The sequence below is a fragment of the Gossypium raimondii genome, chromosome 3, assembly GCF_025698545.1.
Source record: "Gossypium raimondii isolate GPD5lz chromosome 3, ASM2569854v1, whole genome shotgun sequence".
Taxonomy (NCBI): Eukaryota; Viridiplantae; Streptophyta; class Magnoliopsida; order Malvales; family Malvaceae; genus Gossypium; species Gossypium raimondii.
The window spans coordinates 9,004,260-9,065,207 of record NC_068567.1 but is presented as its reverse complement, the minus strand read 5'-3'; the positions used below and the strand labels follow the sequence as shown (position 1 = coordinate 9,065,207).

At 32.7% G+C, this 60,948-nt stretch overlaps 2 protein-coding genes and 3 long non-coding RNA genes across 6 annotated transcripts; 2 read left to right on the top strand and 3 right to left on the bottom strand.

Moving 5' to 3' along the window:
• Window positions 1-5,507: 5,507 nt before the first annotated feature.
• LOC128039677 (protein MAIN-LIKE 1-like) lies at window positions 5,508-5,997 on the bottom strand. Its single transcript, XM_052627813.1, has 2 exons — window positions 5,670-5,997; window positions 5,508-5,592 (listed from the first exon to the last, which is right to left on the bottom strand). The coding sequence occupies exons 1-2, from the start codon at window positions 5,918-5,920 to the stop codon at window positions 5,520-5,522; spliced, it is 324 nt and encodes a 107-aa protein (XP_052483773.1). The 5' UTR covers window positions 5,921-5,997; the 3' UTR covers window positions 5,508-5,519.
• A 1,300-nt stretch (window positions 5,998-7,297) lies between these two features.
• On the top strand, window positions 7,298-9,975 carry LOC105797036 (uncharacterized). The gene has a single exon (XM_012626963.2). It carries the CDS (start codon window positions 7,891-7,893, stop codon window positions 9,232-9,234), a length of 1,344 nt encoding a protein of 447 aa, XP_012482417.1. The 5' UTR covers window positions 7,298-7,890; the 3' UTR covers window positions 9,235-9,975.
• Window positions 9,976-13,893: 3,918 nt separating this feature from the next.
• LOC105797039 (uncharacterized) lies at window positions 13,894-21,745 on the top strand. Of its 2 annotated transcripts, XR_008194253.1 has the most exons (3): window positions 13,894-17,465; window positions 17,634-17,687; window positions 17,780-21,745. It is a non-coding gene; the product is annotated as an uncharacterized LOC105797039 (long non-coding RNA). The 2 variants fall into 2 exon arrangements; XR_008194252.1 differs by having other exon boundaries at window positions 17,634-21,745.
• Window positions 21,746-41,873: 20,128 nt separating this feature from the next.
• Window positions 41,874-43,350, bottom strand: LOC105797040 (uncharacterized). The gene is made up of 2 exons (XR_001134604.2): window positions 43,028-43,350; window positions 41,874-42,351 (listed from the first exon to the last, which is right to left on the bottom strand). It is a non-coding gene; the product is annotated as an uncharacterized LOC105797040 (long non-coding RNA).
• Window positions 43,351-51,279: 7,929 nt separating this feature from the next.
• On the bottom strand, window positions 51,280-53,998 carry LOC128039626 (uncharacterized). Its single transcript, XR_008194071.1, has 3 exons — window positions 53,899-53,998; window positions 53,346-53,426; window positions 51,280-51,305 (listed from the first exon to the last, which is right to left on the bottom strand). It is a non-coding gene; the product is annotated as an uncharacterized LOC128039626 (long non-coding RNA).
• Window positions 53,999-60,948: the final 6,950 nt, after the last annotated feature.

The window sequence follows — 60,948 nt, the reverse complement described above, 5'->3', positions numbered from 1 at the left end:
GAAATCGCGCCCACGTGGACGCGCTTTTGCTACAGTAGGTCCTGAAAAAATAATTTCGACTTGACATTTCTAAGCAAGTAGTATAAAACAACGCTGCAAGCAGGATGCTATTTGAGAAGAATTTGTGAAATCGCACCCTCGTGGACGCGCTTTTGCTACAGTAGGTACTGGAAAAATAATTTCGACTTGACGTTTCTGAGCAAATAGTATAAAATCGCTTCTAGCAGGATGCTTTATGAAAAGAATTTGTGAAATCGCGCCCACGTGGACGCGTTTTTGTTACAATAGCATGTTTGGGCTGAGGCTAGAAATGAGGCAAAAAATGTTCTCAGAATGCATAAGTCACAGTAGAAACAATTTAGAGAGGCTAAGAAGGTTAGAGTTTCAAATATGAGTGAACGTATTAGTGCTGTTATTTACTACGATGGTGAGGTTTGCCACACCGAGAATGGTGTTGTTTTTTTGTCGGAGAATACGGTAATCGGTTTTAACCAGAATATAGATTTGACAGAACTTCGTAAAAGAATTAGGCGTAAAATTTTCGGAACGACGCCAATGAAAGTTCTGTCTATTACGTATCGATTCTGTTCTTCTGTTGATCTGGTGACATATGACTCGTTCAACATAAAAGGTGTTCGTAGCTTAGAGGCAATGGTGCAGACTCATCTTGCTAGTGGAGCACCTTACATTGAGTTATATATACAATTTACATCGCCAAATGATGTACTTACGACCGGTGTTCGAGATGTATACACGACCCCTGGCCGACATTCGGTTAGCGAGTTACAAAATACGGAACAATCCATGTTTGGTAACGGTGTTGAATGCACATCCCCCGCAAGACACTCTATTGGTGGATAGGACATGTATGTCGGTGGCTCGATGTTTGATACTAAAAATACGTACTGGGAAACGGCATCAAGTTCTAGTGGTTGGCAATCTACATCCAATTGGGGACGTTATGAAATGCCCAGAAGAAGGGATGATGTACTCCCTACGACGTCAACCGGTGAGGGACCTCGTACGCTGCAGATGATTGTGGGTTAGAAGATGACTCCGATGTGGATCCACCTCGAGAGCCCGGGCTTAATGGTGCAGAAGTTGGCTTATTTTCTGAACCGGAGCCTATTCCAACAGAACTTGAAGATGCTGAAAGGAGTTCAGATGAAGAAGAAAATCCACGATTCAGAGCATACTCACCTCCAGCCCACATGCATAATATGGATCTGTCTGTAAATGATGCGTTAGAGTTTTCAGATCTACCACACCGGTTGCGTGATCGTAAAGTTCAGGGCTAGATTCAGGTGAATTTGAAGTTGGTAATCAGTTTACCAACAAGGATAGTTTTATTGGTGCTTTGAAATAACATATTATCAAAAACGACGTTAACTACCACGTCGTTAAATCTAAATCTGATAAGTTTGAGGCGAAGTGTGTGGTGCAAGACGACACATGTTCATGAAAAATCTACGCCTCGTTAAGGATAAGGACAGGGTTGTGAGAGATTAAAAAGTATAAAGGTCCATATACATGTGCTGCATGTACAGTATTGACGGTTTCTGAATAATAATTTTATTATGTAATGTTGCATTATTTAATACACTCCGTTTATAGGTGTTTCACATAATCATCCCAAGATGGATTCAGCTATGTTAGCTAGCTTGATACTACCCACGGTAAAAGCAAATCCATGACTTCAGTGCCGGTGTTAATTGCCAATATCCGTAGCCAAATGGGGCACACGCCCTCTTACCGCAAGGCTTGGATAGCTAAGAAAAAGGTGTTGGAGAAGATGCATAGTGGGTGAGACGCATCATATAATGAAATATGGCAGTGGTGTCAAGTGCTAGAGAGATACGTCTCAGGTGCCATCACAGACCTTGAAACGGAACATACGTACTACAACGACCTATTGCTACGTGGATGCCAAGTGTTCAAACACCTGTTTTGGACCTTTAAGCAATGCCGAGACGCATTTGCATACTGCAAGCCATTGGTACAAATTGACGGTACCTTTATGTTTGGTAGGTATACTCATCGGCTATTGCTTGCAGTGGTACAGGATGGCAGTGGGAAAATTTTTCCAATTGCATTTGCAATAACACCGGGGGAGTCGTCTGATGACTGGGATTTATTTTTCTCTAGGTTAAGAAGGTATGTGTGCCCCCAACCTGATATTTGTGTTATTTCAGATCGTGGTGCCGATATACTAGCTACATTTGATCGACAGGGAAGCTTATGGCAGCACACACACCATCGATATTGCCTAAGACACGTTGCTTCCAACTATTACATGCAATATTCATCTAAGAGCGAACAACGACAAGTGACCAACATGGGTATTTAGTCTATATCTGTGTTATTTCGTTTGTCAATTTGAATTAGTTTTATTGGTAGAAGTGGTATGTAATATTCGCTATGAACTTATATTGGCAGGGTATGAAATAAATAAAGACCGTTTTCACGAGATGTTGGCAATTTTACGTTCAATTAACGAAGAAGGGACAGACTACCTTTGTAACATACGTTTCGAATAGTGGGCACAAGCATACAACGGCGGCCTACGATATGGCCATATGATATCAAACCTGGCTAAATGCATAAATTCTGTTCTTAAAGGAACGCGTCATCTACTGATAGCATCGGTTGTGCGAGAGACATATTTTCGTTTCGCGGCACTATTTCCAAAGCGAGCAGCAAGTTATGCAGACCAGATGCAATGAGGCCATGTATGGTGCAGTAAGGTAGTTCAATAAATTAACAAGGCCAAGGTGCGGGCAAACACCATGCACACAATGTGTCACGATCGAGACAACTTATAGTTTCGCATGACAGAGTTTGACAGACCGCATCAATGTGTTATTGGCGGGCAATATCGTGTACACTTGCGAAATAGGACTTGCGACTGTGGGATGTTTGATGCACTTCGTTATCCATGCGCTCATGTTATTGCAGCTTGTCAGAATTTCCATCTGGATTCGATGAGCTATGTGGACGAAGTGTACAAATTAGAAAACATGTACAACGTCTAGAGACACATTTTCCCACCGGTCCCAGATGAACGTAAGTGGCCGCCCGTATCTCTTGCTCCTTTTAAGCTGTTACCGTATAGAGAATTACGTCGTAAACCAAAGGGTCGACCTTGCTCGACTAGAATACGTAACAATATAGATATCCGAGAAACAACCAGTCAACAGAAGTTGTGTAGATGGTGTAGGAATCTAGGCCATACAAGTCGATCATACCCTAATCGTAATAGTTGAATGTAATTGTAAAAAAAATATATTTTTTCAATTATTAATTGATAATTGTATTAATTGTTAGTAAAATTATCAAATTATATCAAATTATTAATTGTTAGTACCAGTCAAAACATTTTTCCAAATCTAACATTATGTGAATGTAAAATTATTAACGATAATTGTATTAATGGTTAGTAAAATTATCAAATTATATTTAAGTTAAGGGTTAGGGTTTTTAAGTTAAGTGTTAGGGTTTTTTATTTAAGGGTTACAGTTTTAAAGTTAAGGGTTTAGGGTTTTTAATTTAAGGGTTATAGTTTTTAAGTTAAGTGTTTAGGGTTTTAAAGTTAAGGGTTAGGGTTTATAACTTAAAAGTTTTGGGTTTTTAATTTAAGTGTTTAGGGTTTTTAAGTTAAGGGGTTAGGGTTTTAAAGTTAAAGGTTAGGGTTTTTAAGTTAAAGGTTTAGGGTTTTTAATTTAAGGGTTTAGGGTTTTTAATTTAAGGGTTAGAGTTTTTAAGTTAAGGGTTTGGGGTTTTTAATTTAAGGGCTTAGGGTTTTAAGTTAAGGGGTTAGGGTTTTTAAGTTAAGGGTTTAAGGTTTTTAAGTTAAGGGGTAGTGTTTTTAAATTAAGGGTTTATGGTTTTTAATTTAAGGGTTTAGGGTTTTTAAGTCAAGAGGTTAGGGTTTTAAAGTTAAGGGTTAGGGTTTTTAAGTTAAAGGTTTAGGATTTTTAATTTAAGGGTTTATGGTTTTTAAGTTAAGGGTTAGGGTTTTTAAGTTAAGGGTTTAGGGTTTTTAATTTAAGGGTTTAGTGTTTTTAAGTTAAGGGGTTAGAGTTTTTAGGTTAAGGGTTAGGGTTTTTAGGTTAAGGGTTTAGGGTTTTTAATTTAAGGGTTAAGGTTTTTAAGTTAAGGGTTAGGGTTAGGGTTAAGGTTTTTAGGTTAAAGGTTAAAGGTTTGTCAATTAAATTATGCATTTAATTATAAATTATAAATTTTTAAATTTTTAATAAACTAGTTTAGGGTTTTTAAGTAATAACTCAAAAAAGTTTCTATTTTATTACATCAAATAATATCAAAATATTCAAAATATTTGTACAAATAAATTTAAATACAAAAATCAATGTTTGTGCCCGCCGGATTCAGTGCCACATGGCGGCCATCGATGGTTACGCGCTGGATTCCTCCTTTGTCCAGCTTCCGGCGGTGGTTGTGGTTCCTCCGGCGAGGATTCTAGTTCTTCCGATAGGGCTTCTGGTTGTCGGAGTTGGGACGATGAGCCATCTTGATAGAATAGTGAATGTGGATGTGTTTGTATCACCAACGACCACGGTGTTTGAAACCCATACGGTGGTGGGGATTGGTAAAAAGAAGAGCTCTCCGACGGCCCCTCTTGCGATCCCTCGTGTGTCGTTGGCCTATACATTGGCGGTCCACTCGGCGTAATAGGAAATGGAGCTGAACCGGGCCATTAGCTCCAACCCGCTATAGGACTCGGAAAAGGAAACATATAACGGTTAGGATACATAAAAGGGCTAGGAAACGCACCTGGCATCATCCGAAAAGGCGGTTGCGTGGGTATCATCGGTTGAACTGCTGGGTCGGGTGACTGTGTCGGTGCTCTCGTTGGGCCTGGTGATTGAATGGCCGCTGATGATAGGCCGGGTGAATGTTTGGGCCTCGTTAAGGGGCTAGCGTTGTCGTTCTGTCGTCTTGGATTTAAAGGCCCGCGTCTTTCCCTTTGGACACGTAATTGCCGCTGCCTCTTATCTGGCGACAGTAAATACGGCTTGCCATGGATCCTAAACCATGGCATGTATTTCGGCACGAACGCTAACTCCGGAACGATGATCGGTTTCCTAGTAGGTATATAATCATAACGATCTTCCCACATTTAGATGTACTCGGACCAGAATCTCTGCCAATCTGTATTCAATTGCCGAAAGTCGATTTTGTGGTGATCATCAAACACCTCAGGTTCCACGGGAATCGGTTGTCTACATCTAAATTGCCGTAACACCCTGTCTGACTGGTGCATCTCCACGGTCGCATAGTTGATCAACGCGACTTTCTCGTGCCAAGCGTTTGGATTTTGTAAGAACTCATCCGGAATTACTGCCCGAATTGCCGAATCCTCGTATGGTGTCCATTGAAACTATATGAAAATGATAGAAATATTAGTTATATACATAATACTAAATACTAAATACTAAATACCAATTGACTAGCGAATGATGGAAATATCAATTTTATTTAATACTTACATGTGCTTCTGACTATTGGTCTAATAGAAGCCGTATATCTTCAAGAGAGGTAGGTAATCGAGCATGACTTGCCGGATGGTTCCACCTAATTAAATAAATTTTTAACATACTTTTATTTTTAAAAATCTACATAATAATTGTAAAATCTAATATAAAATTTACCTCGTTATGAGTGGGAATGTATATGGGTGGTCCACTCGAGGACGTAGAAATGGAAAGCGAAACCGTGCCCATGACTGCAGTAGTGACAGGCAACCTCCGATTTTTACTTTCCTCGGTCGCGTCGTCCCGCACATCTCCCGATATAACGTTGCCAAGACGACAGACACCCAACTCAATTCACCAGTTGCTCTAAAATCAACGAGTTTCGGCAGCCATATTAGATGTACACAGCTCCGTGACGAGTCCGGCATCAGATAACCTCCAATTAACTGAAGAATGTATGCCCGAGCATATCAGATTCTTTCTATTTCGGTTGAATCTTCATCCGGATCCGGGAATGTGTCTCGTAACCAGCCCATCTCGATCTTACCTTCGTCCATTTTCTTTGGGAATAGCGCCCAAAAGCTCGTAGCACACCGCTCCCCAATCGCTAGATTGGGCAGACCCGGTAACTGGGTACCCATCTACCGGCAATCCCAATTGCAGATTGACATCTTCCAAAGTGATAGTGCACTCTTCACATGGAAGATGGAATCCACCTCTAGATTAACAACGCACTGATTAGTTTCGGGTCCACCTTGCATCCCCGGCCTACTGTCGCCACGTGCCAAAAACTCGCTTCCCGCAGGTAGTTCTCTACCAACGGTGATGGAGGAGCATGCATTTTCTGGATATTGCATTCTAATATCCGATCTACAGACTTTTATAATAAATAATAAATGAATAATTATCTAAAAATGCATAAATAAAAAATTCTTAAATAATATTTAAAAATTAAATTTAACGCTTACCAATTTCATTTGTTCCACCGATATGTGCTGCTTATCAAGACGAGTTAATTCTCCGGCCATTGCTGAAATCGTACAAATTTTTACGGTTTAAAAAAATTTAAAAAAATAAATTTTTTAAAAATTAATAATTTTTTTAAAAATTATTTAAAAATAGGGATTTAAGAGAAATTTAAGAGGAACTTGAGAGAAAATTGAGATTAAATATGGATTTGAGAGAAGTTTGGAAGGAATTTGAGAGCAAATTGAGAGGAAATTTAGAGGAAATTGAGAGGAAATTTGAGAGAGGATTAGTTTGTGAAAAAAGGGGTGGGGGGTATTTATAGTTTGTTTTGGACCGTTGGGGGGGCAACTGTCAAAAAATGACCGCTTAATCGCTTACGCTTGGGGCAAATCGCGTCCCTCAGACGCTGCTACATCGTCAAGAATCGCGCCCACGCGGTAGCGCTTTTCTGGCGTGGACACAAACCGCGCTTACGTGGACGGGATTTGCTGCCACGTCAGCAAACCACGCTGATGTGGACGCGATTTGCTGACACGTCCCCTGACATCGCGCTGACGTGGACGCGATTTAGAGGAAAGAGCCCATTCCGATAAATAATAAAATATCGGGTCCATTTCGATAAATTTTAAAAAATTAGGCTTTTAATAATAAATTTCCCTAACTTCCTACAATAAAAATACAAAAATAATTTCAAATTTATAAAAAATAGAGATATCTATGTCATATTTTAACATAATAAATAAATAATGTCGGCCTGCCACGCAATCAATCGGGAGCTTTTCCTCCCTCCACACAAAACACAAAGTCCTCGACTTAGCTAAATCCAAACTTTTACATACACGCTAGTTGACAACTTGACATAAAAATAACCAAAAACCCTCACTTATAAATTGCTTTTCCAACAAGTCTGAATTTTTTTTTTCATTTATCGTGCCTCCATGGAACTCTCCGGCTGAGCAGATTATTCATGATTCCAATTGCACGATTCTCGCCTTAATTTCAGGGAAGTTCTTTTCTTCTTCTTCTTCTATTTTTGATTTCTGGGTATTTCAGATTTGGTAAAGCTAAGCTAAGCTAGGTGGGGTCTTTTTGGGGGGTCAGTTAGATGAATATTAATGTTAGGATTTCGTGATCTTGAAGGTGGGGGGTTTTTTTTTATTTGGCTATCAAGTTATATTCTTTGTGAGATTTGTCCTTAGTGATAGAAATCTGTTTGTTTAGTTTGATGAGCTGGGTATTTCGGGACTTTGTGACTGGTTTGTTTGGTAGCTGGAAATGTCTTGCAAGTGAAAAACAAATAAATGTTTTCTGTTTTGGGGGGGGGGGGGGAGGGGTTGAGCGTTTGAATCCCAGATAGGAACAAGTAACAGTAGGGTTAAAAGTAAATAAGTTGATGGAATGACATATAATTGTTTGCTTAAAAAGAGTAATGGAAGGAAATTTATCACAAGGAGGAATGATTCCTGGTGGGGGTTCTTTTGGAGGCCTTGACTTGCAAGGATCAATGAGAGTTCATAATCATGCACAAAACCCTCATAGTATACATCAACACCACCACCCTAACCCTCGCCAAGGTGCTTCTCTTCATGCTTCTATTCATGAGGATTTTCCACTCAAGATGGGGAACATACAGAACTCTGACCAAATCATTTCCTTGATGGATTACAACAAGGGGGAGAGGGGGAAAAGTTCGGTGAGTGATGAGGATGAACCTAGTTTTACGGAAGAGGGTATTGATGGTCACAATGATGGAAGTAAAGGCAAGAAGGGATCACCGTGGCAGCGTGTGAAGTGGACAGATAAAATGGTGAGGCTTCTAATTACTGCGGTGTCTTATATAGGAGAGGATGCTGCAGGGGGCTGTGGTGGTGGGATGAGGAGGAAATTTGCTGTAATACAGAAGAAGGGTAAGTGGAAATCAGTGTCGAAAGTCATGGCAGAAAGGAGTTATCATGTTTCACCTCAGCAGTGTGAGGATAAGTTCAATGACCTGAATAAGAGGTATAAGAAACTAAATGATATGCTTGGTAGGGGAACTTCTTGTCAGGTTGTCGAGAACCCAGCACTTTTGGATGTTATAGATTACTTAACGGAGAAAGAAAAGGATGATGTGAGGAAAATTTTAAGCTCAAAGCATCTTTTCTATGAGGAGATGTGTTCTTATCATAATGGGAACAGATTGCATCTGCCTCATGATCCGCAATTGCAGCGTTCCTTGCAGTTGGCTTTTAGAATTAAAGATGATCAAGAGAAGGATGATGCAAAGAGGCATCGACATGATGATAATGACGACGACGACGACGACGATATGGAAACTGATGATCATGATGACTTTGAGGAGAATCATGCTTCACATGGGGATGACAGGGGAATATATAGGGTATTAGGGGGCTCTGCCAAGAGATCGAGACAAGTCCAGGTCCATGAAGATGCTTGTTTCCATAATTCTTCAAACTCCCAGGACTGCAACAAAAATTCTTTTCCTTATCCACCACCTGCACAAGCTGATATAAATCAAGCACCACCTGAAAACCCAAGAGCAGCTTGGTTACAAAAGCAGTGGATCGAGTCTTGCTCGCTTCAGCTAGAAGAACAGAAACTACAAATTCAAGTTGAGATGCTAGAATTGGAGAAACAGCGTTTCAAGTGGCAGAGATTTAGTAAGAAGAGGGATCGTGAGCTTGAAAAGATGAGAATGGAAAATGAGAGGATGAAGCTCGAGAATGAGCGAATGGCATTAGAGTTGAAGCAAAAGGAACTGGATGCTGATTAAAACCAAGTGATATTTACCTCAAACTTCTTATATTCTTTTACAGTGGCAGGCCTGGATGCAAATTTAGTTTGTTGTTCCTAAGCTGCTATATTCTTATCCTGAAGTATTGCACATAGAATTGGCAGACTAAGCTGAAAAACGATGATGCCTACTTTTATTGTGCAAACATATGCATGACTTTTTACAATTTGTATGTACTTGTTTTGCTCTTTGTGAATTGGTATTAATTAGCTAGAAGAGTTTTGTGCAAAGGTTCTCCTTGTTTATGCATTATTGCATAAAATTGTCAGTTTGGGTTTTTAAGAGAAGAATAATAATAAAGTTTGTACCCGGTGTGCAAGGCTCCGACCATAAGCAAGGTCTGGTGGAGGTGTTTTCCGCCCTTTTTGCATAGAGAGGCTGTTTATTTTCAGGGTATTTGATAGAATGCTTTCATCTTTCATCATCATAATTCTTTTGAGATGTGTGTTTTTGTTCATGTTCCATGTTCCAACTCTCTACCAAACTCATCAGGCTCAATGTTCATTAATGGTGACTGCTATTCCTACTTCTAAGTGTGTATGGACGTTGGTGTATACTGGAGACCTATGTTACTGGGACTTGGTTGGTTATGAAGGTTGGCGAGATGTTCAATTTGTTTCGAGATTTTTTAATTTTAATTTTTATGTATTTTAAGTCTTTGGACAATCATATCCTTGTACTCATGTTCGGATACAAGTTAAAATTCAATTTTCTTCTCCATTTTCTTTGGCAATTAATTACTGTTATTGCAAAATTGCAATCATAAATTATTGTATTAAAAGAAAGGGAAAAAAAGAGAGAAGACAACTCAAAGCCCAACAAATTACCTGGCTCAAGCTAACTCATGAAGCCTTCAATTGATTCGAAATTGAACAAAATCCCGACCCAAAGTTTTATTGGGATAATCCTCCCGGCCTTTTCTCACTTGGCTCCTGTCAATAACTCATGATAAATTGCTTGGCGATGTGATGTACAGCTAAGGTCATTCAGCAGCTGCTGCCATAGCGGCTTTATCTTCCTTTTTTTTTTTTTTATCACCGGATCTTTTACTGACGCAGTCCGGCCATCACCTTCACTTCTATCATCACCATCACCTCCTTCCACATATGTACATACCTACATACGATTAGCGGTGATAAGGCTTTGGAGGAACTTCCCCTAGCAAAAAAAAAAAAAAGAAGAAGAAGAAGAAAGAAACGCTGCGGCTGATTTTTCAAAAGCTATGAGATCTGAGGCCTTTCTCATTTCCTTCTACCACTTTTTGCAAAATACCCATTTTTTATATTTGATTCTTAAGTCATTCTTCTTTTACACGGTTGTAGTTTTGTGAAGAATGATGATGCATGCACGGGGCTTTTAGCAGCTGTAATCTTGATGCAAATTTTCTATTAATTAATTAGCAAAATGACTGATTGGCAGTGCGTTTTTCTCATTGGGATGTCTTGTTTGAGTTTTTTTGGCTTACTTGGTCTGTGAATGTTGCCAATCCCACTGAATATATCTCATTTGCAGTTTACAACATAAAAATGCATAGTCTTTGTTGCTAGGTCTAGTCATTGATACCTCTCTTGGAACAACTCAGATAAAGCTTTGTCTTTCCTAAATGCAAAATGTATTTGCTTTGGGACAGGTATGTTAAACTTTGATCAGGCCTTTTATGATGCGCTTCATGTGTCGATTTCATCAATTGTAGCATCTTCTTCTTCTTAAATTGCTACTTTGAAGCATTGAAAATTTAGTTGCCTGAGAGTCACTCTTTTTCTTTTGTAACCTGAATTAGTACTATCCATGTTTATTATTTACTTATAAATTATAAAAAGTATGTTATCTTGTAATCCTTATTGTTCATCTTGGTTCTACTGAAGCTAGATACTCAATCTGTCATTGGTTTTGATACTATCTTCTTAGTATATGTTTACAAGAATTTCAGAGGCTCTGACTATGGCCAATGACGAGTTGTTACATGGGGTAGTTCTTTTGTTCGCTATTTTGTTTCCTATCATCTCTGAAGATACAGATTTTTTTTTAATGGAAGTCATGAGCATCACTATCATTGACTTGGAATATTGATGAAATCTGAGGGTTTTTTTTTTAATTGCGGATTTTTAGTTGTTATAACTTAAAGGTTGGATTTTGTAGCTTGGTTAGATTCTTTTGTAGCCAATGTGCTTAAGGTTTTGAGATAATTTCCTTGGGTTTCATTGAGCTCCTATTGCATTTTGCCCAATGATGGAAACTTGGTTTTGATTGAACGGTTTTGGTTTTCAATTGATCTTTAGCTTTTTCACACCGCCTGCTTCTCTGTCTCTCTCATGCATATTATGTGTGTATGTTTGTTTGTTTAGTTATTTTATTTATTAGTGTTGGTGGTGTGAAAAAGCTAAAGATAAATTGAAAACCAAAACCATTCAATCAAAACCAAGTTTCCATCATTGGGTAAAATGCAATAGGAGCTCAATGAAACCCGAGGAAATCTGCTTCTCTCTCTCTCTCATGCATATTATGTGTGTATGTTTGTTTGTTTAGTTATTTTATTTATTAGTGTTGGTGGTGTGAAAAAGCTAAAGATAAATTGAAAACCAAAACCATTCAATCAAAACCAAGTTTCCATCATTGGGTAAAATGCAATAGGAGCTCAATGAAACCCGAGGAAATCTGCTTCTCTCTCTCTCTCATGCATATTATGTGTGTATGTTTGTTTGTTTAGTTATTTTATTTATTATTGTTGGTGGTGTGGTAAGAGCTATTGGTGAATGCCTTTATGTTGAACTGTTCATGATTTTGGCATGGCTATGAGATCTGAGGGCTCTTTCTAATTGCACTTTTAGAGTTTTTGAAGTCAGATATTGTCTTCAGGCTTACTTAGTCAAAAGTACAGAGTGAATGGTGTTTAGATTTAGGACATGTATGAGATTGCTATTCAAGGCAATTTTAAAGATATCTTTTACCACTCAAATCTTTGTATTATTTTGCTCATGTTGCTATGGCATTAATGTCGGCCTCCATCCTTTCAACTACTTCTCATCATAGGTCTTGGGTGATTCTTATTCTCCTTCCTTCTTCTTTGTTGTTGATATAATTCATGGTCTTATGGCTAATGATGGCACTGGTAGTAGTAGATGTGGAAAAGTCTTCAAAGTAATCCCATAGCGTCACAATAGATGAAACTATTCCGAAGTCTGGCCTTAGAGGGCATTGCAGGTTCTCTCTATTAAGTATGTGTTTGAACTTTTTGGTGTAATTCTTTATTTGAATTTTGCTCCTGTTATCATTTCTTTTGAATTTGCTGCTGTCCTTGGTTTTGAATTTTTTTGTTTGTTAGCATCATCTGCAAATAAGTCTCCTATAGAATAGGAATATCTCTAGGCTTCTTTCATGTATTAATATGCTTGCTGCCATTCAATAAAACCATCATCTTTCTTTGTCACTGTCGCATTTTTATGGTGTCAGAGCCTTCTTAAGCTCCAACAAGTGCGATTCATTGCAAGTGAGATTTTTTCTCTTTCCACCATATGCTTTATTTGAAGATCTTTGATGTTCCTTAGTTGATGACTTTACTGGTAATATGTGTTTCGGCATACTGCTATAATCTTAGTTTTACCATTTCAGATATTACAATCACTAAGTTTCAAAATCTGTTTGAAAATCCATCTAGAGTCATCAGCCTGATCGAGGACTGCACTGTTCTTATTTCTTTGACATGCATTCCTTTATTGATAACGCATGCATGTCAATGTCTATGCCTTGTTTTAATATTAACTTCTGAAGCAAGCAGTTCTTCGGCATATTGGTAACTGGAATGGTGTTTGGTTCAGAGTAATAACTCCTGCAGATGGTAATGACTGTCAGGAAAAAACTAAATTTATTGAATTGAGAGGTTTTTTTATTATAAATCTTGCTGGAATCTTGTTTAGAATGAATCAATCAATGCTTGACTGCTTAGATTTTTCAATGTTGGTTGATTAATGTGTAGAATGTCTGGGTATCTTATATCCAAAATTTCAACATTTTATGTTTAAACACTAGAATTTTTGTTTTATTTTTTTTTCTTTTGCAATTTCATTTTGCTACATTACTTTTTTTTGGCCCAATGATTGAGAACTCATTGAATTGGAGCAGTCATTTCTTATTTTTGTTTCGGACCTTTGCTATCAGCAATGGCATCAACAATTCAACATTCAATATCATCTCTTTTCTTTTCCCCTTCAATTTTGTTTTCGTAGGAAGAACAGCTCCTTTTCCTTTCTTTCTCTATTTCTTTCTTTCTTCTTGTCAACACTGCTGCTGATATGGTGAAGGCTTGTAACAAAAATTAGTGAGTTTAAAAACTGCAAATGATCTGTCATAGCTATGAGATCTGAGGGCTTATCATGATTTTTAATATCTGCCATTGTCATGCTGTGCTGTTGCAAACTCCGTTTCCTTGGCGTATGAGATTTTCTTTTATGTTACTCTGATTCATGTGTGAGTGTTGGACAATGGTATGCCAAATTTTTTCTAAGATTTTTATGTATTTGGAGGGCTCATATAGGTTTATATCCCTGTATAATTGATTTTCATCATGGAATTGTAAGTTGTGTGCAAGCAGGGATTGTTGATGTTCGGATTTGTTCAAATCCCAGCTTGTGCTTTGTGAGTGTTTTCTGCTAATCCCTTAATGCTTCATGTCATACTTTTGCTGCTACACACTTCATAAATTTCAATTGTAATGTCACTGTCTCATGAATGCTTACTAAAGTTCTCCTGCTTTGAGATGTGGTTGAATTGCCACAGTTGAGATTCAAATATGAAAATCGGAGTTGCAAAAGGTGAGATTTGAATAGAATTAATTGCATTAAGCTCAGTTCAACCCCTCATTTCTTGTGAAAGAAGATTTTATGGTTACAACTTTTCAAGGGAATGACCTTACCCTTGACCTTGACCTTCATGTGTCCATTTCATCAATTATAGCATCTTCCTCTTCTTGAATACTTTGAAGCATTGAAAAGGTAGTTGTTTGAGAGTCACTCTTTTTTTGTGTGACCTGAACCAGTACTTTCCATGTTTGTTATCTGCTAATGCATTAAATATGGTATGTTATCTGGTAATCCTCATTGTTCATTTTGGTTCTACTGAAGCTAGCTACTCAAGCTGTCATTGGTTTTGATACTATCTTATTATTATATGTTTAGATGAATTTCAAAGGCTCTGACATATGACGAATGATGAGTTGTTACATGGGGTAGTTCTTTTGTTTGCCATTTTGTTTCTTATCATCTCTGAAGATACGGATTGTTTTTTTCTTTAATAAAAGTCATAAGAATCACTATAGTTAAATTCAAATACTGATGAAATCTGAGTTTCTTGTTTTTTTTCTTGAATTACAGCTTTTTTGTTTGTTATAACTTGAGGGATGGTATTTATACCTTGGTTAGATTCTTTGTAATCAATGTGCTTAGGGTTTTAGATAATTTCCTTGGGTTTCATTGAGCTACTTTTTTATTTTGCCCAATGATGGAAACTCAGTTTTGATTGAACCGTTCTGGTTTTCGATTTATCTCTAGCTTTTACACACCGCCTGCTTCATTCTCTCTCTCTCTCTCTCTTCCAATATACATATGTGTATTGTGTGTGTGTGTATGCATTTACTTATTTATTTTATTTAATTTTGGTGGTGTGTCAAGAGCTATTGGTGAATGCCTTTACTGTGAACTGTTCATGATTTTGGCGTAGCTATGAGATCTGAGGGCTCTTTCTATTGGATCTTTTAGAGTTTTTGAAGTCGGATGTTGTCTTCAGGCTTACTTAGTTGAAGGTGCACAGTGAATGGTGTTTAGGTTTAGGACTTATAAGAGACTGCTTTTAAAGATATCTTTTACCACAATCTTTGGTACTATTTTACTCATCTCCCTCTAATACTTCGTGCGGAGCGGTTCGGTCTCCATCATTTCAAATATTTTTCATCATTGGTTTTTGGTGATTCTTATTCTCCTTCCCTCTTCTTTGTTGTTATTATTAATAATGTTGATATAATTCATGGTCTTACGACTAACAATGTTACTGGTAGTACAGTTGATAATTATATTCTGTAATCTGGCCTTCGAGGGCATTGCAGGTTCTTTCTGTGAAGAATGTGTTTGAACTTTCTGGGGTTATCCTTTATTTGAAATTTGCTGGTGTTATCATTTATTTTGAATTTTTTTGTTTGTTTGTGTTATTTGCAAATAAGTCTCCTATAGAATAGGAGTATCTCTAGGCTTCTTTCATGTATAGCCATTCAATAAAATCATCTTTCTTTGTTACCATCACTTGCATTTATATGGTGTCAGAGCCTTCTTAAACTCCAACAAGTTTGATCCATCGCAAGTGACATTTTTTGTTTCCGTCATATGGTTTATTTGAATATATTTGATGTTCCTTGATAGATGACTTTGCCTGTTGTATGTGTTTAAGCATACTGCTATGATTTTAGTTTTATTCAACTATATCATAAGATTTTAGATATTACAATCACTAAGTTTCAGAATCTGTTTGAAAATCCATCTAGAACCGTCAGCTAGATGGAGGGCTGCACTGCTTTTATTTCTTTAACCTCCATTCCTTTATTGAGGCTGCTATTTAAAGATATCTTTTACCACACGATCTTTGGTATTATTTTGGTCATATCCCTCGGATACTTTGTCTGGAGAGGTTGCTATGGCATCAATGTTGGCCTCCATCCTTTTAACTACTTATCATTCGTTTTGGTGATTCTTATTCTCCTTCCCTCTTCTTTGTTATTATTGTTGATATAATTCATGGTCTTATGGTTAATGATGGCACTGGTAGTAGTAGATGTGGAAAAGTCTTCAATAAATCCCATAGTGTCACAAATTATGAAACTATTCCGAGGTCTGGCCTTCGAGGGAATTGCAGGTTCTTTCCATTAATCATGTGTTTTAACTTTCTGGTGTTATTCTTTATTTGAATTTTGCTGGTGTTATCATTTATTTTGAATTTGCTGCTGTTTTCCTTTGTTTTGAATTTTGTTGTTTGTTTGTATCATCTGCAAATAAGTCTCCTATAGAATGGGAGTATCTATAGGCTTCTTTCATGTATAAATATGGTTGCTTCCTTTGATTAAAATCATCTTTCTTTGTCACTGTCACTTGCATTTATATGGTGTCTGGGCCTTATTAAAGTTTGATCCATCACAAGTGATGTTTTTTTTCTGCCATATGGTTTATTTGAAGATCTTTGATGTTCCTTAGTTGATGACTTTGCTGGTTGTATGTGTTTAAGTATACTGCTATAATTTTAGTTTTATTTTATTATATCATAAGATTTTACATGTTACAATTACTAAGTTTCCGAATCTGTTTGAAAATCCTTCTAGAATCGTCAGCCTGATCTAGTGCTGCAATGTTCTTATTTTTTTGACCTCCATTCCTTTATTGATAATGCATGCATGTCGGGGTCCATGCCTTGTTTTAATACAACTTCCGAAGCAAGGTTTTTTTAGTAATAACTTGAGCGATTGGTAGTGACGATTAGGAAAAACTAAATTTATTGAATTGAGAGGTTTTTTTAGTATAAATGTTACTAGCATCTTTTTTAGAGTGAGGAAGTTAATGCTTGAATGCTCAGACTTTTCACTGTTGATTGATTACTGCATAGTAGACATGGGTATTTTCTTTTATTTCAACATTTTATGTTTAAAAACTACAATTGTGCTTTTGCAAATTCATTTTGCAGCATTCTTTTTGGCCCAATGATTGAGAACTCATTGAAATGGAGCAGTTATTTCTGATTTTCATTTCTGACCTTTGCTATCAGCAATGGCATCAAACATTCAATATCATCTCTCTCTTTTTTTCCTTTTTCTTTATTTTCCCATTTCTGTTTCCTATGAAGAACAGCTCTCTTTCTTTCTCTCTCTTTCTTCATATCAACATGGCTGCTGATATGGTGAAGGCTCGTAACGAAAATCAGTTAGTTTAAACCCTGCAAATGACCCATCATAGTATGAGATCTGAGGGCTTTTGTGATTCTTCATGCCTGCCTTTATCATGCCGCACTGTTACAAACTTTGTTTCTTTGGTGTATGAGATTTTCATTTATGTTACTCTAATTCATGTGTGAATGTTGGACACAGGTATCCCTGTATAATTGAATTTCAAGCATGGAATTGTAAGTTGTCTGCAAGAAAGGGTTGCCGATATTCAGATTCATTCAATCCTAGCTTGTGCATTGTGAGTGTTTTCTGCTAATCTCCCCTTAATGCTTTACTTCTTACTTTTGCTGCTATTCACTTTATAAATTTTAGTTGTAATGTCACTATCCAATGTAATGCATGCTTTAATAAACTTCACCTGCTTTGACATTTAGTCGAATTGCTAAAGTTGATATTTGAATCTCAGTTACGACGATTGGAATTGCAAAAGGCGAGATTCAAATAAAATCAATTGGATTAAGTTGAGTTCAAACCCACATTTCTTGTGAATGAAAATTTTATGGTTACAAGTTTCAAGGGAATGATCTGACCCTTGAGTCATTGTTGTTGTAGAAGTGGACTTCTTTCCCAGGCATTTGGACTGAGTTCGAATCTTGGTGTCATAGAGGGCTTTACTTGAATACCAGACTTAGATCGTAAAACAGATGAGAACACCTGTGGTTATAAAAAAAATGATATATTACTGGTAATCCTTATTGTTCATTGTGGTTCTAATGAAGCTAGCTACTCGATCTGCCATTGGTTTTGATACTATCTTCTTAGTCTATGTTTAAATGAATTTCAAAGGCTCTGACATATGGCCAATGATGAGAAGTTGTTGCATGGGGTAGTTCTTTCGTTTCCTATCATCTCTGAAGATGCATATTGCTTTTTTTAATGAAAGTCATGAGCATCACTATTGTTGAATTGGAATATTGATGAAATCTGAGGGTTGTTTTTTTTTTTTTTGAATTGCTGATTTTTAGTTGTTATAACTTAAGGGTTGATTTTTGTAGCTTGGTTAGATCCTTTGTAGCCTATGTGCTTAAGGTTTTACATAATTTCCTCGGGTTTCTTTGAGCTCCGGTTGTATTTTGCCCAATGATGGAAAATCAGTTTTGATTGAACAGTTCTGGGTTTCAATTTATCTCTAGCTTTTACACACTGCCTGTTTTATTCTCTGTCAATATACACATACGTATTATGTATGTTTGTATGTATGCGTGTCTATTTATTTATTTTATTTATTATTGCTGGTGGTGTGTTAAGAGCTATTGGTGAATGCCTTTACAGTGAACTGTCCATGATTTTGGCATAGCTATGTGATGCGGTTTTGGGGAGAAAACAGCAACAATAGAAAGAATTAGGGCTGAACAAACGATTAGTAAAGAAGATGCAAGTCCAGAAAACTTAGGGTTATAGAAAACCTCTAGTTTTTCAATTGATTCAAGAAAAACAATAAGAACAATAATTATGGCTATAAAGCCTACAACTTATTTATATAGCCTTTCTTTCTTGGAAGTAAAGTTACTAGGCTTTCTTGCAAATAAAATTTTATTCTCGTCCTAGATTTAAGCTGTAATATATCTAATATTTAAAATAGATATTATAAGATAGAACTGACATGATAAAATATTATAATAAAAATAAAAGATCCTACATCACTATGAGATCTGAAGGCTGTTTCTAATTTCACTTTTAGGTTTTTTGAAGTCAGATATTGTCTTCAGGCTTACTTAGTCAAAAGTGCAGAGCAGATGGTGTTTAATTCTAGGACTTATACGAGACTACTATTTAAGGCAATTTTGAAGATATCTTTTACCACACAATCTTTGGTATTATTTTGCTCATAGCCCTCAGACACTTTGTGTGGAGAGGTTGCTATGGCATCAATGTCAGCCTCCATCCTTTCAACTACTTGTCATTATTGGTTTTGGTGATTCTTATTCTCCTTCCCTCTTTGTTGTTGTTATTGTTATTATTGTTGATATAATTCATGGTCTGATGATTAATGATGGCACTGGTAGACCGGTAGTAGTAGATGTGGAAAAGTCTTCAATGAAATAGTGTCACAATTGATGAAACTATTCTGAGGTCTGGCCTCCGAGGGCATTTGCAGGTTCTTTCTATTAAGCATGTGTTTGAACTCTCTGGTGTTATCCTTTATTTGAAATTTTCTGTTATCATTTTTTTTGAATTTGCTTCTGTTTTCCTTTGTTTTGAATTTTGTTGTTTGTTAGTATCACCTGCAAATAAGTCTCCTATAGAAGAGGAGTATCTCTAGGCTTCTTTGACGTATTAATATGCTTGCTGCCATTGAATAAAATCAACATCTTTTTTTTTTCACTGTCACTTGCATTTATATGGTGTCAGAGCCTTCCTAAGCTCCAACAAGTTTTATCCATCGCAAGTGACATTTTTTTCATTCTGCCATATGTTTTATTTTATTTGAAGATCTTTGATGTTCCGTAGTTGATGACTTTGCTGGTTGTATGTGTTCAAGTATACTGCTTTAATCTTAGTTCTATTATTTTAGATATTGCAATCACTAAGTTTCAGAAAATCCATCTAGATTCATCGGCCCAATCGAGGGTTTCACTGTTCCTATTTCTCTGACCTCCATTCCTTTATTGATAATGTATGTATGTCAAGGTCCATGCCTTGTTTTAATATAACTTCTGAAGCAAGCAGTTCGTTGGAATATTGGTAACTGGAATGGTGTCTAATTCCTAGTAATAATTCTTGCAGATGGTAATGACTGTTGGGAAAAAATAATTTTATTGGATTGAGTCGTTTTTTACTATAAACCTTGCTAGAATATTTATTTAATGCTTAGATTTTTCTCTGCTTGTTGATTAATGTGTAGAACATCTGGGTATCCTATATTTCAAATTTTCAACATTTTATGTTTAAACACTACAGTAACTTTTTTTTTTCTTTTGCAATTTCATTTTGCTGCATTAGTTTTTTTGGCCCAATGATAGAGAACTCATTGAAATGGAGCAGTTATTTCTGATTTTTGTTTTGGACCTTTGCTATCAGCAATGGCATCAACAATTCAACATTCAATATCATCCCTTTTCCTTCCTTTTCTTTTCCTCTACAATATTTGTTTCATATGATGAACAGCTTTTTCTCTTTCTTTCTCTCTTTCTTCATATCAACATGGCTGCTGATATGATAGAGGCTCGTAACTAAAATCAGTGAGTTTAAAAACTGCAAATGACCCATCATAGCTATGAGATCTGAGGGCTTTTATGATTCTTAATATCTGTCTTTATCATGCTGTGTTGTTGCAAACTTTGTTTCTCTGGTGTATGAGATTTTCATTTACATTACTCTAATTCATGCGTGAGTGTTGGACACAGGTATGCCCAATATTTTCTAAAGGTTTTCATGTATTTGGAGGACCCTAAAGGATCATATATCATGGAATTGTAAGTTGTTTGCAAGCAAGGGTCGTCGATGTTCAATCCCAGCTTGTGCTTTGTGAGTGTTTCCTGCTAATCTCCCTTAACGCTTCATGTCTCACTTTTGCTGCTATTCACTTCATAAATTTCAATTGTAATGTCACTATCTAATGTAATGTAACGCCTGCTTTTCTTGCAGATGGTAGTGACTAAGGAAAAACTAAGTTTATTGAATTGAGAGGTTTATTTTTGTTATATTGCTATTATCGTATTTAGAAGGAAGCATTCAATGCTTGAACGCTTATATTTTCTAACTGTTGATTGATTAATGTGTAAACTACAATTGTGCTTTTACAAATTCATTTTGCTGCAATTTGTTTGGCCCAATGATTGAGGACTCATTGAAATGGAGCAGTTATTTCTGATTTTCATTTCGGACCTTTGCTATCAGCAATTGCATCAAACATCCAATATCATCTTTTTCTTTTTCTTTTTCTTTTTTGTTTCATATGAAGAACAGCTCTTTTCTTTCTCTCTCTCTCTATTTCCTCTCTTTCTTCATATCAACTCGGTGCTGATTTGGTGGAGGCTCGTAATGAAAATCAACGAGTTTAAAAAACTGCAAATGACCCATCATAGCTATGAGATCTGAGGGCTTTTCCTGATTCTTAGTATCTGCCTTTATCATTCTCTGCTGTTGCAAACTTTGTTTCCTTGGCGACTCTGATTTTCATTTATGTTACTCTAATTCATGTGTGATTGTTGGACACAGGTATGCCGACTGTAGATACTCGTTTTTGGTTATTTAACCTTTCTGTTTAAGGCAAACAGAGATTTTCGACTCAGGGCATCGGCTAACACGTTAGTTTTACCTGGATGATAGTCGATAATCAGATCATAATTTTTTAACAATTCGAGCTATCTGTGCTGTCTCAGATTCAACTCTTTCTGCGTCAATAAGTATTTCAGGCTTTTGTGATCTGTGAATATACTTCTTTTCTTTTCTTTTGTTTGATATAAAAGAAATCTTGAATGTTAATTGTGTGCTCTTGGAGGAGATACAACTTTAGATATTAAGAATTGTTGAAATTGATAATTATTATATACATATGTTTAGAGGTTTGATATATTTTAAATGTCTTTTTATATATTCAACACTAAAGAAAATAACACTTACCTTTGATCATTTATCATAATGCTCTAAAAGTTACATGATGTTTCATTATGTATATTAATACGTTTGATTCATGTTTAAATTACTTGTACGGTTTTTATGCTGAGGCAACAGTCTGGGTTCATGTTTAGAGTTATAAGTTTAATATGGTTCGCATTTATCTTCTTGCTTTGGATTTAGACTTGGTTCGTAATAAGAATTTTAGATTCAATAGATTTTATCCCGCTAGCTTCGTGCCTTGCTAGCTTCACCTCTCGTTACTTTTGCTTCCAGCTAGCTTCGCTTCCTACTAGTTTCGGTCCCACTAGCTTCACTCTGCGCTAGCTTTGATCTCACTAGCTTAGCATCTTACTGGCTTTGCCTCCTGTTGGTTTCGTGTCTCGCTAGCTTTAAAATGTTCCTTGTCAAGTAAGTTTTTATCATTTAGATGCATGATTGAAAAATTCTCAATTATAACATTTATCATTATTTATTTGCATATATCATATCATTAAATATATATTTTATGTGAATAAATACATATATAAATTCAATTTTAATGTATTCTTTTAGTATTTAATCATTTTTTTTTGAAAATACACATAAGTGGTTTCATATATACTTGTTTCCATTTTGTTTGCCCACATGTCACTAGCTCACATAACTTGCTCCGGTACTACTAATTTAAGTAGTACTCTTGTTATGGCTTAGAATTGCTTAGGTAATTTCCCCTAAAATGTTACATGATGCAATTTGCTTTTGAAGTATTCCATATTATGCCTCATGCGTGAGAGTTTCTTTTCTTTTAAAAAGAAAAATTACCAGGTAAAATGTAGATATTCATTTTTTGTTATTAACATTTCTTTTAGTAATAGTGGTAGGAAATATCGTTCCTTACAGACTCATTCCATGCTGAGAAGGTTGTGGAGCTAGACTTAAGAAGGTTGGCATGATTCTTAGGTCTGCTCCATTGTTGGGATGTTTTGGAGAGCAAGACTTAGGTTAAAATACGGATGTTGTTAAAAATTTTACTTAACCTTTGTTTGGAGTACAAATGTTTTTGTCTCTCCCTCTTTTCGCTGATCAAATTTTGCACTTACAATTAAGTTTGTAAGTAACACTCTCCATGAGTGTATCCATGAAATTATTATTATATCCACCATTTTTGTAATTCCTCTTTCATTACTCTTATTACCCAATTCATAAACACATTTTTGTGAAATAATACACTTCTTTCCTATGTTCTATAAAAAATGTCGGTTGTTTACCATTTTTTGGGATAATTATTTTAGAAAGGCTATAAATAGGAGATTCAAAGTTTCATTTTGGGAACTTTTGGATCGTTTAGCACACTAAAATTTTCTTTACAACTGGCCTTCCATATTATAATTTTTATTCTTCTCAGCCCCTTCATAACAATCGCCTGTCACCACATTTGTTCTGATCTTTTTCTTTGTCATCGTTTCACAATTCTTATGTTGCTAGATACTTGATGGAATTGAAAGCTGTGTGCAAGCAGGGGTTGTTGATGTTAAACTATCATGTTTTTTCTAGGATTTTCAACAACCTCTATTGTAAGCTGGAATTATCTCAAACATGATAGTTTTTATAGAAATAAAATAAATATTTATTATATAAATCATTATATTGTATTTATTTATATTAAGAACACATATGATTGGATAAAAGAATTTGAGAAATTAATTCTATAATTTCTTATCCGTAGTTTGTGGGCCCTTGACTTTGGTCAACCGTTTGAATTTTTTAGGTATTGTTTGGTACTTTTGACATTATTATTTGTTTCTCTAAAGTGCTTTTTAATTTTTAACTAAAGGAAAGTTGAATGTATTGTTCAAAGTTTAGTGGTATGGCAACTTAATGTGTATCTCATTGCAAATGTGATTAAATATTTAAAAGAACATTATAAATGTATTGTTCAAATTATGTTAATTCCTCGAAACGATGGGATTTTTTGTTTCAGTTTTTTGGCTTGGCTGATCTATGAATTTTGCCAATCCCACTGAATGTATCATATTTGCAATTTACAACATTATGCCACATTGAATGGTAAAGAACGTATGCAAATCATTATCCATTTGCCAAAGTTTCCCTACAACTGCAAGCGTATGAAATAATGATGTATTATTTTTTTCTAATAGTTTAATGTCACATCAGTATTTTGATATTTTCACCCTAAAAAAAATCAAATCCAAATGAAAATCCTGAAAGTATTGACGTGGCATTAAACTATTGGAAAGCGATTATATCACTGTTGCATATAATCCTTTTTCCTTGCAAGAAAACCAATCCCATACACTTGTATTTATCACATATACACACATACTCGATGTTCTCGGCATCTCAAGTTCACAATTCAATTGCCATATGAAATACTAAACACTCACAATACCAATTTTAGTAATACAACTTCCATTTCTAAGATACTATCATGATTTTAGGTTCATAACGTTAAACTCATGTGCATGTACAAATACCCAAATATATATAAGATAAACTAAGAGTGACTTGAATTTTCACCTAAAGTAATGCCGATGTATGTGGCTCTTAACTTGTGCGAATCCAGTACTTTTATCTTCACTGCTCCAATCCACGACCTATGCGTGGAAAAGAAAAATCCAATATTAAACTATTTAACAACATTCAAATATAGATGTAAGAGAATAATTCATAAATCACATTATACTAAATAAACACATAATTCTCTTGAAATATTTCTAAATCATGGATATATAACAATAATAGATACAGTTCAAACTCGCATCACATAGTAGTGATTACTATAGCAAATTTATGCTAATGTGCTAGCAATGATTATTATAATAAGCCGTCCACCTTCACACAGAGGCTAACACATGGTCCAACACTCCATGCACAATCTCTTCCTATTAGCATGCCAAATGATTTCATTTTGTTTAATATTTGAAACCTCTCAACTTCCAAGAATACTTTTATATAACATATTTTCAGAATGCCTCCAAGAAATAATTCAATCAAATTTTCATTCACATGTACACATACATATATTAACTCAAAATACCAATATTTTCAAAATCACCATTCTTCACAAAATAATCCAACAATACTCTGTCAAGAATATATATCATCTTCTTTTTGCTAATTGATTCTTTCAAGTTCTAGTAAAATAACAATAATTATACTCATCAATAAAAATTAAGGAAATTAAAATCATTTGAGCACGTACAAAATTAAGCTTATACTAGCTTCAAAGAAACTAGAATGTAATATGGTCCAATGACCAAGGGTAACAATTTCATTTCATTTTCTTTCTGCACTGTTCACCACCTTTCTCAATTTATAATATCCTTAAACTAAAAGATAAATTTTGCCTTAAATCCTCCATCTTTTATTTTAATTTCAATAGAATACATAGGTCATCTCCTTTAACCTCACTTTAAGCCCTTCAAATTTTATTTCAATTATAAACTAGTCTATACCCAGATTTTCAACTCCTATTTTTCTTTCATTTAACGGTTTTTTCAATGTCTAATTTAATTCCTCTAATATTATACGGGTAATATTGTTCATGAGATGCAAAATACTATTCATATTCTTAGGAAATTACTATTTGTACCTCAAAACAATATTAATATCAACACCAAAATTTTTGGAACATTATAATTCTTTACTTCTTAAGAAATTTCGTTTTTTAAAATTTACCTGAGTCGAATAGTTGTGGATATTGTTGTATCATCACCTCTTCGCTTTCCCAAGTAGCTTCCTCAATATTATGATTTTTCCACAAAATTTTCACAAGAGGAATTATCTTGTTTCCCAGCTCTTTGATTTCTTGAGCTAAAATTTTTACTGGTTCCTCATCGTATGTTAAATCAGTTTGAATATCAATGGTCTTAATTGTAATGACATGTAAGTGATTGGATCTATATCTCCTCAACATTGATACATAGAACAATACGCTTAATGACCTCGTATAGACCAATAAACTTTAGACTTAACTTGCCTTTTTTGTCAAATCTCAAGACTTTTTTTCCGTGGAGATACTTTGAGAAAGATTTTGTCTCCAACTTCATACTCAATATCTTTCCTCTTCAAATTTGTATATGACTTTTGTCTGTCTAAAGCAGCTTTCAATTTATCATTGATCATCTTCACCTTTTCTCTTGTTTCTCTTATTAATTTTGATCCCACTGATTTATTTTCACTAAGTTCGGTCCAACAAAGAGGAGTTCCACACCTCCTTCCATAAAGTGTCTCATATGGTGTCATCTTAATACTTGCTTGATAACTGGTGTTGTATACGAATTCAACTAACGGAAGATATCTTTCCCAATTGCTTTCAAATTCTAACACACAGCTTCTCAACACGTTTTCCAACACCTACATTCAATACATATGTTTAATTAGAATTCTCAAGAATAAAAAAAGTTAAAAAAATTCACGAGGAATTACCTGGATAACTCTTTTAGATTGTCCATTCGTTTGAGGATCAAAAGTTGTATTGGAATTCAATCGACTACCCAAGGCTTCGTGTAATTTCACCCAAAATCTTGAAATAAATCTTGGACCTCTATCGAAAATGATGGAGATAGGCACACCATAAAGTCGCACTATCACATTAATGTACAACTCTGTGTACTTTTCTAACTAATAATCAGTTCCCACAGGCAAGAAATGGGCTGACTTTGTCAATTGATCAACTATCACCCAAATAACATCATTTTTCCTCGATGTAAGTGGTAAACCAACCACAAAGTCCATAGTAATTCGATCCCACTTCCATTTGGATAATGCAATTGGTTGCAACAACCTTGATGGAACTTGATGCTCGACTTTCACTTACTGGCAAGTTAAGCATCTAGTCACAAAGTCAACTATGTCTTTCTTCATACCAGGCCACCAATAATGAACCTTCAAGTTATGATACATTTTGGTACTACCATGATGCATAGCACAAAAACTATCATGTGCTTCTTCAAGAATATATTTTTTCAACTCTTTATTGTTAGGAACACATAACCTCCTTTAAAATATAAGTAACCCTTGCTATTCAAATAAAAAATTTTCACTTTTCCCTTTTTAATTTGTTTACATCAAGTCACCAATTTGTTATTTTTTCTTGTGCCTCCTTCACTTGTTGAAGTGAAGTCGGTTTAAATCTCGATTCAACTATTATAGCTCCATCATCAATCATTTTCATATCCACATTCAAAGCTTTTAAAGCTATTCATAAAAAAAATTGATTAGCAATCACACATTTAATCGATTTACAACACTTAATTAGTAATTAAAACTTCAAGTATTACCTGATAAAGATTTTCTACTCAATGCATTAGCTACCACATTTGCTTCTCCGGGATGATAGTCAATAATGCATTCGTAGTCCTTAAGCAATTCAATCCACCTCATTTTCCTCAAATTAAGCTCTTTTTGAGTGAACAAATATTTTAGATTCTTGTGATCGGTATAAATATAGCACCTTTCATAATATAAATAATGTCTTCATATTTTTAATGCAAAGACTATAGTTGCCAACTCCAAGTCATGAGTTGGATAGCTCTTCTCGTGTGATTTTAATTACCTAGAGGTATAAGCAATCACCTTTCCTTCTTGCATCAAAACACACCCTAGCCCATTAAGTGATGCATCATTGTAGATCACAAAGTCTTTTCCTGATTCAAGTTGTGTCAAAACAGGTGCCTCAGTAAGAACTGCCTTCAATTTTTCAAAACTCTCCTGACATTTGTCACTCTATTCGAATTTGGCGTTCTTATGAAGTAACTTAATTAATGGGGAAACTGTAATTGAAAATCCCTTCACGAATCATCGATAATAACTAGCCAGTCCTAAAAAACTTTGAATTTTAGTTATGTTCTTAGGTTGCTTCCAATCTAAAATAGCTTTAATATTCTTAGGATCAACTCGGATCCCTTCAGCGGTTACAAAATGGCCCAAAAATGCAATCTCACCTAACCAAAATTCACATTTGCTTAATTTGGCATATAATTATTTTTCCCTTAGAATTTGCAATACAAGTCTTAAATGTTTATCATGATATTTCTTGGTTTTGGAATACACAAGGATATCATCAATATACACTACCACGAATTGATTTAAATATGGTTGGAAAATCTTATTCATCAAATCCATGAATACTGCAGGGGCATTTGTGAGTCCAAACAGCATAACCAGGAAATAATAACCTGATCAAAGGTCAATCTTTGAAAACACATTAGCCCCCTTTAATTGATCAAACAAATCATCAATTATCGGCAATGGATATTTATTCTTCATAGTAACCTTATTCAACTGTCGATAATCCACACATAATCTCATTGTTCCATCTTCTTAACAAAAATACAAATGCTTCCCAAGGTGATTTACTAGGGCGTATAAAACCATTATCTAATAATTCTTGTAGTTGGACCTTCAATTCCTTCAACTCGATAGGTGTCATACGATAGGGAGCACTGGACACTAGTGTGGTGTTGTGCATTACTTCTATAGCAAATTTAACCTCCCTTTTAGGCGATAACCCTGGTAATTCTTCAGGAAATATATCTGGATATTCTCTTACTGTAGGTATGCTCTCCAATTTAGGATTTACTATTCTTGTGTTGAGTACATAAGCCAAGTAAGTTTCGCAACCCTTTTTCACCATTCTCCTAGCTATAGTAGTGGATATGACATTGGAGAGACAATTAGATATCTCTCTAATGACAATTATCTCTCCATCAATAGAGTTTCTGAGGGTAATTCTCTTTAAACTACAGTCCACCATTATTCGATGTCTAGACAACCAATCCATCCCAAGTATTAAGTTGAATTTATGTAAAGAAAGTTCCATGAGAACTGCTGGAAATTCACAATCTTGTACTTTCAAGAGACAATTTCTATATACCTTATTCACCGCCACACTTTTCCCTAACAGATTTGCTACTAAGGGTCAGTTCTTTATTGCTTTTGAAAAGTGCTTTTGAAAAGTGCTGTGAAAAAGTACTTTTGAGAAGTGCTTTTGAAAAATTTGAGTGTTTGGTATTGCTGTCAAAAAGTGCTTTTGAAAAATAAAATGTCCATTTTAGACATGATATTATAAAGTAACAAATATGTATTTAAATAATGTTTAAATTAGTTAATATTATGATATTTTAGCAAAAATATAAAAAATAATTTATTATAACTTATTGTTAATATTTTAATATATAATATTAATTTTAAATATTTCTAGGTAATTAATATTAATTATTTATTAAATTTAATTAGAACATATAAACTATATTTAAATATTTAAATATAATAATTAAATATTTGTAATTAGATATTGACACAATTGTATTATTTTAAAATTATTTTTATTTTTAATTAATACTTTTAACATATTTGTATTATTTTATTTTAAAATGTATTTGAATATATCTCATATTAGATATTAACATAACATAGAAAACATAAACCTAACAAATTAAAATATTACATATATTTGGATTAAAGTTTTAAAAAGGGATAATATTTATATACCAAATATAAAACTAAAAATTTTACAATAGTATTTACAATTTAAAGTGAATTCATTAAACTAGAAGCTATAGCATCTCTTGTTAAATCCAAGCTACCTCAGTGTTGTTATGCTCTCCAACACTGCTTAAATCGTCCGGAATCAAGCTAGAAATCGCCATAACAATCCCTAAACGATGCAACATAGCCAACCGTCCGATCAGATACAAGTGTAGAGGTCAGTTATGATTTCATTGCTACATTATTCATCTAATCTTTTAGTTTCTAAAACTTGTTATTAATTATGACTACTTGTTCGCACTTTGCAGCTTACACACTTCCTTGAATGGACCTCACATACGATATTAATCACTATGTAATTTAAGCTTTACTTGTGTACCAATACAAGCTTGCAGCTTGTTCATATCCATACTGAATAATAACAATAATAGTTAAAAAACGTATGCTTTCTGTTATTTAGCATGAAAATCCTAAAAAACAGAGACAAAACTATATGAGTTGCAGAATATTTGACCTGTCCCTTCTTATGCCTTCTTTAACAACCATTGTCCAACTCGACAAGCTCACCATCCTTGAGCTTTTTTCCAATGAATTTGAAGGCCCCATCCCAAAAGACATAGGCCAGCTTTCTAAGTTGGAACAGCTGCTGCTTCACATCAACAACTTCACTAGTTATCTGCCACCATTTGCGGGTTAACCATCTAGAAGGAGACCTCTCAGCCTTCAATTTCTCCACCCTACAACGCCTTAACACTCTTGATCTTGGCAACAATAACTTTACAGGTACCTTGCCTTTAAGTCTTTATTCTTGCAAGTCCTTAACTGCTGTAAGATTGGCTAGTAACCAGCTAGAGGGACAAATATAACTGGCCATACTTGTTCTGCGATCTTTATCATTCCTTTCAATTTGTACTAATAAACTAACCAATATTACCGAGATAATAAGGATTTTGAAGGAAGTCAAGAACCTTACTACTCTCATCCTCACTGAGAACTTCATGAATGAAGCAATACCCAATGATGAAAATATAATAGGAGAAGGCTTTCAAAACCTTCAGATTTTGGCCTTAGGAGGTTGCAACTTCACTGGTCAAGTCCCAAAATGGCTAGCTAAGCTGAAGAATTTAGAGGTGCTAGACCTGTCCCAAAATAGAATCAGTGGTTTAATTCCTAGTTGGTTGGGAAGCATGCCAAACATTTTTTACATAGACTTGTCTGCTAACATAATATCAGGAGAGTTCCCCAAGGAACTGACAAGCTTGTGGGCACTGGCAACGCAAGAGTCTAATAATCAAGTAGATAGAAGTTACCGGAGCTCCGGTGTTTGTTATGCCTAATAATGCCACCGGTCGGAATTGTATAACCAACTCTCCACCTTCCATCGGCTATTTATCCGAGAAACAACAACCTCAATGGCAACATCTCTAAGGTGATTGGCCAATTGCGATTTCTTCATGTGTTAGATCTCACCGAATAACTTTTTCGGCGGTATTCCGAACAATTATCAAATCTCACAAACTTGGAAAAGTTGGATCTGTCTGCAATCGGCTTTCGCCAAATTCGAATCATTAAGAGGTCGTACTTTTTGTCTTCATTCATGTGGCATATAACAATCTTTAGGGACCAATACCATCCGGAGGTTAGTTTGATACTTTTACCACTCCAGTTTTGAAGGAACCCATGTACGTGTGGTTCAATTGTGCAACAGATTTGCCCCAATGCACGGAGTCGCTCATTCTCCCACTCGCTAAAACGCTTAAACACAAAACTTATCATTGGGCTTGTACTTGGAATCGTTGCATCTGGTTTGGTTATTCTTGTTCTAGCATCGTGGATCCTGTCCAAGAGAAGGATTATTCCAGGAGGAGACATCGACAAGATTGAACTAGATACACTTTCCTGCAACTCGTATTCTGGAGTTCATCCGTAGACTGACAAGGATGCTAGCCTTGTTATGCTATTCCCGAACAAAACCGTGCAAAAGTCATGTAAGAATCGTGCAAAAGTTGAATTGGTCAAAAACCTGTCCAACAGGTAAAAGACTCGGTTTATATATATACTTTTGAAAAACATAAGACCTTTAGCATAATCCTAAATACTCTAACGGGATTTTTCATCACATAAACTATCAAAGTTATGTTACTTGCTAACCTCTAGAGAAACAAAAAAAATGGGTAATTTTCTTTTTGACAGAAAGCCCATTTCTGTAATAGAAAAATAGAGTTGAAAAATAAGTTTTAAAAACTTCAGTGGTATAGGAAATGATCTTTTTCTTTTGTTAATTTATCAAACATGTGGAATGAAAAATGGAATGTAAAGAAAAAAACATTACAAAAAGAAAATGGAACTCCAAAAACACTTAGGAAATTAGATAGCGAAATCACCAACACCAAACAATTAGAACTTAGAAATTTCTTCAAATACCATGCAAACCACACCTAAATCGGGTAAAACATGTTCAAAGGTCCTTCAATATTTATGTTGACTTTATTTTTCATATAATAACACCAGCAAGATTTATCATTGCTTCATTAATTCAAATAAAAAATCAAAAGTCATCTCCAATTTCAATCAAAACATAAACCAAATTTTACACGAAACCAACAAGATTACCATAACGAAGTTTTTACGAGATGTATGGAGCATCTTTCTTATTTCTTCCCTTAAACTTGTCAAATTTCGAACAAGCGAGCAACAGGTTTGTGATGTAAATCACTATTCACCTGTAACAGAAAAACAAAATGAATGAATGAGCGAGCGAGCGAGCAAACGAACGAACGAATGGAAAAAAGAATAAGCTTCGGCGTTTTAAGCTGCCCTGCTAATTAAAGAGAAGAAGAAGAAAAGAAACTTACCGACAGAAGAGGAACAAAGAACCAGAGGAAAAGAAACAAAGGTAAATAACTTGATATCTCAGGCAAAGAACCAGAGGAAAGAACGTTTGGGGAGAAGACAGGTTAAAAATGGAAATTATCAGCCAAAAGCACTTTTGGTTGAAGAAAAGTTAACATTTTTAACTTCTTCATCTGCTAAAAAGGACTTTTTAGATGGTTAAAATTATTCTTGAATGGAGGTCGTTCTTCTTTGCTTTGAAGAGAAAAAGACTTTTTTTGGCAAAAGTCCATCTAAAAAGAAAAAGAGAACAGGGCCTAAGACATCAAACTCTGTTAATTCTACAGGTAACTCTTTCTCTTTTTTAAGTGCAGTACAAATGTAAAAATGAGTAGAACCAAGGTCTACCAATGCATATACAGGAGAATCAAATAAAGAAAAAATACCAGTGATGATGTCAGACGTATCATGTTCCTATCATGCGATAATAGCATTACCACGAACTGGTGCTCTTAAATTAGATTCATCTATAGTCCCTTTAACAACTCTCTCACTACCCCCTATATTACCATTGTTACCTGGCCCCCTGCCTCTCTATACTATGGGAGTAAGCCTTTTAGAATTTTCAAAGGTAGAATTTATTATCTCAGAATAATTTCTGAAGAAATGTTCTTTTAAGCTACATCTAAAACAAGCTCATTGGACCTTCCAACATTCTCCCTGATGTCTCTTATCACACCGATCACAATTTCATGACAATGAACTCCTTGAACCACTAGTACTTGGTGCGAAAGTTGTCTGCTACCCAAGCTTAATGGTAGAACTAGTTTTTTGCCTTTATCCTTGTTTTTTAGTATGGGTAGGTGTAGAATAACTAGAATCTTTAGATCCTCTAACTCTCTTAACAGATGGAAATTGTACGAAGTTAACTTGCCCTAGACCTAGCTTTGTCTGCTTCTTACCTTTTTTTCTCTGCTCTTCATTTATAACTTGCTCCACTTTTAGAGCTCTCTCAACAAGGGTGGAAAACTCTTGTATTTCCAAAGCCAGCAGTTGTAGTCTTATGCCATCTCTGAGGCCTCTCTCAAATCTATTACACATGTCTACCTCAGTAACTACGAGTTCTTCCACATAGCGGCTAAGCCTAACAAATTCTGGCTCATACTCTACTAATGTCATGTCATTTTGCTCTAAATACAAGAACTCTCTCTTCTTTTCTTCCAGATACAACTCACTGATATACTTCTTTTGAAACTCTACTAGAAAGAAGTCCCAAGTTAACTATGCAGGTCATACAACATGAGTCACGGTATTCCACCATTGATAAGCTTCCCCTTTAAGTAAGAAAACTGCACATTCTAGCTTTTCTTTCGGTTTATAGCACAATTGTTGCAAAACTCCTTGCGTGTTCTCCAACCAATATTCGGCAGTAGAAAGATCATCTCCTTTCTTCCCTCAGAATTCTTGGGCTCCATATTTTTGAATCTTCTCCAAAAAAGATCGATGGCTAATTGAAAATGTCTGAGTTTGTAGAATGGCTCCAATAAGCTTTTGGATCATTTTGGTTGAGGCCTAGAGAAATGCCTCATGCCCTGGCCCTCCTAGCTCGGTCATTCTAGCAAGAACCTCAGGTAGTTGTTACTCAGGGTTTAGCTCCTTTGCAACCGTCGATGCATGACACTCGACCTCCTGATCCACTGCTCCTCGAAATTCGATCAACATCTTTTAGTCTATATTCAACAATTAAACACATTCGAATTAAAGTTGCATCACATTTTTATCACCTAAAATCATAATTTATTCTTTAATACCATTGAATGCAACACTCTATATGTAAATCATTAATATCCAAGTAGAGAATGTCATATTCGATGCTAAAGAGCATCTACGACTATTATTCAAAATTAATCATGCACTTTAATTTTTGTAAAGTTTTGCCAAAATTTCCCCTACAGTTACACTAAACCTCTTCCAAGAAAACTAATCCCAAACACTTGGGGCATGTTTGGTTGGTTGTAATACTAATACATTACAGCTCAATTCAGTGGGCCCATCACTAAGCCATTGTTTGGTTGGCTATAATGAGCTATTACAGCCCTATTCCGTACGGAATTATTCAAGGCAAAAGTGTTGTTTCCCATTCGGTGGTTTCCCCACAGAATAATGATTCAGGGAATGGGTAGGTAAAAAATTAGGTCAAACTTTCAATTTTACCCTCATTTCTTTCTCACGTCTGAAGCATTTTCCTCTTATCTCATGCTTCTTCCCATTTCCTCCCAACCTTATCTCCCTCTTTTTTATGCTTCTATCCTCACCAATCCTATCTCCCTTTAACAAACCCTAACAAGGCCTCCAATCTCAGAATCATTTTTCTAACTCCAAATGCCTTCAATAAGGCCTTCTCTTGCTTTTGATTGAGGTGGAAACTTGAGAAGAGAAACAATCGGATAGTGGTTCTATATGAGCAGTCCTCTCTCAGGTAACTTTTCTCCCATTTTTATTTTCTTTTTTTCTAATTTTTTTTGTTAAATTAGTAGAAATAATAGGTTTCTTTTTAGTTTTAAAGATTAATACTGGTTTTATATTGCTGAACTTTAATGTCCCTTTCATGGTGTTTTGATAGTGATTCTTGAATTTTGATAGTGATTTTTTTCTGATTTTTTGTCTTCTTGTTTGCAGTACTAACTGGAATATTAAATATTTATTGTATTTGTATAGTGAGTCAATGATATTCTATTTAATTTAAATCTAATTTGATATAGTATGCTTCGTTCATTTATAAAAGTTTCAATTTTTTTTTAATATCAAATTGGCACAATGGATCTCGAATATTTAATATTTAAGTTTGTAGTTGTAACTTTCTAATGGTTTTCTTTGTTATTAGTCTGTCCCTACATTTTGAAGGCAACAGATAGGGGTGTGCAAAATTCGGGTAAAACCAAAAAAATTCGGTTAACCGACCAAATTCGATTAACCGAATTTTTTCGGTCGGGGTCGGTTAATTATTTTTTGATTTTTTGGTTAACGGTTAATTCGGTTCGAAACCGGTCGGTTAACCGAATTTTTTCGGTTAATCGAAAAAATTAATAAATAAAATTATAATATATAAATAGGCCCACTATTCACCTAAACCCAATCTAAACCCAAGTATTCAACCCAGCCCAATTACCCAACCCAACCCAATCATAAAATTAAATTACAAATAATTTAATAAATAAAAATAAAATTTTAAAACTAAGACTAAAACTAAAGTCTAAAAGTCTAAAAATAATTTAATTATGTAGTGATTCAATTTGGTTAATTTGGTTAATTCGGGTAATTCGGTTAATTCGGGTAATTCGGGTAATTCGGTTAATTTGGATAATTTGGTTAATTCGGTTAATTCGGTTAATTTTTAACCAAAAATAAAAAAAAATATAATTTTCGATTAATTGGGTTAACCGACCGAATTAACCGAAAAAATTTTGGTTCGGTTAATTTTTTTGAAAACAATTTCGGTTCGGTTAACGGTTAAAGATTTTGAAAGGTCGGTTAATTCGGTTAATGTTATTTCGGGTCGGTTAACCGAATGAACACCCCTAGCAACAGATAATTGAGTTTCTATTTTCTAAGGTTGTATAGTAATTCTTCTTAAAAACTAATGAAAGCAAGATCATATTTTATACCTATCTTCATCTGTTTTATGCAATTTAAATTAAGGGTATCCTTCATAATGTTGATAGTTGATTAGACAGAGACATTATAACTTGATCACCAGTCCATCGTAAGATTTTTGTATTGAGTTGCAAGCAATCGTTCATTACCCTCATTTTTCCACTGGGTTTCATCTATTTTGATTTATTCAAAAGCTGAAGATTTTATCTGGCATTTACATGGTTGCTAAGGACATTTTCTTGGAATGATTAGTTCTTTACCCATTTCTATTCTCATTTTCCAGGTTTCATCTATTTGATTTCTTCAAAAGCTGATAGTGTTAGTGTTTCTCTTCTGACAACTTTTTTTTAGCTATTTCTCGATGCCATGTTCAGTTGTGAGTAGTACATGTTGTATCTTATCATGATTTATTGAATTATTGTGGTTTTGAACTTGTAACATTGTGTTTCTTATTCTTCCTTGTTTGGTTACTCATAAAATTGAGGGAAAATGGGTATTTAACTGCTTGATAGAACTTGTAACATTGTGTTTCTCATTCTAGTCTAGCCATCTATGCAAGCCTTTTTCTCATTAGCATGTAGAAAAATATGAAAAATCGAAATCTAGATTCATTTTGACTAATGCACTTATAAAAATCCTTAAACTATTTTACCTTTTATTTAAATAAACATTCAAATTATTTTTGTAGTTAAATAATTTTTACTCATAAACCCTTTGATTTTGATATTAAAGTAAAAATATTTGAATTTCTAGATCCAATCTAATTTCTTATTGATGTAATAGAAATTATATACACTTTAACATCAATATAAAATTTAAAAGATCAATCAAAATTTTCATGTATTTGAATGATGATATAACTAAGTAATTTAATCCTTATACAAAAATGTTGGTGCAAACAAGTAAAATTGATAAAGTGCGTTCACATAGAACAATTTAAATGCGAACATGAACTTCTAAGACAAAATAAACTTGTAGATAGAACTGATGCAGTAACATAAATTTCTTCTATTAAAGGACATGTTTTGTCAAATTTCAAAAGTCTATGTTAGCATTTAGATGGTTTGTCGAACATGGCATTGAATAAGAGTAATCCAAGGGAAATGAACAGACATTAAGGGTTGCTATTGTTTAATACTATTGTTGTTCATTTTTTGACTATGTAATCTTACTAAACTTGCATTTATAGTGTGATATACCTTAAACCATTCCCAAAATTGTTTTTTTCCATGTTTTATCGTTGTTGTGTGTTTGCACTACTTGCTTGAGTCATTTTAGTTTAGTCATATGCTAGATGAGTATGCTTTAATTGTTCAACCTTATGTAACATTATGTGTTATTTTTAGTTTTATTGGTTTCAAGTTTTCCATTTATTTTGCCTTTGGATTTTTGTTAAGTTTATTTTTATTTGAATTTTTTACTTGGAACCATTATGTGTTAAATGTGTATCCTCTTGAAATAATGGAATGGTTTGTGTGTTTTAGCTAAAGGAGTGGTTGAAGGTAGCAACAAGAAGGGGAAAAATATCACTCAAGGGTGTGCTAAGGTAACAATACCCTCCCAATGTCTTTGTTGTAAGTTGGTTATGTGTTCAACTTTGGAAAGATGAAATTTGGTAATGGAAAAGGAGGCTGCCAAGGTAAAGAGCAACACACCCTCATAGGCTATCAAATGCCAAGTCAACAACAACGAAAAAATGAACAAGGAAAAGGGACATAAACAAATATCTCCATTGGAATGAATATACCATTACTCTTTTCTAGTAATACGGGAAAGACAATATATACATGTTAAACTACATTTACAATTCAGATTTGATTTTTTTACTTTAAACAAGAACATTTTGGTTATATTTAATTTTCGATATGTTTCATTTAAAACTATTTTAATCTTTTAATATATTTTTAAGCTATTTTAATTTCGATATATTTAATTTATGTTATATTTACTTTTGGTCTTTAAATGTTGTTTTATAGTACTTATATTGTTTGATTAAAATTATAATTAACCCTACAAACATATTTTATTTCAAAATTTTTTATCTACAATTGTTAATATATTGTATTTAATTTAGTATATTTTTAAACTAAAATTTTAAAATTAATAATAATAATACCAAAAGCGCATGTGAACTCGTTACTTTTAATAGGAGAGTTGAACTTGTTTTATTCAAATATAAAATTATCTCAACAAACAAAACAAAACAAAACAAAGTAAAATGCTATAAACAAATCATGTTATGGTAAGAATGTAATGTATATGGAGTTTTAGATTTTATTTAAATAATAATAATAATCAAATATTTTAAAAATACATAATTTTTAAGATATTTAACACACTATTCAAACAAAATAATATATATTTTTCTATTCACAATTATTAATTCAAATAATACATTAGTTAATTATAATGTGAGGATGAATACAAACTTTTAAAAGGTAAATTAAAGATCAATTTTTAAAAAATTCATATAATATATGTATATTTTTGTAGAACTGAAACTATGTAATTTAGATGGATGTATTAAATGGGTATTTTTTAAAATAATAATTATTAAATATCAGTCATCAATTAATCAAATCCATAAAACACATTCTTTTCTTTTCTTTCTTTTTTTTCTTTTTTGGGTGATTGATAAAGAAATGAATTTCAAGTTTTTTACTTGTAAAGATAGTTGTAATTTCTATTTTGTGCTTTGTAAAGATTCTTAATATGTATTGTTCATTTTTCTTTGACAGTGTGTTATTGCTTCCTCTTCTTCTTTGGCTTGTTTGATTGCTTCCTCCACCCACAGTTAAGCATCTTGCATTCACTGAATCACTGTAAGTTCTTTGGCAATTAAAATCTTTGATTTTGTTTTACTTTTATTGAAATTAGTATCAGAGAAATGTGACCCTTTTATATGATTTGAATATATGTAACACTTTAATATCTTGCAGTAATGGCTCGTCTGTCTTTAATACTACAAAGTGAAAGGCATAAAAGAATTGGTCTTACATTGACAATATGGTTGCAAATGTGTACAGTTGCAAAACGAGATTATTTGAAAAGATTTGTATATGCTAGTGACGAGACTTGTATTGAACAAGTTAGGATGAATAGAATTACCTTTTTTAAACTATGTGAAATGTTACAAACTTTAGGGGGATTGAAGTCGTCAAGGAACATGCTTGTTGATGAGCAAGTGGCAATGTTTTTACATATCATTTCTCATCACCTTAAAAATCGAATTATCAAGCATCATTTTAATAGGTCCAGGGAAACCGTTAGCAGATCACTTCAAAATGTTTTAAATGCTGCCATAAGTTTACAATATGTGTTATTTAAAAAGGCAGAGCCAATTACTCTTAATTCTACAGACCCAATGTGGAAATGGTTCAAGGTATTGGAGTGAGTTCTATATATAGCTCGTACATAATTTAGTTGATTTAGATTTAAATATAGTATCCTAACTCGAGGTTTTATACATGTGATGTAGAATTGCTTAGATGCTTTAGATGGAACTCACATCAAGATTAGGGTTCCAACAGTTGATAAACCTAGATATCAAATGCCACAAGGTGACATAGCAACAAATATGCTAGGTGTTTGTACACCTGATATGCATTTTGTTTATGTTCTTCCTAGTTGGGAAGGTTCTGTTGCTAATGGATGAGTTCTTCGAGATGCCATTAATAGGAGACATTGACTAAAAGTTCCTCATTGTAAAGTTCAAAATTAAAGGAATTTGAATTAATATCAAACTTTTTTGAGAAATTAACCATGATAAATAGTTTTTTTATAGGTTGTTATTATCTAGTTGATCCTGGATGCACAAATTGTGAGGGATTTCTTGCGTCTTTTAGAGGACAAAGATATCATTTGAATGAGTGGTGGCAGGGTTACTAGCCAAGTACTCCAGAAGAATTTTTCAATATGAAACATGCTTCAGTGCGTAATGTTATTGAAAGATGCTTTGGGTTATTAAAACTTAGATAATGAATACTTAAGAGTCTATCATTCTATCTTGTGAGGGTGCACAATAGAATCATTATTGCATGTTGTTTGCTCCATAATTTTATTAGAACCTATATGAGTCTTGATCCTATTGAAGCGGAGTTGGGAGAAGGATTACCTAGTAATGTGATAGATAACAATGAACTGAATATCGTAAATATTCATCCACCGGATGCATGGGCTACTTGGAAGATGGAACTAGCCAACCAAATGTTCGATGAATGGCAAGCATCTAGAAATTAGTTAGGTTTAGGGTAAAAATAGTAAACGTTAATTTGTTTATGTTATTTCATGTATCTAGTTTATGAAACTTCGGTGGTGTTTGAATTATTTTCTTTTGTATTGTACTAGACTTGTTGAATTATAATTTATTTTCTTTTGATTCATCATGTGTTATAATTTTATAAAGTGTTGACCTTTTGATTCATAATATTGAACTTAATTTTAATTTGCGTTTTTTTCTTAAGATAGTTATGTCAGGTTTTTCACAATCAAGTGTTTCTTCCCAAAATTCTCGAGGAACCAAAAGGAAATGAATTCTAGAAGAAGATGCTGCATTGGTTGCTTGTATGGTCGACTTGCACAATGTCGGAACCTTTAATACAGATACGAGATTCAAAGCCTGTTATTTAAATGAGTTGGAAAAAATGTTAGAAAAAGTTTTACCTCATGCCATGTTGAAGGCTAAACCTAATCTTGAATCGAGAATTAAGACATTGAAAATGGATTGGTCAATCGTTTAGGACATGCTTAGTGGAAAAAACAATAGCGGCTTTGGTTGGGATGAGCATAGTCAACTTGTTTTTGCTGAAGATGCGGTGTGAAACTCATATATAAATGTAAGAATTATTTCAAGTCTTTATTATCTTATTTTGACCAAACTTATATCTAATATGAATTCTTCATTTTTATAGAGTCATAAATAAGCCGGTCAATCCAAACATCGTAGTTTCCCTTATTATGACCAATTTACTGCCATCTACGCAAAAAATTGAGCCATTGAGAAAGATGCTCAAATAGCCGCTGACATTATTGAAGAAATAGATGTTGAGGATGTAGCTACTACAAATACTCATGAAAAAAGAAACGATTTCCATGGATGCGAAGCTAATGTTTCTTTAGATGACATGGATCTTTCAGCTACACAACTGTAACCACCTAGAAACCAAGGTGATTCCACATTTTCAAAGAAGAAAAAAAATATTTCTGATGCAAGTGATTCTTCTACTTCATTTACTGATGCTACCACTTTATTGGCAGAAAACATACAGACTGTTGGTCTTGAAATTAGTAGGAGTATTGCCTCCGAAGTGCTAATTTAACAAAAATCAGAAATGACCATTCAAGAAAGTGCTCTAAAATTATATCCAACATTATGTGAAGTAGAAGGTTTAACTGAGGATGAGCGTTATTTCGCATTGAGCAAAATTCCAGATCATCCAACGCAAATGCTCATTTTCTTTAATTTACCTTCTTCTGTGTGATTAGAATGGGTCAAAAGATTTCTTACTGACCTTTAAAAATCATGGTTGTGTTGATATTTTGGCAACTTTTTGTGTTTGTAATATTTGGATGGTATAATGATATAATATAATGACAGAATGTCATTATAATGTTGTAACTTTTTTATGTTGTAAAATTTTATAACATATGAATTATGACATATAAACTAATGAAACCATGTAACTTTTGTTAATATATGAATATTATGTTTGGATGTGAAATATAATTCTCAAGTTATTTATTACTTCTAATATTTTGTTTTTATTGTAGAATAATTAAATTATTTGTTTGACTAATGATATTTTAACACATTAAATATGTATTGCGGTTTAAAAATAATAAAGTAGATTATATATTATTTTATAGTATTATATATTATATTTTTAATTCATATAATAATAATTATATTAAAAACATTATTAAATTATATTTAATAATAATGTTAAAATATGGTTAAATTATTTATTATTTTTAATAAAATATATTTAACAATAATTTTATTAAAATTTAATAACAATATTAATAATCATCTATCTAAAAAAATTTCTGCTAAGGGTACTTTGGTCATTTAAGTCTTTTTCTTTATACTATTACAACATCTATTCCATTCAACCAAACACAAGAATTCTATTACAGCTCTATTCCATTCCATTCAACCAAACAATTGAATTACTGATTACAACTCTATTCCATTACAGCCCTATTCTATTAGGGCCAACCAAACATACCCTTATATTTATCACGTATACACAAATACTCCTCAATGTTCTTGGCATCTCAATTTCACAACTCAATTACCATATGAAATACCAAAATATTCCATATCATATCGAAGTCTAATAATACCAATTTTAGTTATAAAGCTTCTAAGATATTCTCATGATTTTATCAACTAATATTATACATTAAGTTCATAACGTGATACATTCATTTAACTAACTAAAACTTGTATACATGCCAAAACGCCCAAAATATATATACAAGATAAAAATAAGAGTGACTTGAATATCCACCTGTGCCGATGTATGTGACTCCGACTTGCGCAAATACAGTAATATTATCTTCACCGCTCCTAAGGCGTTAAGCTATTTTACAACATCCAAATATAAAGGAAATATCAAATATATATAAGAGAATAATTCATAAATCACATTATAAAACTTTCAAATTAATATAACAAAAATTTAAGAAAATAAAATGCTAGATAAACCCAAACCCATAATTCTCTTGAAATATTTCTTAATCGTGAATATATATATATATATATAACAATAACCGATTCAGCTCAAACTTATATCACATGTTTCTCATTCAAGAAATAAATTTCAAGAATTTATACAAATATTAATAAACTCTCCACCTACAGACGACACTCTCCACAGTAGGGTTAACTGGTCGGTGTAGAAGACCATACTCAACCAGTACTATGCGCAACAGGACTAACTAACAAATTTATTCATTTGAATAACAGGTACACATTTATAATTCCAAATTTCACCAATCATTTGTGTAGCATATTTTCAAAATACCTCAAAATGCATTCAAATAATCAATTCATATAAATCAATGTTTTAAAAATCACCAGCCTTCACAAAAATCATATAACAATATTTTAAAACTTTCATCTTTCAAGAATATATATATAATATATTATATTAACACAAATCGTTCTTTTTATTAATTAAATCTTTTTTTCATGTTCTAGTAAAATAATAATAATAATAATAAATTCAAGGAAATTAAAATAATGTGAGCACATACCAAAATTAAGCTACACTAGCTTCAATTCCTTTTCTCCGCTTCTTTCTTTAAGCTTCCAACTTCTCTTTTCCTTTGCTCTCTTTTCTTTTCTCAACTTCTTTCTCTTCAAAATAGCCACCAAATCATGTAAACAATCTTGGTAAAAGAAGCTTTTGTGGGTGAATTTGTGTAGAGAGGTGAGAATTTGGTGGAATAATGGAAGAAAAAGAAATAGCAAAACAGATGGGAGTGTTCTTTCTCCAAAAACCCATACGGCCAAGATGAAGAATGAAGACAACTTCTGTTCTTTATTTTTCTTTTTCCTTTTAATTCCTTAAAAGATATTAATGGCTAGGATTGAATTGGAAAACATTAATCCAAGGAACCAAAAAATTATCTCATAATATCATATCTTTTATTCATTCAATATTCAAATGACTATAGTGCCCTTAAAAATATCTGCTTCTATGTTTCAAGCTTAAGGGTACAGTAGTTTTTTTAAGTTCACCATTTTCCCCACCGTTCACCACCTTTCTAAATTTATAATATCCCTGAATTAAAAAGTATTTTTTTCCTTAAATTCTCCGTCTTTTACATCAACTTCAATTTAGTCCATCCTCACTTTAAGCCCTTCATAATTTTTTCCAATCCCAAACTAGTCTATACCCGATTTTCAATTTGTGTTTTTCTATAATGTAACGATTTTTTTTCTATGTCTAATTTAATTCTCTTAATTTATACGGATAATATTTTTCACGAGATGCAAAATATTGTACGTATTTTATTACAATTTTATCTATTGGAATATCCCGCTGTCTGTTAGGAAGCTGCTTATGATGGATTCTAGTTTGTCTGCTTTGAACTAGGGTGTCCTTTTATCTCGTCGTTGCTGTTTTCTTTACTAAAAAAATATTGAACATATTCTCGAATTTGGAATTTTTGAGATGTTATAATAGAAACTTACACACATGAAAGAATGAATGAATTATTATTCACAAAAGATGATTTCTTTGAACTATCGACTTCCAAAGATTTAAGGAGTTTTACAAGTCAAGACTAACCAACACGTAATCGCTAAGCTACGCCAACAACTCGCTAACAACTAAACACAACAGTTAACTACTTTAACAATTATTATCTGACTCAATATGCCTCTAACTACTTGACTTCCGCTCTTTGGTTCGTGTTTAGAAACAACTTTGAGTCTGGACCTAAACCTTGTAAACATGGGGAGCGAGCGGGGGTTTTGTGAAGATGTCTACTATCGATCTTGTCTTGGAACATGCCCACACTCTAATTACCAAGAACCACCTTTTCCCTCACGAAGAACAAATCCAATTCTACGTGCTTGAACTTTGAGTGCAAAGACCTTTGGATTGGCAGAGACAACAACCGCCCAGAGTGTCACACCACACAACAACTTTCTTGATGGAACAACATGCAACTCGAGATAAGAGATTCTAGCCACACAACTTGATCCATTGCATGAGCAAGACCCTATACTCACCTCTGCAGTTGATCGGAGATCACCGTTGTTTCTTTGACCCCAAAGCGTACGAATTGCCAATTGAAAAATACACGAAACACGAGGTAGACCTCCTATCATCTATATCGGTTGCCCAGTTTGAATCGAAAACCCCACAAGATCTAAGTTGGCGAAGTTGTAAAATGCAGGCCATACTCCACAGGATTTTGAAGATATCGAAGAATCCTCTTGACTGCTTTAAAGTGCTGATCAAGTGGCCGATGCATGAACTGGCACACTCTATTCACAGCATATGTGATGTCTGGCCGAGTTATGGAGACATACTGAAGAGCACCTACAATGCTCCTATAATCAGACTCATTATCAATGGCATTCCCTTCATGTTGAGACAATCGTGTTGAAGTAGTCAGGGCGTAGGAGATCCCTTCGCACAGTCCATTTTAGCTTTCTTCAACAGATCTAGAATGTTTTTCCGTTGACTCAAGAACAACCCATTTGAAGAAGTAGGGAGCACTTTAATGCCCAGAAAATAGTTAAGAGCTCCTAAATCTTTCAAAAAGAACTTATCATCAAGAGCAAGAACAAAATTATCAATACTACGTTGGTGACTGCCTGTGACAATTATGTCATCAACGTAGACCAAAACATACAGCAACACACCCTCAGTTTTCTTGACAAACAACGACCCATCGGATTTCGCCAACACAAATTGAGAAGAGATTAAAAAAATCTTTCAACTTGGAAAACCAGGCTCGAGGTGCCTGCTTAAGACCATACAAGGCCTTTTTCAACCTACACACTAGCTTTTGGCTCCCATGCTGTTGCTCAAAACCAGGAGGCTGAACCATGTAGATCTCTTCAGTTAGATCTCCATTAAGGAATGCACTATTTATATCAATCTGCCTTAACTGCCAGCCAAATTTTACTGCCAAGGCGAGAACCACACGAATCGTTGCTGGCTTCACAACTGGGCTAAAGGTGTCATGGAAATCAATTCTAGCTTCCTGGAGGTATCTTTTTACCACTAGGTGACCCTTATATCGAGCAATCGAGCCATCTGAATGTCTCTTCAATTTGAATATCCACTTGCACCCCACAGCTCTCCTGTTGGCAGGTAAAGGAACCAAGTCCCAGGTATTGTTCTTTATTAACGCATCATACTCCTGCTGCGCTGCTTGAGTCCACTCCTTAGAAGAGAAGGCTTCATCAATTGTAAGGGGTTCAGTAACATGAAATTCAGCTAAAAAAACTCGAGGTTTAAAAATACCACTTTTGGCCCTAGTTGGCATCGAATGCACATTGACAGGAGGAGCACATATTATTTCAACAGCTGGAGCACTAACTAGAGAATGAGAGCTAGCTTCATCATGATGAGGAACTATTGAAGACGATGGAGACTGACTATTGCTGTGGACAGTATTGGAAACAACCAAGCCAGGAGCTTCAGACTGCATGCCAGGAGCAGCACCAGGTCCAGTCGAAGTAGAACACCTCAAATTAGCAGATTGATCCACAGGTACCACTACTGGAACAGACGACTGCTGATGCAAAAACTGAAAACCAAGACCATGAAGACCCGTACTACTAGTCGAGTTGTCAGAGTGCTTAAAAAGGAAACAAGACTCATCAAAGGTCACATGTCGAGAAATAAACAGTTTCCCACTATCATCAAGGCACTTGTACCCCTTGTGGTTGGGACTGTAACCAAGGAAAACACACGGCCTAGAGCGAAACTGCAGCTTATGTGAATTAAACGGCCTGAGATAAGGATAGCACCTACAACCAAAAACTTTGAAATGCATGTAAGTTGGCACAGATTTATATATCACTTCATAAGGAGATTTTTCATGAAGAACAGGTGTAGGAAGCCTGTTAATAATGTGAACCACGGTGATAAAGGCGTGAGACCACAAACGCATGGGAACATTTGCTTGAGCCAATAAAGTCAGTCCAACCTCCACTATATGTCTGTGTTTTCGCTCAACCAAGACATTTTACTCCGAGGTATGTGGGCAAGAAAAACAATGATGCACCCCCAATTGAGACAAAACCTAAGTAAAGGGTCGAAACTCCCCCCCAGTCAGTTTGAAGCACATTTACTTTACTACAAAATTGAACTTCAACTAACTTGTGAAAGAGGAGAAATTTTGCAAGAGCCTCAGATTTTTGTTTAAGCAAATAAACCCATGTAAACCTGGAGTAAGCATCTACAAATGAAATGTAATATGAATGACCTTCAGAAGACACACCAGCTGGCCCCCAAAGATCAGCTACAATGAGCTCAAAAGGAGCTGAGTATACAGTAGTAGAAGGGGAAAAAGGAAGCTTATGAGATTTTCCAATCTGGCACGCAGAACAGACTATACTTAACCGAGAATTCTTTGCAACTATATTACATTTTTGAAGTACTGTATTAACAGTTCTATTACAAGGGTGGCCAAGCCTTTGGTGCCACAATTCAAAAATTCGACTATTATACCGACCACTAGTTGGTGGCTCAAGACTAGTAATATGAGCAGTAACGGACGAGGCCCCAACATACCCACCAGTGCTGGACTTTTGAGCAGCAGACATATCAAACTTGTACAAGCCATTATGCATGCGACCCTCCAACAAAATGTTCCCTGTCTTGGCATCCTTCACAAAACAACGCACAGGATGAAACTCAAAAAATACCTCATTATCCTTGGCAAACTGAGCTACAGACAATAGGTTTTTACATATGCGAGGAACATGTAATATATTTTTCAATCGAAATACTCTACTGGCAGTTGAGAGAAAACCTGAACCAACATGAGTTACAGGTACTGACACCCCATTCCCCATGTAGAGTTTACGATTACCTGTATATGGTGCTACAGCCCCCTTCAAGTTTCCCAAATCATTGGTAATATGATTGGTCGCTTCTGAATCGGGATACCACTCAACTGAATTTAAAAGATTTAAACAACATGACTTGTTGGTAGGAGTAGTCACAGTATCATCAAGTGCACTCGCATGAGAACAACAGTTAGCACAAGAAGAAACCGAAGGCTCCTGAAACTGATGACAATGAGCCTGTGAGTGCTGGATAGACACTCCCTCAAAATCCTCATCAAACCGATAATAGCACTTCTGAACAGTATGACCAACTCGTCCACATAACTGACACTGAGGTTTAGTATGGCTGAACTTTCTTCCTCGACCTTGAGAAAACCGTCCATTGCCTCTGTAGGAAGTTCTTGCTCCCCTATCACTCTTGCTGCTAGTTTCATCAGTATTTCCATGTTGCTAAACAAGATTAGCCTGAAAAGAAACATTTGAAAGAATCTCTTGTTGTCTAGCTTCACAATCAGTAAGCATTTCTGCAAGAGGATCAAGAGGAACCCTCATTGCAGATGCTACCACCCGAATGGACTCAAACTCCACAAGCAGACCAGCAAGAATAATGCTAATCTGTTCTTGCTCAGACACATCATTACCTGCAACTGTAAGTGTATCACACAGACTTTTAATCTTTGCCAAGTAATTTTTCATAGTCAACTGACCCTTTTTCTAAGAATACAACGAATGACGCAAAGTGGAAACTGTTAAGCTCGACTTTGAAGCAAAACAACGTGTAATCGTACTCCAAATATCAAAGCTAGTCCGAGCATTAGTGAGATGAACCAAGATCTCATCACAAATGGTGGACAACAGCCAAGAAGCTAATAACTTGTCTTGTTGTTTATGAAACAAGAAATCAGGATTAGAAACAAGATTACCTTCTGCATCAGCAATAGACTGCGGGGGAATACTTACAGTACTAAGAACAAATTCATGGAGGCCATAACCTTCAAGAATTAACAAAATTTGTTGTTTCCATAAAAGAAAATTTCGTTCACCTAGTTTCACTGTGTCATGCTTTGGAAATTGTTGAACCTTTCTTAGAGAAGCAATACCAGGACCGGAAGAACCATCAGCAGGAACCTCGTTGTTATACGATTGTCGATTGTGAGACTCATTTGCAGAAACTGCTTCAGTAGCCATGAAGAAAAAAAAATTATATTTCTGGCTCAGATACCATAATAGAAACTTACACACATGAAAGAATAAACAAATTATTATTCACAAAAAGATGATTTGCTGAACTATCAGCTACCAGTATTTAAGGAGTTTTACAAGTCAAGACTAACCAACACGTGTAATTGCTAACTGCTGCCAACAACCTGCTAACAACTAAACACAACAGTTAACTACTTTAACTATTATTATACAGCTCAATATGTTAAGACTTTGTTTCCTTTTATCTCTGTTTTCATGAAAATAATGAGCTTCACTATCGTTGAATTAAAGATAGTGATGAAATCTGAGGGATCTTTTTTTAAATTACACCTTTTTAATTAGTTGTTATAAATTAAGGGTTGACGTTGATAACTTGGTTAGATCCATTGGGCTTCTTTGAGATCCTAGTGTAGTTCGCCCAATGATGGAAACTCAGTTTTAGAGGTTATCTCTTGCAGGTGGTGATGACTGTTAGTATGAACTATATTTATTTGAATTTAGAGGTTCAGTTTTACCACTGCCGGAATGCTTAGATTTTCATGCTCTGCTGTTGCAAACGTTTGAGATTTTCATTTACGGAACTTCGATTCATGTGCGACTCAATTTTTCTTAAAATTTTCGGATCATAGATCATATTCTGAGTTTCAAGTATAGATGATCATATTTCAATTCCTACTTTGTGAGTATTTTCTACTAATCTCCCTTACAAAATTCAACACTAATGTCACTATCTAATTTAATGCATGGTTTAATCAACTTCACCTACCCTAACAGATCGGATTGTAGATTTCGAAACTCAGTTACAGTGATCGAAATTACAAATAAAATCAGTTGGATTAAGTTTGAACCCCACATTTCTTGCGAGTGAAGAACTTTCGAGGGCGATCACCAGACCAGACCAGACCATCCATCACTAGCAAAGTTAAGACCGTGACTTTTGTGACTTTTCTGCCTTTTGACTTTTTCTTCTTTTGAGAGTTTCAATTTTTACCAAACTTTCAAGGTCAAGGGTCAACAGTCAAGCCTTCACATTATTGACAATAGGTATCACACAATTCATGGCTCCTATTGTATTACTATATTTATATTTATTACAATAATTAAATGGATCTGAATTCGCTCATATTTAAATATTCTTTTTAATTTTAAACCGTTGTCTCTTGACATATTGATGTCACCACATCATGTCAGCTTTTTTAATTTCTTCAGTTTTATTTTTGCTTGACTTTTTTTAAAATTAAACTAGTGTTGTCAGTATGTTAGGTGACATATTTTTAAAAAATATTTTTGTATTCAGTATAATATTTATTTGATATTAAAAATAGTTATATTTTTTGTGTGCCGCCTAACAAGTTGAAGCCATCTAAGAACACAGTAAAAACAACCCATTTTATAATTAATCTAGATCTTATACTATTTTCTTAATTAATTATTTTTATATTATTTAATAAAAAATCCTAGATTCACCCATGTTTAAATAAATTGTTTTTGATATATTTGACCAAAAATAAAATAAAACTAACATATTTAATAATTATTTTTGTAGTTTTATTAGTAAAAAGATGAGGTGGGATACATGAGTTTCGATTTTTCTGTTTTTCACATTTGATTGGATTGAAGTGTGAGAAATGAATTTTATAATTCCTTATCCTTAGCACGTGGATACCTGACTTTTGTCAACCGTTCGTTCTTATTTATTACCAGATTTTTAAATTTTGTCCTTTTGCTCTCTTTTTTAAGAATTAATCTTTGTATTTATTTGATTTAAACTAAAACTTAATTCATAATTCTATTAAAATTAAATTTAAAATTTGGTGTTTGATAAATTATTGAAAAATTTCATTCCATTAAAAATAAAATTTTTTAACATTTAATATTTTAAAACTGTTTGATAATTATTTTAACTTTTTACTTAATATAAAATTTTCAACAAAAATTTGTTTGAATAAGATAAGTAGGTAGTTAGTAGAGTTGTTCATGCACTGGGCCACCCGACCAAGCCTGAAGGCTCGCCCTAAAATTGGGAGGACTTAAACAAAAATATAAGCCTGAAATATGGGCTTAGATAAAAAATGAGGCCCTCTTTCTAAACGGGTCGGGCCTCGAGTAAGCTTTTTTTGCTTGAGCCCAGCTCAACCCAGATACCTTAACAAAGTATCGGTACCTTTCATAAAAGTATCGATACCCTGCTTAGTATTGATACCGTTTTAAGGTTCGATGTTTTGAAAATTAAAGAAAAGTTACCTGAGCATCGATACCCTCCCCAACGTACCAATACATTCTCTATTGTATCGATACTATAGGCTTTAATACAGGTTGGGCCTCCTGTAACACCCCCTAACCCTTATCCGTCGCCGGACTAGGGTTACGAGGCATTACTGAACAAAACACACCTCCATACAAACGTTCAATAGAATTCAAGAATTTAACATTGATATGCAATTCGTTTGAATACATGTTTAAATCAACTATTTCTAAATCAAAATATAAGCATTGTATATATATATAAATGGAAATATATTAAGCTTAGCCAAATTTTAAGTAAGTATAATTATAAATTCTACTTTAACTTTTTTAAAACAAAACATAACATTTTGATCGTTAAACCATAAGAAAATAAGTCATTTTCGTATGGCTATTAATTTCATATAGAATATATCAAAGTACGACTTTCCAAAACATTTATCTAGCATGTACATGCCAAAGTTAAAATTTAAACAGTTTAATACCGAGACAGAGATAGAGTGATGAACTTGTCGACGATCCCGAGCTTGAAGCTTGATCTTAAGTCTAAAAATCGAAAGACATAAACAAACAAAGTAAGCTTTTATAGCTTAGTAAGTCTATAGCATAATGAAATTATAAAATAATTATGTAATTTCTTGAAACACTTAATGAATTCGCAAATACTATATATGTTAACTATGACATATAGTCAAAAGCATACTTAATTATCAACTCTTAAAACCGAATGTAAATTCACCATAAACATGAATAGTCGAATGCTTATATACATATATGCTTAAAAATATTAGCTCAAATGTATATACACTTATTATAACTAAATGTATATATGTATTTATCACTGCATATATCTAAATGCATATATGTGCTTATCGCTTGCACTTCATCGAATGCATATATATATATTATTCAAATACGTATGCCAAAAGCATATACTTATACTTATCAACCACATGTACCGAATGCACATATATATGTTTACTATAATCCACATATGTCGAGTGCATACACATATATATATCCAACAATTTCATGATAACCAACATATATATACTCACTAAACACAAAGATTCGAACGTTTATATGCTCATCAAATACTTAGAAACAAATGTTCGTATATTTATCCATTACATATAACCAAAATCATATATATACCTAATGCAAATAATCACTTAATTTAAACAGATTCACTGGCACTTAGCCTGCTAGGCTTATAGCCTAATCTAGTTCACCGGCACTTAGCCTGCTAGGCTTATAGCTTGATTCAAATCACCGGCACTTAGCCTGCTAGGCTTATAGCTTCGATTCATTCACGCAAGACTTAGCCTCGCTAGGCTTATAGCCCGATTCAGTTCACAAAGACTTAGCCTGCTAGGCTTATAGCTCGATTCAAATCACCAGCACTTAGCACGCTAGGCTTATAGCTTTGATTCAAATCACCAGCACTTAGCCCGCTAGGTTTTAAAACACGAAAATCTCAATTTCTCATATCTGAATAATTCCTCAAATATTTATTAACAACAAACACATATTCACCGTAGTCCATGCTCAAACATAAATGAGTTTGCAAATCATATTTTCAATCCAATTCAAGTACTAATAACTTATAATCATATAAATATATATTCGAACCTCATTTATAAAAACATAAACTTTTATGTCTTTAATTCAATCTAAAAACTTGTACACAAATGTACATATAGATATATATTCAAACTCCGTATACATATTTAACATTTATACCTTTAAATAAAATTAAAAGCCCATACAAGTATGTTTATTTATATTCGAACCTATATGAATTTATATATACACATTCTTGCCTTTACCTAAGTTCACAACTTATTCATGTATATATAAATATACATAACTAAATTTAATACAAATAATTTACATGTACTTGTGTATACACACCAATTCGAGCATAATATATATATATATATATATATATGTATCTAAGCTCAATATGAAAACATATTTATGTACATCCATACATACTCAAAACTATACATACATGCTTAACATTCATATCTTATAATATAATCAATACTTAATTATATATATAAATGTTCCATCTCACATATAATCACCTTATTTAAAAAATTACCTATACAATTACAATATACATATCACTAATCAAAACCCAAAGTTTTTTTTACATATATATATATATATATATGTATATTCAAAACCTATGTATACATGAGTATAATACGTACCTTTTATCAAAGCAAGAATTTATACATGTGTTTATTTTCTCATATTCAAATCTTATGTGTATATATATATATAACCTTCAAACAATCAATTAAATGAACATATTCATATAGATACATATATAAATATTAATACATTATATTTATATATATATATATATATATGCTTTTATAGCATTCCTACTTTAACTTAAATAAAAATTTATATAAGCATATATATATATATTTGAACACTTCATACACATATATATACCATTTATAATTCTAATTTATTCAATCAAATTACTTCAAATTAAAGCTCAACAACAACTACAATCGATATACATACATATATACTAATTTAATATCATTAAATAGCTAATAGACTTACCTCGGATATAGACGGAGACGTTCGACTATTCGACTACTTTTGTTTTTCCCCAATCCAAATTCGACTTCTTTAATTCTTGATCTAAATAAATTCAAATTAAACTTATTTAAACATTATTCCATCAAATTTAGCCTAAATTCACATAAATGGGAAAATTACAATTTTGCCCCTAATATTTTACATTTTTCACAATTTAGTCCTTTTTTGCACAAAACACAAAATATTCCAAATTAATTTTACTATAGTATGGCCAAATACTCCTAATCTCATATAGGTCCTTGCATGTCATTTATTTCACATTCTAGTCCCTCAATTTAATATTTTCTTAATTTAGTCCTTAATACACATTTTTATCAAAAATTACTAATTATAACATGAAAATCTAACAACATATATTTATTTTCCACCTATTAACATCATAAAACTCAAGCATTCATCAATGGCACATTTCAAAATTATCCACAATTCACAAAATTAAGACATGGGTTTTAAAGTATCTGAAGCAACGATCTCAGAAACGTAAAAATTATCAAAAGCCAAGCAAAATACATACCAAATTTTAGCTTCCTAACTGCCGAATGTTTAAAACACCAAAGGTGTTCTTTGTTCTTCAATTTTCGGCAAAACAAAGCCAAATGCATGGCCACTTTCATGGTTTATTTTATTTAATACATATAAATACCTAATTTACTATTTTAACCTTTATTTATTCATTTAAAAGCCACTAACATTTGTCTATAATAGTCCACTTATAATTTATTTGGTATAATATCAACATAAGGACCCCACATTAGAAAAACCATAGCAATAAATTACTTTAACAATTAACTAGCCACTTTTGCATTTTACGCGATTAAGTCCTTTTATCAAATTAAACACACAAATAGTCAAATTAATTTACGAAAATTTCACACTATCAAATTAAAATATCACAGACACAGAAAATAATACTAAAATATTTTTTTCAGACTCGGATTTGTGGTCCCGAAACCACTATTCCGATTAGTGTCAAAAATCAGGCTGTTACACCTACGCCCAAAGTTTTGTTAGGGCCCGACCCTGCCCATGGACAACTCTAATAGTTGATTTTATTTTATTAAAAATTAAAATAAATTATCGATTTTAAAAAAATGAGATTTCCAATTTACTATATTTATCTTTCTTCCAAAATTATTTAAAATAATATAAAATATTATATTAATAATATTAAAATTAAAAAATTAATAATCTTTAAAAATCAGTATTTACTTTTATTAAATAACATAATTATATTCAAAACTTATATTTATTATTTTACCAAATAATTTTTAATATAAATTCAACACTTAAAAATTTAGCAATAAAATTTAATACTTTACGCACGCTAAGGTAATACTTATTTAGATTTAAACCTGGATGATATTCTTATCCATTTGGGGTTTAATTTTTAAGCTAAATTAGTCACATCTCCTTTTCTTATAATTATGATTTGATCTTCGGCTATTCTTAAGGAAGTTCAAATAAGACAAATATTTTAATCCGATATTAAAATTGAGGTACGTCATCAATTTTAATATTTATATATCTCTAATTATATTAAATTTCTTTTCAAATTTGATGTCACGAGTTAATCGAGTAATAACTTAGTTGGGTAAAATAAGTTTTATTATTTTAAGAGTATTTTGTCATTTTATATATTTTGTATATAAAAATATAAATCTGATCAACTCTCTCTATGATACTCACCGCTATAATAGCATTTCATTATAAAAGCAAAGTTTCTAGAAGAATCGATTTTTATGTTTTATTTTAACATTTTATAACACTTTTCGCTTATAACAGTAACATCCATAGTTATAAAGTATGTTAGTTATTAAATTAGTTATCTATAATCGTATCTCGGTCTAAATTTTAAGTAAAATAATAGTTATTTCATATAAGCAAGTCTATTAATTATTATTTATTAAATAAAATTATATTAATTAAAATATTATTTCAATAAAATAATTAAATTTCACGTGAAGAAACATATTAATCATATTTTATTAACTCGAAATAATATTCAATAAGTGGAATTAAACTATATCAATTCTAGAAACTATGAAGTTCCCTAATTAAATATTTTACTACAATTTAAAACATCATAAACTTATAAATTGATTACTTGAATTTAGTAACTCACTATAATCTAATTAATTTAATTTGATAACTCATATTGATTAACCGAACTCGTTAGATTTATGAATTTTATAATTAATCATGTGAAAAAATGTAAAATAAATTATGCATAAAAATAATAACACATGTACCTGTTAGCTTACATCGATTGTCTCTCTATAACAACATGTTAAATATGTATAACAACCACCTCTCTATAAGAGGCAAAATTCTGGACAAACAAATTAAGTTATTATAGAGAGGGTTGACTATACACATAACAGGATTTGAATCCACGCCTTCATAATTTTTAATATTTATATTTTACCATTTAGCTAAAGTCTCATTTATTATTTTTATCAAATTTTTAATTATATTTACTATACAATTCTAAATTTTACTTTATTGTATGTGTACTAAAAATGTTAATGAGCTAGGTTCGAGCTTAAGTATAATATATTCACTTTATGCTTGTCCAAGCAGATAAATGTACCTCAAATTTCGCTCAAATCTACTCATATTTATAATTAACTAACTCTCGTGTTATTTAAATTAAAAAATAGAAATATGAAATGAGAATGAGGGGGTTATATTTCAAAACATGGAGCACAGGTTTTATGGTGAAATTGATGGGATATTTGCTTTATAAATAAAGAGACGTGTGTTGGTCTCATATTTATTTAATGCTAACACAATAAGATAAAATAAGATAATAATTGTTCTTGGCTTTGGGGACAAGCAACTTGCGGCTGGCTAAAGGTCCACACCACATTGTCCCGTATTCTTTTCTTTTCAACTCATGCTTACCCTAAATACTTGTTCCTCATTAAGAAAACTAATGTGATTATGTTCTTTTACTTTAATTGCATTTTATTCCCTACTTGTTGACAACTAAGAAGTTGATTTTTTTTTAATTTCTGTATTATGTAAACATTAAGCAATTTTATTGTTTTTAATTAAATTTTATTATTATCTGCATGAAATTGACAAAAGTATCGGTCCAACAATTATATACAACAAATTCACGATTTAAATTTACGTGTTTACTAACGGTTGAATTAATTTTCAACTTTCGTAAACTAAAGAAATGATTTGAAATTTATAATTAAACTTTGTTGTTCAAGTATAACTATAATTAAATTAAATATTAAAATAGTTAAAAATTAAATATAATTTAATTTAAAGTAAAAACCAAGTGGAAACATTGGCATCTGGAAATTTGTTTCTAACTTCTAAATCTTCAATTTGAATATTTTTCTTTTTGGAATCTGTTTCATTATGGGCATTCCAAAAATGCCATTGATTTATGGATCATCCTTTTGTTGGATATTGCAATATATATATATATATATTGAGGAGTATTATTAAAGTATTTTCAACACCAAATGATATCTATTGTTATATTATGTATAATAATATTAAAATACAAATATCATGAAGACTTTTGTATTATGAGTTGGATTGCATTTTGTCTCTTTAATTAAAAAATAGCAAATTGGTCATTATACATGAGATCAAAGAGTAAATCGATCTTTCTGATAAAACTTTTATCCGATGCTTACACCATACACTGTTTGATTATTCTGTCGCTCATACTAACTTTTAATAATAGAAATAAATGAAAAATCACAAAGACTAATTTACTTATATTATTTAATTGAGGTACAATATAATTTGACATCTAATACAAATATTTTCATCATATTTTTACAAGAATTATTTATTAGATACAAGTGGCACCAAGATAAATAAAATCTCCTAAGAATAAATCATTCTTTTTTCATTAATTATGGAGTAACGAATGAGAAGATTTTCTGGTCTCCCACATGACTAATTTCTCTCTATCTTATTTCGTAAAATATAACTTATAATAATCATTAGAAAATCTAACTTGCAAAAATAATAATTTTATATTATGTCACATCTGTAATGTCTAAAAATACTTTTTAGATATATTTACAAAATGGATAAATGAATGAAAGAATTTTAAAATGGATAGAAAATCACGTGATATTATTATTTAAGCGACTAATTTTGATGTTGCTCTTCTCATATTTACAAGATTTTTATTTCTTTTGCATTAGTAGAGGAATGTTGGTAATACAAAATGGCATATCTCATATTGATTGAAGAAAGACTTACAAGAGAATTTAAATATAACCTTGCATTTTACTCTCATTAAATAATTGGGGTTAAAAAACGGACACATATTGCGCGTGTTTCTTTTTGAATAAACTTTTTGTTGTTTTTCTTTTGTATATACATATATATACTTTTAACAAATTTCAGTTTCCTGTTACAATTTTTGAAAATCAATTTTTGGTCGTTGTCTTATGGTCGTCTTTGGCCGTTGAACTAACCCTACAAATTATCGTTTTGCCCCTTTAGAATGCCCTATAAATTGCTTAGATATTCATCTCATTTCATACAACAATACACAACAACAACCTATCTTTTCTCTCATAGCTCACCCGTTTCTTTTCAATATATTTCCGATTAGTTTTCTATTTATTTGACAAGAGCAACACCAAATTTGTTCCATCTTTTTTATTTGGGTGTACGAATATTGAAATATTATGTTAACCTTGGGGGGCAACGTCCACTATACAATTACATCTATCAGGATGAATTTGCTTCTAAGGCAATGATTCTTCCACGACACAGCTACTATTTCATTTATTTACACGCGATTTATTTATCCAATTAGTGCTAACGATTTTATTTTGTAATAGTATATTTCCTACACCAACTAGGTAGTTTACCCAAAGGAAAAAAAAAATAGAGATTTGTAGTTTTAAGTTTTGTGTTATTCCATATTTGTTCTATCAAACAAAGATGTAGGATAGTCAAGGACTTCAAACATAAATAATAAAACAGACATGAAATATATAAAAATTAATTAAAGAATGAAATATTTATATACTCTTCATAAATTTAGAAATTAATTCCTTATTTTATTTTTGGAAATTTTTAAGCGTTAATAGTTAGACTTAAAATTTGAAATATAAAACTAAAAAGACTAATTTCATAGAAATAAAAAAACATAGACCTAAATTTCAAATTTGTGAAGAATATAAAGAATTTTTAAATATATTTTAACCTTATTTCTATAAAATAATAATTGAATTAGTGATATAATCAGATCAAACTCAAGCTTTTTACTCCATCGAAATACTTGAAATTTGAAACTCAAAATTGAATAGCGTTTTATTTTTAAAATTAGAATTAAACTGAATTTAATGGATAAATTTAATTAAATCCCAATTTAATTAGACTTGAAATTTAAAGCTCAATTAGGTTTTATTTTTAAAGTTCGAAAACTTCTCGTTGTTTTTGGTCTCGACTTCGAGTTGGAAATTGAATTTTAAGTGTATGTGTTAGAAATTTTAAAAATAATTAAATTCGTGAACAACTACAAAAAACATTAATATATATTTAAATTTAACTCTTTTAATAAATCAAAATATACTTTTATCTCGATTCAATAATCATCAATTTCAAAATTAGTTTATAAGCACAGTATACAATATATGCTCGACTTTTAAGTAGTAATGTCTAAATCGGACTGAATCAATCAAATTGAAACTAATTGAGATATTGATCCGGTGAGAAATATAAAATTAATTAATTGACGAACTAATACGATTTAATTGAACTTAATTAAAAAATTGTTAAATTGATGTATAATCAATTTTAAAATTTTTTATTTTTACAATTTTAATAATCTATTTGTTTTGAATAATCCTAATCAGTCCAACCGAAAATTGATGATTAATTAGTTCAACCACTTATCCAGTTCCAAAAAAGTTGGATAGGGAAAATTGAAATTATCCTTCTGATTTTCTAGCCAAGAAGATTAGAATAACAAATGAATAAATGAATAAAAGATTGGTTAAAATATGCTATAAGATCTCGTACTTTTTTAAATTTAGAATTTAGTTTTTATACTTTTATTTTTAAGAAGTTATTTTTTCTTTTCAGATTTTAAGATTTAGGTTCAATTATTAATACTGTTTATTTTTTGTGCGAAATTTTAAAATTAAAAAAAGTTCACTTGGGAGTAATGTAACTAAAAAGGGCGTCGTCATAAACCTAAACTTAACAAAATAATCTTAACAAGATTAGCAATATGACTTAAATTTTAAAATTAAAAAATAGATAAACTAAATTCCTAAATATAAAAGTACGAAACTAATTTTAAGTTTAAAAGAGTATAGAGGTTTATGATATATTTTAATCCAAAAGAAATAAACATAAAAAAACATAAATTTTCAAGTGTTTTAAATTATACTAGAAAAATCTTATCATACGCTATGAATTTAAAATTTAAATGTGTATTTAAAATAACATATAATAAATAATAAAACGTATAATTTGAAACTAATTAATAATAACATATAAACTATGTACGATGTTAAAATAAAAAAATTAGGTTAAATTTATTTATCATAGTGTTATCATCAATTTTAAGTCGATCAAATACATTAATATATACGTAATTGATATTGATAATAAAATGTACATAATAAAAATGAAATGTATAAAAATATCAAAATAAAACCTTAATAAAATTATAAATCAAAAATTTTATTAATGTAATAGGTTTGAGTTTAAATCTTATTATAAGCATATATTAATTTAATTTTAATATAATAAAATAATATTTTATAATTTTTAATCCAACAGTGACCCAATTGAAATGATAGTAATTCAATTAAATATTAATCGTAAAATTAAAAAAAATTCGCTATCAATCTACTTCATCATGTCGAACTTAAACTAAAAATAAAAAAGTTCAAAATTCTAGAAGGAGGGTAAGTTGGTATTTTCAGGAGAAGAATAACACACGTCATCATCTCTCTTTTTTCTAGAAGAACGAAGCAGAGTTCAGTTCTCAGACCAAGTCCCTCTCGGCATCCGCACTCCAACGAAGACCCAGCTGTGCCTTCCCACGTGTATAACTCACTCACACCTTTTCACACGTGACTAATACTTACCCATTCATTAACAATATTTTCGAGTTTTATTATATTGACAAACATGTCCTGATATTATTGCAGAGAGTGCATTTTTGTCCCATAGGTGATTTTTGTAACCCTCCAAATAATTGTTCATTTTATTTAATTTAAACTATGACGTAACATGGTTACGTGATATTGTACTTCAATTTACTGTATTTATTTCCACCTGATTTTATTTCGTATTAGTCTGTTAAATGTAAAAATTAATATATTAAGTTATAATATTTTTAATATAATGATTTATTTCACTTTTCAATTTATAAAAATATTTAAAATTTTATCTTTTCTAGACCTCAAACTCGAATTATTTATCAAATATGATGTTAACTTTTTGACGTGGTATCCATATGGTCATCCAACGTATATCACACTAGCAATTAATTAATTTTTAAAAATGAAAAATATTTAAAAGATTATATTCAATCTTAAGTTGATGTTGAGTTAAT

Coding starts and splice junctions, on each gene's coding strand:
- LOC128039677 (XM_052627813.1), bottom strand. CDS start 5,920: ATGCCGGACTCGTCACGGAGCTGTGTACATCTAATATGGCTGCCGAAA. Junction 5,593..5,669: donor ACATTCCCACTCATAACGAG/GTAAATTTTATA, acceptor TTATTTAATTAG/GTGGAACCATCCGGCAAGTC.
- LOC105797036 (XM_012626963.2), top strand. CDS start 7,891: ATGGAAGGAAATTTATCACAAGGAGGAATGATTCCTGGTGGGGGTTCT.